The sequence below is a fragment of the Rhipicephalus microplus genome, chromosome 3, assembly GCF_043290135.1.
Source record: "Rhipicephalus microplus isolate Deutch F79 chromosome 3, USDA_Rmic, whole genome shotgun sequence".
NCBI lineage: Eukaryota > Metazoa > Arthropoda > Arachnida > Ixodida > Ixodidae > Rhipicephalus > Rhipicephalus microplus.
The window spans coordinates 144,304,583-144,376,671 of record NC_134702.1 but is presented as its reverse complement, the minus strand read 5'-3'; positions in this window follow the sequence as shown (position 1 = coordinate 144,376,671).

The following is a 72,089-nucleotide window of genomic DNA, read 5'->3' as shown; positions in this document are numbered from 1 at the left end:
AGAAAGTTTAACCGCATCAAATACTCATTCTGTTGATGTTCACTTATGCCGATATTCATTCATGCTGATGTTTATCACTTGCTTTTCATTACAGAATGTCTAGCCCTCATTGGACATTAAAGGCAAAGAGCCCCGAAATGCAGTGGACATCACTGCAGATTTTAAAGACTTGTCTGTAGAGGTCCTGGATGTCATTGCTGGTGTGACACAGCCCTTGTGCAGATATATTACGCATTTAATGAGCAATATGCACCACACAACAAAACACATTGTCTTTGATACAACACTTCTGCGGGCTAAAATGTGCATCAACATTGCCACAAGTGAAGCTGTTAATCTCACCTGTAAAAAAAGCCATGGTGAACGATTGAGCTGCCTGAAAGAGTAGCTTTTGAGCAAATGTTTCATTGAAAATCTGTATGTTTGTTTCTCCTGCCACGCTAAGCATCTTAATATTTACTTGCTATGAACTGAATCGCCACTGATATTTTTGTCCAACCTGTATTTCTGTGTGTTAAGCTGATGCATGCCCGTTATATATAGTAGTATGCAGTTTCTTAATTTATTACACTATTTGGCAGCATTACTCACTTCGTCATAGTTCATGAATTTGAGTAATGTTGCTGAGTGTTGTTAGTAGTTTGAACCACTACTTGGTGAATAGTAAACATTTACTGTGAAAGTTTATTTATATATTCTACCTTCCTGCATTTATAGTAACAAACCTAGTAACCGTCTCGGTAGTAAGCTTACTAGCTTAACTTAGTACCTTCCAGTAGGTAGAAACGAACTAGTTACTGTCATGGTAGTGAAACTACTAGCTTAATCTACTAACGTTCATTAAGTAGTAACAGGAGCAAGTAACCACCATAGTACAATTACTAACTTTACGGTACTACCTTCTAGTAGGTAGTAACTGCAGCTAGTAAATGGCATAGCAGTAACTGTATTACCTTAGTTACCTATTTTACCTATAGTTACTACTCAGGTAGTGATTGTTGTGACAATTTACTACCTTAATGTAGCACCACCTTTTTTTAAGAATATATAGTTGCTTCACCATAAGGAAGAACATCATAGGTAACATCGCTGAGCTGTTATACGATCTCATAAGGGCAAAAGTAACGGCGTAAAAGTTTTTTGAGCAACCATGTTGGCAGACCGGGGTCAACACCCACACTTCGTCACCTGGTTGTTACATGACGTCTCGACAGTGGAGGTTATATCGGCGGGCGAATCTGGCGAGCTCCTTCGTCTTGTTTAATGAATTCAGCAGCATTGCTGCGAACATTGGAACAGTCAGTGGGTAACAGCATCGCATTCAACATTGTTACAGCTTCCCGGTCATAGATCAAGTGCAAAGGGGTGAATCTAGTAGTTTCTTGGATTGGGGTATTGTACGCGAAGATAACGTATGGGAAAACGTCGGCCCAGTTTTTGTGCTCTATGTCACTGTAGATGGAAGTCATATTTGCTATCATTTTATTTAGCCGCTCTGAGAGCCCACTTTTCTGGGGATGGTAAGCCGTGGCTTTACGGTGAGCAATAGTCTGAGCTGCGTGATATCTTCGGTAAGCTTTGCTGCAAATGCCGTGCCCCTGTCAGTTATCACCACTATCGGAGCATCGTAGGGGACTTCGATGCTATGTAAAAAGAAGGTGACGATATCTGTTGCTGTGCCTCGTGCGAGAACTTTGGTTTCAATGTATCTTGTGAGGTGGTATGTGGCAACAGCAATCCACTGATTACCTGCTCTGGATGTGGGGAATGATCCGAGCAAATCTGCCTACTTGCTGAAGAAGAGTCGATGGAGGATCAATGGGAATCATAAATCCAATAGGAAGCATGGGTGGTGCCTTGCGTTGTTGGCAGTGGCGTCATGCTTTGACATACTGCTTCACGTCTTTGCGAAGGTTTGTCCAGAGGTACCTCTGTGTCCGTCGTATATGCAAAAGCATCTGTGTGAAGCCCAATATAACCAATGATGACTTCTCTTGAGAGGCACGTGAAATATCTTCACGTAGTATAGACGGCCCAACAAGGAGGCGGTCGACTAGAAAGCTAATTATAGAGGACGTCATTGTGAATGCAAAACGAATAAAATGTACCTAAAAACGTACGAGGTGGCTCTGATAAACGGTGCTCAAGATAGTCGATGAGGGGCCGTTGCTCTGAATCGTCGTGTTGTTGCTTGCTCATGTCGGACGCTGTGACAACGGAAAGGAATGTGCCTTCCTTATCAATGTGAACTTTCGAAGGCTGAAGTAGAGCATGTGGCAAGCAGTCGGGGTCCTGATTTCAACGTAACTGACAAGACGTACTCTTGTAAACGAAACCACCACTCAGCAAGACGGCAAGGTGGATTCTTGAATTGGCCAGCCAGCACACGGGATGGTGGTACGTCACGACACGATGACACGAAACTGTCAGTTGTACAGATATGATCGGGACTTAACAATGGCCCATACCTCTGCAAAGCATTGCTTCTCCATAGTAGAACAGCTTGTTACAAAGAACGACTAGCGTAAGCAATAACTCGCTTGGCCCCATGTTGCCCCTGTACGAGAACAGCACCAGTACCAAATTTGCTGGCATACGTATGCAGCTAAGAGGCGCCGTCTTCGTCAAAGTGCCCCAGAATGGGTGGTCTTTACAAAGGTATACATAATTCTGAAAAGGCACCTTCTCTGTCCTGCTCCCAAATGAATGGGATATTGTCCTTTTTAAGCTGGTGGAGACGTTCGGCTATCTTTGAAAATTGTGCAACAAAGCGTTTGTAATACGTGCAAAGTCCCAGAAAGCGCCGTAGTTCGTGTTCATTCGTGGGTGTTGGAAAAAAAAGCAACGACAAGTGTCTTTTATGAGTCTGGTCAAATTCCGTCCGAGCTGCAACATAACCTTAAAATTTCAGCTGACCATTTCTGAAATGGCATTTTTCAGGCTTGAGAGACAAATTAGCAGTGCGAATTGTGTTGAGGACGGCTTGAATGCGTTTGAGATGCTGGTCGAAAGTTTCAGAGAAGACTACTATGTCATCTAAGTACACAAGGCATGTCTGCCACTTCAGACCTGAAAAAACCGTGTTCATCATGCGCTGGAAAGTAGCAGGAGCGGAGCACAAGTCGAAAAGAAGGACTTCGAATTCATGGAGGCCGTCTGTCGTAATAAGCGCTTTTTTTTCTCGTGGTCTCCCTCGTCAATCTCTACCGGCCAGTAGCCGCTGCGAAGGTCCATTGACGAGAACTATCGGGCATGTCGAAGGTGGTCCAAAGAGTCATCGATGCGGAGAATGTCCTTTTTTGTAACACTTGAGTTTGCTGCAGTGCACGCAGAAATGCATCGTTCCATTTTCTTTGTCACGAGCACCATGGGTGACTGCCATGTGGTGGTGGAAGGCTGTATAATGTCCGCTGCAAGCATTTGTTTGACTTGGTATCGGATGGTGTCTTGCTCCCTACGAGAGATTCGGTAGGCCTGTTGGCGTACGAGCCTTTCAATGGGGATGGTGGTGTGTGATTATCCTGTGTTTCGTGATGGGCGTCACTTTGGACGTAGAGGCGAAACAGTCCACTGAAGAGTTTATAAGGGCTAGTCTGTTGAGCACTAGACAGTTTTGGATAGACATCAATCCTTACGTGGGTCCGTGCGTCAGCATGAAAATCTGTGCCATTAAGTAGAACTGTGAAGGTGGCAGCAGAATCATTGAGTGGCCCCAAATTGGCGATCGCAGTTCTTGGGATGAAATGCTTATATTTATAGCAGAAATTTGTCATTGAATCTGTGCAGTCCTTGACGAAAGCTTCATGATGTCGCAGGCTACGTAAACCTGTCGAGCCAACAGGACTGACATATTGCCCTTATCGACGCCGAAAATGGGAATGTCATCATCGGTTTCCACAGTGATGAATGCAGCGGTTCGCGGCGGTAAAGTAATGAAGTCATCTGAAATACGCAACACCGTAGAGTGTGAGTGATCAGCCGTCCTAGTTCCTCGTTCGCTGGGAAAGGTTACAAGCAGCTCGGGAAGGTTTATAACAGCTCCGTACTCCCGGGGGAAGTCCATGCAGAGTACGATCTGCCCGGAACTTTCGGGCAGTATAACAAATGTACCGACAAACGTGGCTTGACGAATCTGTACTCTTGATGTGCATTTGCCGATAGGCTTGAGAAAGTGACCGCCTCCTGTCCTAAGCATAGATCCTGGCCATCGCATCATCACCTTGCGAAGTTCAGTAGCCAGTTGACTGCTCATAACTGAATAATCGGCACCGGTATCGACGAAAGCGGTGACCGGGCGACTATCAATAAAACGAGCATGTCGGTTATTAAAATGTCGCTGCTCTCAAACGAAAACTTTTGGGATTGAAGAGCAGCTGTCCTTGTTATTGTCATTGTTATTTTCATAGTGATTGTTGTTGATATGGCCATCATCGTCAATATAACAGTCGTTATTTTCCTCGTTGTCGTCGCTGTCAGATCGGCGCTGTGGAGGATGTTTAGAAGTGCGATGATCAGCGGCCCTACCTCCAGAGGTCGCTGATCTTATTTCCCCGGCCTGGGCTCACGGGCCGCTGGCCTAGGAAAGCTGAAAACGTCGGGTAGCGGCTAGGTGACATTGATCGTCAAGGAGGTAGTGAACAAGAGTGTTGCCTCACCGGGGAAGGAGATCGGGCAGGCGGCAAAGATGGCTCAAAAGACGTGAACTGGTAGGACGGGAACGAGTGTTGGCTGGACAGATATTGCTGAATCTTTCGGCCGCTCTCCCTCGCGCAGATGGCAGTCATTAAGGAACTCTTGCAGGAGTTCTTCAGAGGGCGGGTGGTAGCAGTGTGTATGGGCTGCGTGGATTGTCGCAGCGCTTGCGCGTAAGTCAGGACTGGAGCTGCCACAGGTCTTGCTTGCACGAATGGCTTTGCCGCCTGGCGAACTCCATCGCGAACAATATTGGCGAGGAAAGTTACGGGTGGCCGTAACAATGTTTTCGGATGTCGAATGAGTTATTCGCGCACAATAGTACGAACAAGATTACGAGGAGCACTAGTGTCTCAAGGCTACGCTGGGGCGGTTCTTGACACCAGGATGGGGTGGCACTCGTACGCTGAGAAGCGACGCTGCAGATCTCGTTATATTGAAGTTGCTTTGTGGACGAACTCTGTCACTGTTGCAGGAGGGCTTCGCACGAGTCCAGTAAACTGAGACTTTACGCGGCGCATCAGCAGACACACCTTTTTAGTGTTTCGACATATTTGATGAATCGGCATGCTTAAAAAGCCACCGCATGTCCTCCACGAACATGGCTACGGTTTCAATCTGCTCTGAAGGGCCTGCTATGCTCGCTATTTCGGGACTGCTGTAGGTTTCACGTATCTGCCGTTGGAGTTCGTGCGAGGAAGTGATCGACAGCTCGTGTTTAATGAACCATACACGGGCAAAGCCCTCGAGGGCGACGAAGTACGCATATCCTAGCTTCTTTTCGCTCCAACAGTCGGCATCGGCCACGCGATCGAAGTCATGGAGCGAGAGCTCCACGACCTTAGACGGGTCACCATGGAAGGGCCGCGGCAAGCGCGGTTTGTTGAGGACCAGCAATGAACGCACCTCAACCGTACATCTCTACTGCCTGACTTGCGGTTGTGGTTAGCGTCGTCGGTGTAACACGCGGGCCGTACTCTGAAGGCAGTTCTTGAAGCCATCGGCATTTGCGTAGCTTGTCTGGTTTCCGTGAGGTTAAACCCGTGTCGAGAGCTTCCAACTCCAGGGTGTCAGAGTATATAGACGTGTATACGTATCGAGCAGCTCCAACTTTTGTCACGGACAAAACCACACAAGACCTTGTATTGGCACAGGTCTGTTTACTCAAACACCTCGTCATTTTTCAATCATCCCTCGTGCTAACGTCAGTTGTGACACTACCGTGGCAATATTAAGCACATCCGTTACAACTGATATGCTTAAACTACGCAAACCAATCTTAATGTGCACATAAGAAGCTATTCCTAGGAAAATTGTTTCCCGTGAACAGATGGTCGTCCGTCATGTTTTAACAAGCGAATGCACAACAGGGCTGCTTTGATATCACAGAGTTCCTAAACGGTGCTGGCATGGCGAAGAAGAACGCACGAAGATCTAAAAAAACGGCAGGACAGTCTGGACATGGCGCTTGTTAAGTGCAGCGTAGTAATTACGACAATTCCAATTGTGTCATAGTTGATTGAAGTGCTGTAATCGTTGGTGGGTCCTAGTACAGAACTTGCATAGTACGAAGGGTGCCTGTGTTCGGACAATACAAACGCTGTCTGCCGCGCTGGTCTGGCGCTTAAGGAGCTCCACGGCGGACCCGAAGGCCACGGGCCCGATCCTGGCCGCGGTGGTCGCATGTTGATGGAAATGCGATGCCAGAAGCCCCTGTACAATCACAGCCCCGAGAGTGCTGGCAACTCTTTTTGCAAAAGTAAACGTTGGTACCGGATTCCACTCCCTTATCATAAGTGCTAGATGGAGTAAGTGGAAACTCTCGCATAGAGTTCTAGTACTCCGTCTGCGGAAGAGCAAACGACCTACATAGGTAGAACTAATTGTGATGCTTCTTAGATGGTGGGCATTTACCTCTCTTTCTACAGCACTTAAAACGCTCTTGATGCGGTGGGATGCTGTTATTCTGACATATTTTTTCAATACTTTTTCGATAGGAGTGAATGAACTCCCCCTTCCGGCAGAATGAATTCACTGTCGCTGCTGCAAAATTCTACTTCTCCCTCACAATTTTCGATCTCCACTTGCGTTGACTGCTACAAATCTTTGAAGCAATCGTGTTTCTGTTGAGATTCCCGCCTACTTGTTTTAAATCTTTTCGGCGCAAGCCAAGGCACTGTTAGGCAGTTTTTCAGCCACATAGTTCTGCAATGCTATCTTCCATAAATGCGTAAACCCGCTCAGTGTTTATGCTCTCTGGTTACCCATGACTAGCAATAGGCGCCCGCCAAGCATTTCAGTTAAAAGGGAACTGTACCCCTCTACAAAATGAAAACAAACACTTTGTTTTGTGGACATGATACCATGCTGTTCTGGCATTTTGTATATTGCTGTTGTTCATGAATATTTGACTATACGGTAAACCGTTGCATTAACCGAGCACAGAACATACACTACGCAGGAAATGACCGTGTTTAGTGACAGTTCAGAGCATATATATACACTGTAATTTTTAACTCCCTCCCTTTCTTAGTCGCGTGTGGCATTTCCGTGTCCTGCAAATAGAGGATAAATAGATTGATCGTATAGATTCCGAACCACCGACCCGGTTTGCTGATGTCCCTTGTGTTGTTCGAGATCACATGAATTCAGCACAATGGCACATGAGGCTACAATAGTATGGTGTCACGCCATGGCGCCGCACCCTGTAACCTAAACGTCACACACTCGATATTTATGCCCTTGAAGGTGAATGAGCACAGCAGCCAGATCAGCACTTCGTGTTGCAGATACACGAAATAGTGACTGATATCGCACACGAATGGCGATGGCACCGACTGCAGTGCCAACACGGAACTTCCACGCTAATTCTGTCCGCTACGCTTGAACACTGGCTAGCAGACACTAAGTACGAAAACCTGGCCGTATCACAGTCGCTGTATACGCTAGAGTCTCGCTTCTTTAACTCCGCGATGCAATGAATCAAGAACCCTTTCGAAGGGTGGCTGAATTGTAAAGGCAACGATGAGAAGACACCACAGACTCTTGAATTCGAACTCGCGCACGCTGGATTCAGTCTCATGCGCAGAACGGCATGCTGTGTTCGATTCGCGGCACACGCTGAGCTTCTCAATAGACAAGCAAATCGCCATATTCTGGCACCCTCAGCGAACGTTGGGTGACTTACGTGACGATTTATTATATAATCTTCGGGAATTGTGCCCCGGAGCAGTCTAGAATTTCCCAAAACCCAAAAAGGGGCGGAACGCTCGGTTCTGTGCAGGGGCAAATGGAAATAAAAATGCCCCGCTTTGGTGCGCACTGCTAGCGCCGCCTAGCATAACGCGCGCGCTTTGAATTTGCACCCCCCCATGTGTACCGTCCGGCTTTTTGCATCGTGTGCATTACAATGAGCGCATCGGTAGATGTGATTGTCGATGAAAAAATATTCGTTTGTAATGACGAATCCTCACTTGGATAAAATTCTTTCGGGTAATTCATTAACAGCCGAGAAAGTATTCGCAATGCATGCAGTAGATAGGTAACGAGTGGATGACATCGTACGTGAGGAGTTAAACACTTATGTTTATGACAAAGAGACGCATCAAAAGCAAGTAGTACCCTGGCCACTTTCCTCATAGAACCATCGAGGTGAAAAGCTCTGGAAGTGAAAAAGAGCTAGAGCACGGTGTTGTAGCTGTCCTTTGCAACGCAACGCCGAGTGCCTTTAGTCCGCGCATGTGCACTTGCAGGTCATCAAGGAGTCGTCGCGAACATTTCAGGCTGATGTCACGGGCTTTAGGTCTATGAGTGCTTGCATATAATCTTGAATCAGCACCACAGGTTTGCGAACCGCTTTTTCAAGAGGTCGATGGCATCCGCGTAACATTCAGCCATTGCTTGTAGCCCTGCTATTGCTCTTTCAGCTTTTTCTGAGAAAAGTGCGTTGAGGAAGTTGAACCGGCCGATATCAGATAGTTCGGGGTTCTTGTGATTGACTGCCTCGAACTGCTGTTAGAACGGCTGCCAATTTTTCTTTTACCGTCCAAGTTTATTATTTCCGATTTGAAAAGTCTCGCCTTTTGTGATGAAATACGAACTTCTGCGGCTGGCCGATTGGGTGGGAGATTTTTCGATTGTGCTGCCTCATTGAAGCTTCGACATATTGCTTTGAATGAGCCGAGATAGCTGGCAATATTATGGTCGGTTGCATTCCAGCACCTGCGTGAACTCTGCATCTCCGTCATCGTCTGATAAGTGCGGTCAGATGGCGGCGTTCACCCCACTGATCTGCTTCAGATGAAAAAGTAAACGCTCGATGAGCGCTCCTAACGGCAATGATGTCGGAGGCTTGTTCCTTTCGCACTATTTCTTCGGTCTCTTGTGTGATGCGGGTCACTTGAGTACGAAACAGCTGTTGTTTTTCCTTCACCATCACCATGGCTCTCTTTGATGCTGTACGGCTTGGGTCCGGTTGAGTTGGTCGATGTCTATGAAAAATATTTCGTCCCCGCGTTTCAGCTCCAAAAAAGGTAGTGAGCCCCTCGTATACGATGTCGATCATGGAAGAAACAGTTTGATAAGAGTACACTGGAATAATTCACACAATTCACAGGCACTAAAAAAGGCACTTCCGAACACCACAAGGAGAACATCTCAGCGCCGTCCGATTGTCTTTACTCGATTGCTCTTTCTTTTCAACTGTATGCTCCACCACCAATTGAACCCTAGAGCACCTCGTTTTCGCCTACGGCCCCTCTCTTTCCCCGAACAGGCTCACTGAAGCGGCGTGACAAGACAGGCTTTGCGCTGAGTCCCCGTCAAACGAGAATGTAGTTTGCAATGTATGTAAAGCCACAGCTACCTTCATATCAGTGAATACAGAGAGCAACCAAAGCTTGAACATCTCACATCACGCAACGCTTAGACTTCGACTGATAATTAGGCAAACCGATTAAGCGCGCGCAAATATACAAGAAGAGTTTTTGGAGACAACGTGGTAAGTAGGGATCACGATGAATTTGACCACCTACAAGTTATTATTCATAATACGCAAGGCAGGTTGCATTGTCGTGCTTAGCAGAGGACGTAGAGGCCAGTGAGCCATCTAATACAGTAATCACGGTGTGAAACGCGACATCGCATTTCTTTCGTAAAACAACAATAATGTGTGATTTCTCGAAATAGCTGCATCATGCGCAACGAATCTACTCTCTAAAATAATGTAAGCGATGATCAACATGACTAAGTCGAAAGTGCAGTACTCGCAGATGGAAGCAGGGCACTCGGGTTGTGTGCCCGCCACTCTGTGCAGCGCCGCTCGTGGGTGCTCCTGCAACTAAGCTGTTGCATCCTGGTATAGAGTGAAGGGGAGAACATCTACGGAGCAGCATTTCTACATCCGGTCACCGACAATTCGGCATGCAGTTCACCATGTCCGCACTGTCAGCGTGACACCCTAAGGCGGGCCTTTTCTGCATGCTGACTGAACAGGCTACCCGATGTGCGCCTTGCACTTACCGTGTGGCGCGTGCAGATTACTCGCTCGTTCTGCGCCCTTTAGCGATGCGCCTCGCATGCTACTCAAGTAAAACCCAACATCCAGCTAAAATTTTGCGTCGTGGGTGCGTTGGTAGATGTGGTAAACATCCCCACAAAAATATAGAAATTTTACTTCGTGTTTTTTGCCAAATGTGATTTTGCCAAATGTGATTTTGCCAAATGCGACTTCTGCCATTCTTCACCTTCGCCCAGAGGTTGTCCGACGAACATTTGTGCAGTGGTCTGCGCAAAAGGTTGTTTTAACTTCAGCCCATACATTTTCAATGATACTCATATCCGCACCTTGCGGGAGGCATTACAATTCCATCACTCACCTCTCCTCCAGCAGGCGCTTGATTGATACTGCGGTGTAAACGGGGCTCCGGTCGGGCTGAAATGAAAACGGGCCATCCTGAAACGGGCCGTTCAGAGCGTATGGTAGCAGCAGGGTGTCCAGGAGATCTCTGTAGGCTGCGGCGTTGAAGCGACCATCCAGGCTTACCAACGGGCCCAAGCCGTCTTTGGAAATAGACCCCCATACATTGACGCTGCAGCGGCCGCTGCTTGCCATGCGATGCAGATGGGGTGTGTCGAACCTGGAGAAAAGAATTGGGAAAAACACAAAAATAAATTACTTTTACTCGATTCCGTCAGCTATTGATAACTGAGACGATAATGGGCCTGCTGTGGAGCGCTGCTGGGTCGTTCTCCTTTTCGTCCTGGAGCTCCGCAACCGGACTTTACTATCTGCCCCCGGAATGGCCGAGGACGCCACTCCTTGCCAAGCACCACCTACGGTTATGTGTGCTGGCACGCTTCGTAAACATGACCCTCCGATGTTCAGCGGCATCGACAAACTTGACGTCAAAGACTGGCTGGTAGAGTTTGAGCGTGTTAGCGTTCCCAACAAATGGGATGACCCTGCTAAGTTGACGCGCATCAGCATCTATCTTACCAATGTGGCGAAGCTATGGTACTACAACCATGAAGCCGAGTTCACCACCTGGTCGGCATTCAAGAAAATCATTGCTTCGTTCTTCGGTCGGCCTGGATTGCGCAAGCTTCGCGCCAAACGTCGCCTTTGTGCCAGAGCCCAAAAGAACTGTGAGACATTTATGAGTTATATTGAGGATGTCATCGATCTGTGTAAGCGCGTGGCGGAGTCTGACAAACTAAGCACATACTGAAAGGCATAGATGAAAATGCATTTAATATTTATTTATCTATTTATTCAAAATACCTTACAGACCCAACAGGGCATTGTGTAAGGGGAGCATAAATGGAAATACATGAATTGGTACAATTTCCATACAAACAATGACATGAACTAATTGTCAATTAATTTACAAGTCCTAACAGAAGTAACAATGAGAGAATAATAATAATAATTTTACTAGGAATATAGCGGCAATGAACATCAGATAAGTATACGCGTGAGATAATGACATAAAACAAGCTAAAAAACAAGCACAAATTGTGGAAACACTTTCCATTATTCAAAGAAAGACTTCATTGAATAAAACATAACAGATCTGTATGGCATGTTAGTATTCAAACCATCAAACAAAATAAGTATAAATTAAGAGAAAAAAAAAGCGAGATACTAGTAGTGAATAAGCGCGTAGAGGCCAATTTTGATATGAATAAAACGAGCAGTTAATCCTGGAAATGGGTGAGTAGAAGGTGCCGGGATTTTTCCCGATTGCGTTCAGCTATGATTTTATCCGGAAGGCGGTTCCACATGCGGATGACACGGGGGAGTGCAGATGAGTTAAAAATGTATGGTTTACCGTATATGCATGTGAATGAAAGATGATTATTTAGTCTGTTTGTTATGAATGCAGATGTTTGCGATGTCATTCATAATGGCCTTGTTTCATGTACGTATTTATGAAATAATGAAAGGAGGTTTAGATGACGTCGGCTGCTCAAAAGAGAAAGTGATGTTTTTTTTGTGTGTTATGCTTGCGCTATGATCGTAGTTTTGCGAGATGAATCTAGCAGCTCTATTCTGGATCGATTCCAGCATGTTAGTTGAATAGCTGTAATGAGGGGACCAAACTGCAGAAGCGAATTTTAGCTGAGGGCGAACAAATATTATGTAGGCTAAAGCACGTATATTTGTGGGCATCTCACGTAGATTGTACCGTATGTAGCCTAATTATCGTGAGGCATCACTGCAGATGTTCATGATGTGAGTAGTCTAAAAAAGGTTAGATGTGAAGGTTACACCTAAATATTTTTAAAAAGTCAACACTAGATACGGGAATGCCATTATTAAAGTAAGAAAACTCAGTGTTAAAATGTTTGCGAGAGAAGGACATTGCTTTGCACTTACTTGAATTATGGGACATTAGCCAACTATCACTCCAGTTGCTGATGAGGGCGAGGTCATTTTGAAATATTACGTGATCACAAGTACTAGTTATTGCTAGGTAAATTATACAGTCGTCAGTGAAAATGCGCACTTGTGAAGATAAATTACTTGGTAAGTCATTAATATAAATAAGAAAAAGCAGTGGACCAAGAATACTCCCTTGTGGCGCACGAGAACAAATCTGTGAAAGTGGGAATGAAAAATCATTAACAATGGTGAATTGCTGCCAGTTAGTAAGAAAGTTCTGTATCCATGACAGAGTTGATTAATCTATACACAAAAAAGAGAGTTTAGAGATTGAGTGGCAGTGAGCAACACGACCGAAAGCTTTGGAAAAATCCAGAAAAAGACAGTCAATTTGCAAGTTTAGATCTAAGTGATGATGTAGGTCAGTCATGAATTCGAAAAGCTGTGTTTCGCATGATAGGGCCTTTCAAATCTATGTTGGTTTGGGAAAAAAAAGTCTGCTCTAAGTGATTGTAAATATGGGGGACGATTATATGCTCAAGCATCTTACAGCAGATAGATGTCAGAGAAATGGGTCTAATTTTGAGGTGAGTTTTTATTGCCGCTTTTAAACACGGGGATGACCTTTGCAATTTTCCAGTCATGTGAAAGCTGTCCTGTTGATTGTGATTGCTGAAAGATGTGACATAATATTTTACTTGAGGGTGAGGCTGTACTTTTTAGTATCTTAGTGTTAATCTCGTCAACGCCCGCTGACGTGGACAGTTTATGATTATTTATTATAGATGTAATTCCGTCAACAGTGATTGCAATGGGCTGTAAAAAGGAATTGTCGAGATCGGCTACATCGGGGACGTTTGTATGATCTTCAGAGGTGTAAACTGATGTAAAGAAAGTATTGAAAGTGTTAGGACAGTCTTGATCTGAAATGGGAATGTGGTCGTCATTTTGCAACGTTATTTTGTTATCGTGACGTTCTGGGCACACTTGTTTCCAAAACTTTTTAGCGATAGTAGTGAGCAGTGACGGTAGATCATGAGAAAAATACTTTTCACGGGCGGGGCGTATCGCGGAGCAGTAGCTACTCAAGAAGTCTCTATACCCTTGCCACGAAGCAGCAGTTTGCGTGCGTTTAGCCACCGCGTACAATCTCTTTTTTTATTTCTTAATCTTTTAAGTGATTTATTGTACCATGGATTTTGTTTATTATTTGTTATTTTGATTGTAGGAATATGTTCACTAACTAATGAAGCTAACTTGTTTTTGAAGAGTGTCCAGTTGTCTTCTATGGATCGATTATGAAAGGATGGTAAAAGTACGCTCTCGAAGAACGTACAGAATTCATCATTTATAACAATGTAATTACCTCTACTAGAATCGTGAATTGTCTTTGTTTTAGCTCCAGCGAGACCAAATGGGACGTTAAAAGTCATTTGAATTAACCTGTGGTCGCTGAAGCCATCTATGTATGTTATATTTGATATAGTATTTGGTGCCGTTGTTAATACCAAGTCAAGTATATTCGAGTGTCCAGCGTTTGTCGTGGAAGCATTTACCAGAATAGGCTCTTCTTACTGCAATAAAGGTTTGTTTCAGCTCATACTTGGAGAGAACTTTTGGCCACTAATGGTCAAGCCACTTCTTAATTTCTTTGTCGTTGATATCCTCGTTCTCTCCCCACATGGTCTTCCCGACACTGTTGATGCGAGCTTTCAAACATCGCAGGCAAACGCTACTGGCACTGAAATTCTTGGTGCCAATCAGGAAGGCTAAAAGTATCTTCTGTTGTAACATCGGCCTCAACACAGGGATGTTTTGGGCCCTTGCGTCGATGAACCACTTGTGGAGCAACTTCTTAACATCTTCAAAGCCAGCTTTGCACACTGCACACCTGAGTTCTGACTTGCTTTCGGTGTTAGCCTTTATGCTTGCTTTGTTTTTCAGCAGAGTACTGAATGTGCCCAACACTTCTGCATCGCTCGACTTCTTCTTGCTTATAAACGATCTGGATTGGTTTCAGTTTAGCAGCAAATGCCATGATCGTCCATTTCTTTGCACTTGTAGTCATCGCTACTCAGACCATGATCCGTGACAGGCCCAACTCCGAGCACACGAGCACGACTACGATTGACGTTACCGGGGAGGAGTCGGGGCAACAAGTGCAGTGCCTTGTCATCATTTATGCTGCAAAGTTGAAAAGTTTAGTCATGTGTACCCTGCTACGCTCAACTGGTGCTCTCGGTGTCATCGATGTGTGCAGCAGTTATAATTGCCCACTGTGCTACCACTATTTTCGAGTGCATTGCGGGAAAACTTGTTGCCTGTTAACGAAACGCAGGCAGCTGGGGTGCCTGAGTTCGATATATTGCCTATATATCAAACTACGTTCAAAAGAAAAAATTTGAAATTCATGCAATTTTCTGTGTGGCATGAGAACCATTTCATGTAGGCAATGATTTTATATGTGTCTTCGATATATCGAGGTTTGACTGTACATTGCACTAACTTGTGATATTTTCATGCTATTTAAGGTCAGATCAGTAAAATTGAGGTATAGAACTTTTCACCATCTTGTTCATTGCAGGAAGCAGCAGCTTGCATTACAGGCGATTGTGTGTCTGTTCACTGGAGCATGAGATACCGGCATTTTATACAAAACGCAATGGACTGCTTTATGCAGCAGCCCGTAAACAGAATATATACAGCAAGTTCTACATCTCCTGCAGCATACTTGCCCTTGCTGACTGAGCCAAACATGTAAGTGGTGGTCCATGCAAATCAAAGTCACTTCAACAAGAGTGGCTTTGCCCTGTAAATGCAATGAGAACAAAATAAACATTTAAGTATGTAAGAGTCTTCGGAAAAGCACAGAAGGCTACAACTGAAGTGTATGAACATGCAGAGCCACCAGGAATGCATGCTAGGATGATATGCTTAGAGAGAATGCAAGTAACATGCAACAGCGACAAGATGTTGGCAAGCTTTACAAGTTTAAATAAATATAGTCATAGAAAACTGATTATAATTTTTGGAGCCTGCCTAAGGCCCTGAATTGCTCAGTGAATGTTTTGCCTGCTTATCAGTGCATTTATACCACAATTTATTTACCATTTCCTGTGAGAGAAAAAAGAAAGAGTGCACACCTTCACAGTGGCTTCTGCTAAAAGATCACACATCAGTCAGAATTTCCAAAGCTGTAGTACGCGGCGCTCTTTGGCCATGAAATGGCCCTTGTGCCAAAAACTTCATATATCATCATCATCAAAGCTGTAGTACGCACTCCTCATAAATAATGAGCCTACTGCTTGGAGGACTCATGTAATGGCCTGTAATAAAACAGTTTTTGAAATAATACTTGAACATTCACTTTCTCGTCGCCTGTCTTTGAACGAAAACACTTGCACTGAATGCTGTCAGTGACCACTTCTTCTCACAGACATTAATTAGAACTAAAAAGAGACAGGCAAGGAAATTATTGCTATTGTTATTTCTAGCACTTTTGATAGATATATGAAGGAAGTCAGCTTTACTGCAGGGGTGTGGTGAAAAACACTGCCCTGGAGAGTGTGCGTCATGCTTTGACACAGAAAATCGGTGTGCGGGGCCTTTTATTTGTGATCAGTGTGCGGGGCTGATTTAGCATTTCAGGTGCGCGGGAATTACCATGATGGTGATAGCGGCGAAACGATGAAGCTCGCTCCGATTGTAGTTAGTAAGGGGTTTACTCAATGGGCCCAGGTAATCGGATGCACTCAAGACAACCTGATAACACGAAAACGTTCTTTATATTGAACTAGGACAAGAACACATATGATGGAATTTCACAATGATAAATGAAAAGCCTACAATAAAGTTCCTTCGGCACAAGGAGAAAGTCTACGACGTTACGGTCAGCATGCTTCACTCCCACGACACGAAGCCTAGAAAACCACACTCACGCACACCGTCGTTGTGGTGACCGCAGCACCGGGCAACGTGGCGTTGAGTCCATCGCAGTAGCGTCCACGGTGAGACGCGCCTTCTCGTGTAGCTCGCTGGCTCGAGCTTACGTCGATGTCCCGCACCCTGGCATCTTGCTGGCATCCAGGTCACGCTCGACGGGGGCGAGCGCCCAGGACACGGAGTAGAAAGCCCCGACAACCATCGAAGGTGGCTGCGTACGTTCGCTGCACTAGTCTTCTTTCTTCTCTTTCTTTAAGTTTCAATGCCGCGCTCAGGGTTTTGCCCCTACGGCACGCTCGTCGCAGTCATCACAGTTTTCCCCCCTGTTTCAGAAAGTTGCACACACTTTGGCTTCTATACGGTCACTAGTCCACAGAGCGTGCAACTTGACGATACTGAAGTATGTAGAGATGGTGTCAGATAGGCACTTTGGTATCTGGCATTCATACGGTTCAAAGTTCCTTGCCGGGTCTAAGTTCAGACGCACATGTTGGAGACGAAGTTGGGCCAATGCTGTAGGCTGGAATGCCTAAGTATATCACTGGCACTTAGGGAGCACTTCAATATACACTCGAAGATTTTTTCGGCATAGAAGATATTTGCAGCATTCGTTCCGATGTCACATTGAATATATTCTCTTTGTTTCACCAAGAAACATGTCTTGCACAGATTTGGCGGGAGCCTATCTAAAGAGTGAAGAGCGATTCAACTTATTCTTTTGACATATGACATCTCACGATTCCTAAGAGGCGCAAGTTGGCATCACAAATGTATACATACAATGAGAGCACAGGTCAGTTTTGTATCAATGCATCAGGTTTATAGGCCGATTCTTTTTTCTTCCAAGGGCTCGTCAGAACCAGCCTTCATTTCGGCTCGCTTCTGGGTAACGCGGAGCCTTATAGATGCTGCTAAGGTCCGACCACCAGTACTCAGCCATGAAATCTGTACCTCAGTATCCGGCTGGGTGGTACCCACAGCATGGCAAGTTTCTTTTGGATGGATGCCCATCTGTTCCAAAGTGGTACTAATAGCCATATATGGGGCTCATGACGTTCCTAACTGCTCTAGTGCTTTGGGGGTTCAGGTCTTTCTTACCCGACCTTTGCCATTGCGGCTCTATTTCAGGAATGTCTTCAGGAACTTCCTTTAACTTGAGCTTCTGAACGATCATTTCAGCCGGCAAGGCAGTTGTTTGACTCGGGCCTAGCATACACTCCTCTGGCGTGCTTTCGTGAAGTACATAAGCTTCCTGCACGTCAACAGTACCATGGTTACTGGCTGCACTTTCCTTCACATTACTCCTGCTACTGCGACCACTTGGCGGTTCTAGAGTCACAGACTGAGATCTTTTTGTAACAGTGTTAGTTTGAATAACAGGTCCTAAAAGAGGAAGGCAAAGACTAACTTGCTCTCTGTCACTGCGAACTCTGTTGTCGCCACATGCCCGCTTCACACCTGCACTGGCAGACTGTGTATCTGGAGCAACGTCAAGTTCTTTATCATTCACGTTTTCGCGTGTCAGTGAACCAGCGATATATGTCTCGTATTGGTGAGGCTTTACCCTATCCACCTCATTAGCCTCATAACGGGCTTCTTTGCATCTTGAAATCTTTCGTATGTCTGAGATAGCCGTGCGTATTTTCGACAGTAGCTTCTCTCCTTCCCTTCTTAAGCGCTCATAGTCATAATCATCTTTGCATATGCACTGCAGTTTGAAATGAATCCTCTCGCATTCCTCTTCGAGTTCTTCTCGCAACATTCGCTCTAAATCGGAGCAAGACCAAACGACCTGCTCTCCAATACATAGTAGTCTTTGCAAGTTAACAGGCATCTTGAGCGTGACGGATTTTCGGCGGGAAGATGGTAGTGCCGATCCTGGCAAGGCTCGCCAATTGTGGTGAGTAAGGGGGTTTTACTCAATGGGCCCGGGTCATCCGACGCACTCAAGACAACCTGATAACACGACGACGTTCTTTATATCGGACGAGGACAAAGACACACGCGAAGAAATCTCACAAAAACACCAGGACAATACGAGGTTAATGAAAGTGTACTGGGCAAGTGCTTGTCCACGCGAGACTTAAGTCTACATCTTAACACTCCACGCACTTAACTCCCGCACCACCAAGTTTTCAAGACAACACTCACGCGCACCGTCGTTGCAATGATTGAAGCACCGGGCAACGTTGCGTTGAGTCCGTCGCGGTATTGTCCATAGTGGGAACACACCTCGTGAGCTCGCTGGCTCGAGCTTATATACGTCGATGTTCCCCGCAGGGCGCCTGCGCAAGTAGGCGTTTGGAGTATAGTGACACCACGGACCCGAGCTAATGGGGGAGTTTTGACTCCCTCCCACGCCTAGGCGTGCGTGGCTTTGCCATGTCCGGGGAAAAGGGGATCCTGGGGGTTGAGCCGACGCTAGGTGACTGGACCTTTAAGGCCCCCGGGCAGAGGCAACACACCCCTTTGGCCCCGGCTTCACGTAGACTGAACCCCTGGGCTGACCCACCCAGGGGAAATCGGCAGTCACCTTTTTCTATCTCTCTCCCCTACAACTTCGTCTTTATCTCTCTCTTTTTTAGTCTGTCCTGTCTACTTCTCTTTTCTGTTTACTTCCAATTTTCCTTGTGGCAAGGGTTAACCTTGTGTAACTACTCAACCTTGAGTAGGTATATTTGGTTATAGTGTACGGCTGGCGTCTGCAGCCTTATGCTATTAGGTGCTTCAGCGTCCCCTGGTTGGACTCCATGGTGGGTGGTCGCCATTGCTGCCGAAAAAAGTACACTACTATGAGAAAACCTGCATTTCCCCGTCTCCTAGATCGTCTTCCGCCTAAGAGGGGACGCACCGATGACATATCAATTTTCAGCCAACCCAGACAGTGCTTTCCAAAATTCCATGTTGTGCACAGCGAAAATTCAACAAAACAAGCCAGAGCCATATCTCCATTTCTTGTTGCGAAATCTCTGACTGATGTCTTTGGCCCAGGATACAAGGTTACAAAGATGGCTAGCGGAGACCTTCTCCTTGAGCTGCCCGAAAAACATCACTATGAAAAACTTGGCAGTCTCGTAGCATTTGGTGATATCCCAGTATCCGTTTCACCTCATAGATCAATGAACACCACACGTGGAGTTGTTTCAGAACAAGACCTTCTTGAAATGTCTGAACAGGAACTGCTTGAAGGGTGGAAAGAGCAAAATGTCACGGATGTGAAACGAATCGTCATCAGACGCGACAACAAGGAAATACCTACCAAACATTTAATACTCACTTTCGCATCTAGCACACTGCCTTCATCTATAGACACAGGCTACATCAAACTTTCTGTCCGTCCCTACATTCCCAATCCAAGACGGTGTTCTAAATGTCAACGATTTGGTCATGGCTCGCAGAACTGCCGGGGTCAGGAAACTTGTGCAAGATGTGGTAGCCACGGCCACCCATCTGATAACTGTGTTACTACGCCTCACTGCGTGCATTGTGACGGGGAACACGCCGCGTATTCGCGTTCGTGTCTTAACTGGAAGAAAGAAAAAAAAATAATCACTCTTAAAGTCAAAGAAAACATCACATTCAAAGAAGCAAGACGAAGAGTGTCGCCATTTTGCGGCACAACATATGTCGATGCGGCGCGTCAGGGGGCAATGCCGCACCAGCCCTCGCCACCCCTTCGGCCAGCGCAGAGCACGCCATCGGCTGTGGCGCCTGCCCCCAAGGCGGCAGTAGTTCAGTCTACTCTGCCTCCAAACAAATTGAGGCCGGAGACTCCAGGGTCCTCTGGTCTCAAGGCCTCACCTCACCAGGCAAGGCCTAAAATCGAAACCACCAGCTCGCATGTGCGGGCATCCAGTGCCTCTGAGGAGGCTATGGATACAACGGTACCCTTGGTACCGAAAGAGCGGCGCGCCTCCTTGGAGCGCGCCAAGAAAAACAAAAAAACCAATAACGGGGCCGGACGACCATCCTGCCACCTGAATTAACGAGCTCACTCCAACACAGAAACCTCTTTGTACACACAGCAGCATCTCTCTTGTTTAAATATGCAGACAGAAATATTACAGTGGAGCATCCGAGGCCTTCTTCAAATCCTTGATGACTTACAAGAACTCCTCCATGAATGCTGTGTGTACAAGAGACACACTTAAAACGAATAAACAGAAACGTTTTACGTAACTACGTAATCTTTAGAAAGGATAGAGATGATGCCATGCCATCATCCGGTGGTGTAGCGGTTATAGTTATTCAAGGTATAGCATGTACACAATTACCCCTTCAAATTTCCCTCGAGGCAGTGGCTGTCCGAGCAGTTATTCTAAGCAAACTTGTCACAGTCTGCTCTTTGTACATACCTCCGCACCACCGTCTTGAAAAACTTCAATTCCAGTCTTTACTAGACGAAATACCTGAACCTTATCTGGTTCTTGGGGACCTGTACACACCTAATGGTCTGTGGGGTGACTCTGGCTGTGATGCACGAGGTCGTCTCATTGAACAATTCCTCATTTTATCAGGTGCTTGTCTGTTGAATAGGTAAGAGGCAACATACTATAACCTTGCAACAAAACTTACTCTTCCATAGACTTCAGTAGCGCATCTCCTTCACTTGTACCATTACTTCAGTGAAAAGTCATAAATAATCCATACGGAAGTGACCATTTCCCTTTAGTTTGAGTACACCAATAATAAATGAATGTCCTCCACATGTTCCTAAATGGCTGGAAAACAAAGCTGACTGGGAACAATTTCAAAAGCTTACTCACTTAAATTGGACTGACATATGCGGATTAAGCATAGATGAAGCTGTGCAGGACTTCACGGCTTTTCTTACTGACGCAGCAACCAAGTGCATTCCACAAACACCTGGACTGCCCGGCAAATGACACGTTCCGTGGTTGAACACTGAGTGTCAGAATGCGCGAAAAGAACAGAACAGGCCATGGAGGTTGCTGCGGAACTCGCCGACAGCGGAAAACCTTGAGAGCTTTAAGAAAATAAAATCTCGAGGCAGGAGAACGCGTCGGCAGGCCAGAAAAGAAAGCTGGCACAAGTTTTTATCAGGGATAAATTCATATGCACAAGAGGCTAAAGTCTGGAACATGGTTCGTAGGGTAGCAGGAAGACAAGTAGACTCACTCCCACTCGTAAACACACAGGGTGACAGCCTGGAAGCGGACTTCTTCGGTGCACACTACGAGCAGGTGTCTAGCTCGTCACACTACACTGAAGGTTTCCAAAGATACAAAGCAAAGATAGAAAAGCAGAAACTAGAATTCAAGTGCACAAAATACGAGGCGTACAACCAACATTTCAACTTAGCTGAGCTACAAACATCACTAAACACTTGCAGTATTTCCGCTCCAGGCTACGACCGTGTCACATATGAAATGTTGAAAAACCTGCCGCTAAAAACGCGAAAAACTTTACTCTCTCTATACAATGCTATCTGGCTTTCAGGCACCATCCCTGCTTCCTGTAAAGAGGCTATTGTTATCCCTATTTTCAAACAGGGCAAGGACCCTTCCTCAGTTTCAATTTATAGGCCCATTGCACTAACCAGCTGCCTTTGTAAACTTTTTGAAGAAATGATAAACCGCCGACTTTTACAATTCCTTGAAACACACAATCTGCTCTACCAATTGATTGCAGTGTGGGTTTCGAGAGGGTAGATCCACCACCGACCACCTGGTGCGTATCGAGGCACAGATGCGAGACGCTTTCGTCCACAAACAATACTTCCTCTCAGTGTTTCTCGATATCGAGAAGGCCTACAACACAACATGGCGTTTTGGCATATTAAGAGACTTGTCTCACCTGGGTGTGCGCGGTAGAATGCTGTCCATAATCGAGAGTTACTTGTCCAATCGGAAATTTCGTGTCCGTGTGGGCAGTGTTCTCTCGCAAACATTTGTGCAAGAAACGGGAGCACCGCAAGGTGGTGTACTTAGTTGTACACTTTTTATTATTAAAATGAATTCCTTGCACCTGTCCATCCCCTACAACATGTTCTATTCCACTCATGTCAATGACGTCCAGCTTGGCTTCAAGTCATGCAACCTAGCAATGTGTGAGCGGCAGGTTCAGTTAGGTTTAAACAAGGTCTCCAAATGGGCAGAGGAAAACGGATTCCGGCTGAACCCAGGAAAAAGCACGTGTGTCTTGTTCTCCCGAAAGAGAGGCATGCACTCAGAACCCGACATTGAACTGAACGGTCAACGTCTGTCTGTGAATGCGGAGCATAAATTCCTAGGCTTAATCTTGGACAACAAGTTGACCTTCGTACCACACATAAAGTATTTAAAAACAAAATGTTTAAAAGCCATGATTGTTATAAAAGTGTTGTCACGTACTACGTGGGGTAGTGACAGGAAATGCCTCATGAACCTGTATAGAAGCCTCATTTGCTCCCGCTTAGGTTATGGGGCCATTGTTTATCAGTCTGCGACTCAAAGTGCTTTGAAGATGCTCGATCCTGTGCACCATTTGGGAATCCGCCTTTCTACGGGTGCTTTTCGCACCAGCCCCATAGAAAGCCTTTACGTTGAGTCAAATTAATGGTCGCTTCATCTGCAAAGAACTTACTCCTTTGTATATTTCCTTAAGGTGAAAGCAGACAAGAGGCACCCCTCATATTCTACTAATAATGATTTGTCGAGCTTATTTCTGTTTCAAAACAGGCCTGCGATAAGGCGGCCCTTCTCAGTTCGCCTGAAAAGTCTAGCTGAGAAAACTGGAGTCTCACTTGAACACAGTTTTATGGCTCCTGTAGCATATCCGCCACCGTGGCAATGGCAGACTATAGACTGCGATGTGTCCTTTCTAGAAGTTACAAAACATGCGCCTATTGCCCATATCCGAACATACTTCCTGGAACTTCAACACAAATACACACGTCCTGGGTTCTTTACAGATGCCTCCAAGTCCAACTCCTTTGTGTCCTACGCTGCTGTCGGCCCATCCTTTTCGGATGCTGGCCCTCTACATCCAGGCACAAGTATCTTCACAGCGGAAGCTTACGCGATACTTGTGGCAGCTAAACACATCAAACAATTACAAATACAAAATGCAGTAATTTATACAGACTCCCTCAGTGTTAATGGCTCTGCACAGTCTTAAAAAACAAAAAACCCGGTCCTTGTCTCACTTTACTCCATTTTGTGCACTTTCTACACACTCAAACAACATGTTGTAGTGTGCTGGGTGCCAGGGCACCGTGAGATCCAAGGCAACGTGAGGGCGGATCAGCTCGCTGCATCCGTCCACAAAAGCACTGCCCCTACACCCGTATTCATCCCGGCCCTTGATCTTAAGCCGTCTCTCAAACGAAACCTCAGGGACTACTGGCAGAACAAGTGGGATACACACACACAAAAAAACTACACATTATTAAGCCACACCTTGGTCATTGGCTGCCAGTATCAAAATCGCGTCATACAGAGGTAATACTAACGAGACTCAGGATAGGACACACATACATGACACACACATATCTTTTGTCCCGTGGCGATCCACCATTGTGTGACAGATGTGGTGAAGCATTAACAGTCCTTCACATGGTTATTCAGTGCAAACTCTTAGAAACTCCAAGAAAACAGGATTTTCCATTACCCTACCGACAACATATACCTTTACACCCTGCAATGTTCGTTTGTAGGAAACCGTTTTATAGTTATAAATCATTGTTAGCATTTTTAAAAGAAGTTCATAATTTTCATTATATACCCGGGAATTCCGTAACACGACCTCTCCAGAGAGGTTTCCGCTGCGGTGGCTACACAACAAAGCACTTGCCTCACGGCCCTTGGACGCAAGGGTATGAACGAGTGAGGCACTTGTGCTAATGCCACACATGTCGACCATCGTTTTTATTCTCACCAACTTTTGTCATCTATTCGCACCACACACACCTTTCACGGCATGGTCATGATTTTATTACTTGCATGTTTTTACCCGCCTTACCGCGAGGAATTTTATGGCCCTTATACAGGCGCTAATCACAATCATTGTACACATTCGTTGTCCCATGAATTGACGCTCTTTGGCCAACAAATGGCCCTTGCGCCAAAAAACACCATATATCATCATCATCATCATACGTCGGTGTCCTGCACCCTGACATCTGGCTGGCGTCCAGGTCATGCTCGACCGACTCGTCTTGCTCGCTGTCGTCTGATGACAGCCCAGAATGCAATTCGAGCGTCGCTTCCGCTTCGTCGTCACTCAGCTCCTCATTGTCGAAGAAGTTGTTGTCTAATGTGACGAAGTCAGAGAAGCTGTCTGCCCCGAATGACTCCCTGACTTGAGGCCACACCGACGGGTCTGTTGTTTCACCTGGGTTAGATGACTGTTCATCTGCACTGTCGTCAGTGCTGTCATCATGTTGTAGAAAATCTGCCTTCCTGAAGCAATTTTTAATTACTGTAGCACTGACTTGCTGTCAAACGCTGGCCAACACTTCCACACCGACTCCAACGTCTATATTCTACGCTCGATTATTCTGCACGTCAAAGAGCAGGCGTTCGACAAGGCGAGTACGATAGGGAGCCTTCAGAAAATGCAAGGCTCCTTCTTTAATCAGCTGCAGTAACGAGGTAGCATTTGGTGGAAAGTAGGCCAGCTCCATCGCTTCCATCTGGGGTGGCTTCATGTGGCTGGAGCAGTTGTCCAGAAAGAGTAGCACCTTCCTCTTCTGCTTTATCATCTCCCTGTAGAATAGGAATAGCCAGGCGTTGAAGATGTTCATCATCATCTATGCCTTTGTATTAGCAATCCACTCAACTGGCATGTTCTTTACGTGCCGCAAGTGCGAAGCTGCTTGGCTTTCCCAATCACCTACAGTTTTCTCTTCTTGGTGGCAGTCATGTTAGTACAACAAGATCCCCGCAGGGGCACCTGCACAAGTAGGTGTTTGGTGTGTAGCGACACCACGGACCCGAGCTAACGGGGGAGTTTTGACTCCCTCCCACGCCTAGCCGTGCGTCGCTTTGCCGTGTCTGGAAAAAAAGGGGATCCTGGGGGTTGAGCCGACCCTGGGTGATTGGAGCTTCAAGGCCCCCCGGCAGAGGCAACACACCCCTTTGGCCCCGGCTTCACGTAGACGGCACCTCTGGGCTGACCCACCCAGGAGAAATCGGCAGTTGCCTTTTCCTATCTCTCTCGTCCTACCATCTTAGTCTTTTCTTGTCTTTAAATCTATTCTGTCTTCTTCTCTCTTTCATTTACTTCCGATTTTTCCTGGCGGCAAGGGTTAACCTTGTGTATGTGCTCTGTCTTGGGCACAATATATTTGGTTATAGCGGCTGTGTACAGCTGTCGTTGACATGCTTCATATAAATTTAGGACTTGTCAGGTCCCCGTGTTGGGCTCCATGGTGGGCGGCTGGCATGGCTTCCGATCTCATATTTAGTTTATGGCTTTTTCTTCTCTCCCTTCATTGCACGATCGTCCTCTCTCGAAGAGAGGGTGCACCGAAGACTTTTGCAATTATTTCAGCAAACCGAAAGAAACCTTTCCCCGCTACCATGTACTCCACTGTGAAACTGCTGAAAAGAACGCCAGAACTATTTCGCCTTTCATTGTTTCCAAATGCCTCACCACTACACTTGGACCAGGTTACCAGGCTACAAGAATGGCCAGTGGGGATCTCCTACTTGAGGTAAAAAGTCAGAGCCAGTATGAAAACCTCTCAAAACTAGAATCGTTTGGAACCATTCCTATCTCAATTACACCACACCGCTCACTCAACACTTCCCGAGGCGTTGTATCTGATCAAGACTTGCTTGGCCTGACTGAAGGTGAGCTCCTCGAGGGCTGGAAGGACCAGCAGGTGACACAAGTACAAAGAATCAAAATTAGGCGTGATAAGAAGGAAATCCCAACAAAACACATAATTGTGACATTTTGCACCAGTACTCTGTCTGAACATTTCGAAACAGGATACTTGAAGTTGAATGTGAGGCCCTACATTCCCAACCCACGACGTTGCTTAAAATTCCAGCGTTTTTGTCACGGCTCTCAGAGTTGCCGCGGCCAACTCACCTGCAGAAAGTGTGCCACCACAGGACACGCCACAGACGAGTGTAAGGTGGAGAATGGGGCCCACTGCGCAAACTGCGATGTTGCTTATCCCGCATACTCCCGAACCTGTCCAACATGGAAAAAGGAAAAAGAAATTGTTACAATCAAAGTCACACAAAACACTACTATCCGATAAGCCCGTCAACAAGTATCTGGTTCAATTACAAATACAAAAAGCAGTAATTTATACAGACTCCCTCAGTGTGGTAACGGCTCTGCACAGTCTTAAAAAACAAAAAAACCCGGTCCTCGTCTCACTTTACTCCATTTTATGCACACTCTACACACTCAACCAACATGTTGTAGTGTGCTGGGTGCCAGGGCACCGAGAGATTCAAGGCAACGTGAGGGCGGATCAGCTCGCTGCATCCGTCCACAAAAGCACTGCCCCTACAACCATATCAATCCCCCCCCGCAGGGGCGCCTGCACAAGTAGGCGTTTGATGTGTAGCGACACCACGGACCCGAGCTAACGGGGGAGTTTCTACTCCCTCCCACGCCTAGCCGTGCGTGGCTTTGCCGTGTCGGGGGAAAAGGGGATCCTGGGGGGTTGAGCCGACGCTGGGTGATTGGACCTCTAAGGCCCCCCGGCAGAGGCAACACACCCCTTTGGCCCCGGCTTCACGTAGACGCCACCCCTGGGCTGACCCACCCAGGGGAAATCGGCAGTCGCTTTTTCCTATCTCTCTCTCCCTACATCTTCGTCTTTATCTCTCACTTTTTATCTGTCCTGTCTTCTCCTCTCTTCTGTTTACTTCCAAACTTCCTGGCGGCTAGGGTTAACCCTGTGCAAATAGCCTACCTTGGTCTAAGCGCATTGGGTTATAGTAGCGTTGTACGGCTGGCGTCTGCATGTTTCTCGTTTCATGAACCTTGTAGCGTCCCCTCGTTGGGCTCCGTGGTGGGTGGCCGCCATCGTTACTGAATCACATTCCTCTATTATGCAGAGAAGTTTTCCACTCCTCAATGATCGTGCCGCTTCAAAGCGTGTACGCACCGAAGAATTTTCCTTTTTCAGCCGACCCAAAGAAGTATTCCCTCGTTATCATGTTGTACACAGTGACAAGCCCAACAAAACAGCCAGAACAGTGTCCCCGTTCATAGTATCGCGGTCCCTGACAGCCACATTAGGTGATGGCTACAAAGTTACAAAAATGGCTAGTGGTGACCTTCTTTTAGAACTCCGTGACAAAACACAATTTGACAAACTAAAGAACCTTGCAACATTCGGCGACATCCCCATCAGCGTAACACCTCATCGATCCAAGAACTCTGCACGTGGAGTTGTTTCTGACACAGACCTCTTTGACCTAATGGAGGCTGAACTCCTCGAAGGCTGGAAAGAACAGAATGTGACCAATGTGAAGCGAATCATCATCCGAAGGAACAATCAGGACACCCCCACGAAACACTTGGTACTGACCTTTGCCACCAGTGAACTACCACAAACAATAGAAACTGGCTATACAAAGACACCGATCAGACCCTACATACCAAAGCCCCGCCGATGTTACCAGTGTCAAAGGTTCCGCCATGGCTCACAGAGCTGTCGTGGTCGACCTGCTTGTGCCAAATGCGGTGCCCAAGGCCACATCTCTGACAATTGTAATGAAACGCTACATTGTGTAAACTGTGACGGAGACCACGCGTCATATTCACGTTCTTGTCCTCAGTGGAAAAAAGAAAAAGACATTATTGCACTGAAGATTCGCGAAAATTTCTCCTTCAAGGAAGCACGCCGAAGGTGTTCGGCTTTTCACGGCACAACTTACGCTGATGCGGCGCGTCATGGGGCAGCGTCGCATCACCCTCCGCCACTACCTAGGCACACGCAAAGTGAGCCATCGGGTGTGGTGGCCGCCCCCGTGGTGGAAGCAGCCAAGCCTGCTCCACCTACCAAGCCAGAGACTCAGGTGACTCCAGGGTCGTCGGGTCGATCGACCACGTCTCACCAGGCGAGGTCGCAAATACGCAACAGCAGCTCGCGTACGCGGGCGTCCAGATCTTCACGTGAGGCAATGGACACAAACACGGTACTTGAGGTGCCGGAAACGCGGCGTGGCTCCATAGAGCGCGCTAAAAGAACCAAGAAACCAATAACAGGGCCCGACAACGGCCCTGCTCCTTAAGTTACAACTTCTCGCTTGAACAGCCACTTCATTTTTGTACACACAGCACCACTTTCCATCAAATATGGAAACACAGATTCTACAATGGAATGTCAGAGGCCTTCTCACAAACCTCGACGATCTCCAAGAACTTCTATACATTCACTCACCAAAAGTGCTGTGTGTACAGGAAACACACTTAAAATCTAAACACACCAACTTTCTACGCAATTACATTATTTTACGAAAGGACCATGATGATGCCGTGGCATCATCTGGAGGTGTAGCTGTTATAGTTGAATAGTTAAGCAAGGTTTAGTATGTAAACACTTGAAACTCCAAACGTCTCTTGAGGCAGTGGCTGTTCGAGTGGTGCTTCTAGGCAGACTTGTCACCGTCTGTTCTATATATATACCTCCACATATTCAACTACGCAAACATGAATTCCAGTCTTTGATGAATCAACTTCCCGAACCCTATCTTGTTCTAGGGGACTTTTATGCACATAACAGGTTATGGGGCGACTCTTCGTTGTGACGCCCGAGGTCGACTAATTGAACAGTTTCTTCTCTCTTCAAGCGCGTGTTTCATGAATCGAAAAGAACCAACCTATTATAACCTCGCTAACAATACCTATTTCTCAGTAGACCTAAGCATAGTATCTCCCTCGCTTGTGCCTCTACTTCACTGGAAAGTCATCACTAATCCCTACGGAAGTGACCATTTTCCCGTAGTTTTGAGCACACCTACATCAACTGAATGCCCGCCCCAGGTTCCAAAATGGCTATTAAGCAAAACTAACTGGGAACAGTTTTATACCATCACACATATAAATTGGTGCGACATATGCACTTTAGACATTGATGCGGCTGTCGACTACTTTACAGCGTCTCTGGTCGATGCAGCAACAAAAAACATACCACAAACGAATGGACATCATCGAAAACGACGTGTGCCATGGTGGAACTCAGAGTGCCAAAATGCACGCAGGCAGCAAAACAAAGCATGCAGGGTGCTTCGGAACTCACCGACAGCCGAAAATCTTGCCACTTTTAAGAAAATGAAATCTCAGGCCAGGAGAACGCGTCGGCAGGCCAGAAGAGAAAGCTGGCACAAGTTTTTATCGGGGATTAATTCTTATACCCAAGAGGCTAAAGTATGGAACATGGTTGGTAGAGTAGCAGGAAGACAAGTGCATTCACTCCCACTCGTAAATGCACAGGGTGACAGCCTGGAAGATCAGGCGAACTTCCTCGGTGCACAGTTCGAGCAGGTCTCTAGCTCGTCCCACTATACTGAAGCTTTTCAAAGATATAAGCAAAAATCGAAAAGCAGAAACTGGAATACAAGTGTACAAAATACGAGGCATACAACGAACCTTTCAACTTAGCTGAGCTACAAACATCACTAAATTACTGCGGTAATTCTGCCCCAGGCCACGGCCATGTCATGTATCAAATGTTGAAAAACCTGCCGCTTGAAACGCGAAAAACTTTACTCTCCCTATACAATGCTATCTGGTTTTCTGGAACCATACCTACCTCCTGGAAAGAAGCCATTGTTATCCCTATTTTGAAACAGGGCAAGGACCCTTCCTCTGTTTCAAGTTATAGGCCAATTGCACTAACCAGCTGCCTTTGTAAACTTTTTGAAAAAATGATAAACCGCCGACTTTTATATTTCCTTGAAACACACAATCTGCTTGACCCATACCAATGTGGGTTTCGAGAGGGTAGATCTACCACCGACCATCTGGTGTGTATCGAGGCACAGATCCGAGACGCTTTCGTCCAGAAACAATACTTTCTTTCTGTGTTTCTCGATATCGAGAAGGCTTACGACACAGCATGGCGTTTTGGCATATTAAGAGACTTGTCTCACCTGGGTGTGCGCGGTAGAATGCTTTCCATATTTGAGAGTTACTTGTCCAATCGGACATTCCGTGTGCGTGTGGGATGTGTTCTCTCCCAATTATTTGTTCAAGAAACGGGAGTACCGCAAGGCGGTGCACTTAGTTGTACACTTTTTATTATCAAAATGAATTCCTTGCACCTTTCCATCCCCCGCAATATGTTCTATTGTACATATGTCGATGACGTCCAGCTTGGCTTTAAGTCATGCAACCTGGCAATCTGTGAACGGCAGGTTCAGCTAGCTTTGAACAAGGTCTCTAAATGGGCAGAAGAAAATGGATTTCGACTTAACCCACAAAAAAGCACATGTGTCTTGTTCTCCAGAAAGAAAGGTATGCACTCAGATCCTGATATTCAATGGAATGGTCAACGTCTGTCTGTGAATGCAGAGCATAAATTCTTAGGATTAATCTTGGACAACAAGTTGACCTTCGTACCACACATAAAGTATTTAAAAACAAAATGTTTAAAAGCCATGATTGTTATAAAAGTGTTGTCACGTACTACGTGGGGTAGTGACAGGAAATGCCTCTTGAACCTGTATAGAAGCCTCATTCGCACCCGCTTAGATTATGGGGCCATTGTTTATCAGTCTGCGACTCAAAGCGCTTTGAAAATGCTGGATCCCGTGCACCATTTAGGCATCCGCCTTTCTACGGGTGCTTTTCGCACCAGCCCCGTAGAAAGCCTTTACGTTGAGTCAAATGAGTGGTCGCTTCATCTGCAAAGAACCTACATGTCCTTTGTATATTTCCCTAAGGTGAAAGCAGACAAGAGGCACCCCTCATACTCTACTCTTAATGATTTGTCGAGCTTAATTCTGTTTCAAAACAGGCCTTCGATGAGGCAACCCTTCTCAGTTCGCCTGAAAAGTCTGGCTGAGGAGACTGGAGTCTCACTTGAACACAGTTTAATGGCTCCTGTAGCATATCCGCCACCGTGGCAATGGCAGACTATAGACTGCGATGTATGCCTTCTAGAATTTACAAAACATGCGCCTATTGCCCATATTCGAACATACTTCCTGAAACTTCAACACAAATACACACGTCCTGAGTTCTTTACAGATGCCTTCAAGTCCAACTCCTCTGTGGCCTACGCTGCTGTCGGCCCATCTTTTTCGGATGCTGGCCCTTTACCTCCAGACACAAGTATCTTCACAGCGGAAGCTCACGCGGTACTTGTGGCAGCTAAACACATCAAACAATTACAAATGCAAAAAGCAGTAATTTATACAGACTCCCTTAGTGTGGTAACGGCTCTGCACAGTCTTAAAAAACAAAAAAACCCTGTCCTCGTTTCACTTTACTCCATTTTATGCACACTCTGCACACTCAACCAACATGTTGTAGTGTGCTGGGTGCCAGGGCACTGTGAGATTCAAGGCAACGTGAGGGCGGATCAGCTCGCTGCATCCGTCCACAAAAGCACTGCCCCTACACCCATATCAACCCCGGCCCTTGATCTTAAGCCTTCTCTAAAACGAAACCTCAGGGACTACTGTCAGAGCAAGTGGGATACACACACACTAAACAAACTACACGTTATTAAGCCATACCTTGGTCATTGGCTGCCCGTATCGAAATCGCGTCCTACAGAGGTAATACTAACGAGACTCAGGATAGGACACACATACACCATACACACATATCTTTTGTCTGGTGGCGATCCACCATTATGTGACAGATGTGGTGAATCCTTAACCGTCCTTAACATGGTAATTCAGTGTAAACACTTAGAAACTCTAAGAAAACAACATTTTCCATTACTCTACCGACAACATATACCTTTACACCCTGCAATGTTTGTCGGTAGGGAACCGCTTTTTAGTCATAAATCATTGTTAGCGTTTTAAAAGAAATTCATAGCTTTCATGTCATATACCCGGGCATACCATAGCATGACCTCTCCACAGAGGTTTTTGCTGCGGTGGCTACACAAGAAAGCACATGCCTCACGGCCCTTGAACGCAAGGGTATGAACGAGTGAGGCACTTGTGCTAATGCTATACATTTCCACCATCGTCTTTTATTATCACCAACTTTTGTCATATATTCACACCACACACATCTTTCACGGCATGATCATGATTTTATTACTTGTATGTTTCTACCCGCCTTACAGCGAGGAATTTTATGGCCCTTATACAGCCGCTTATCACAATCATTGTCCATATTTTTAGTAAGATGAACTGGCGCTCTTTGGCCGTGAAATGGCCCTTGCGCCATAAAACATCAAACATCATCATACCTTTACACCCTGCAATGTTCGTCGGTAGGGAACCGCTTTTTAGTCATAAATCATTGTTAGCGTTTTTAAAAGAAATTCATAATTTTCATATCATATACCCGGGCATTCCGTAGCATGACCTCTCTAGACAGGTTTTTGCTGCGGAGGTTACACAAGAAAGCACTTGCCTCACGGCCCTTGGACGCAAGGGTATGAACGGGTGAGGCACTTGGGCTAATGCCATACATATGCACCATCGTCTTTATTATCACCAACTTTTGTCATCTATTCACACCACACACATCTTTCACGGCATGGTCATCATTTTATTACTTGTATGTTCTTACCCGCCTTACCGCGAGGAATTTTATGGCCCTTATACAGCCGCTTATCACAATCATTGTCCATATTTTTAGTAAGACGAAGTGGCGCTCTTTGGCCAACAATTGGCCCTTGCGCCAAAAAACACCATATATCATCATCAGTATCATATCAATCCCCGCCCTTGGTCTTAAGCCGTCTCTCAAACGAAACCTCAGGGTATACTGGCAGAGCAAGTGGGATACACACACACAAAACAAACTACACATTAGTAAGCCACACCTTGGTCATTGGCTGCCAGTATCAAAATTGCGTCATACTGAGGTAATACTAACGAGACTCAGGATAGGACACACATACACGACCCACACATATCTTTTGTCCGGTGGCGATCCACCATTGTGTGACAGATGTGGTGAAGCATTAACAGTCCTTCACATGTTAATTCAGTGGAAACACTTGGAATCTCTAAGAAAACAGCATTTTCCGTTACCCTACCGACAGCATATACCTTTACACCCTGCAATGTTCATTGGTAGGGAACCGCTTTTAGTTATAAATCATTGTTAGCGTTTTTAAAAGAAATTCATAATTTTCATATATACCCGGGCATTCCGTAGCATGACCTCTCCAGAGAGGTTTCCCCGCAGGGGCGCCTGCGCAAGCAGGCATCTGGTGTGTAGCGACACCACAGACCCGAGCTAACGGGGGGGGGGGGGGGTTTCGACTCCCTCCCACGCCTAGCCGTGCGTGGCTTTGCCGTGTCCGGGGAAAAGGGGATCCTGGGGGTTGAGCCAACGCGTGGTGATTGGACCTTCAAGGCCCCCCGGCAGAGGCAACACACCCCTTTGGCCCCGGCTTCACGTAGACGGCACCCCTGGGCTGACCCACCCAGGGGAAATCGGCAGTCGCCTTTTCCTATCTCTCTCTCCCTACATCTTCATCTTTTTTACTTTTTTTGCTTTCCTGTCTACTTCTCTCTTCTGCTTACTTACAAATTTCTCGGCGGCAAAGGTTAACCCTGTGCAAATAGCCTACCTTGGCCGAGGCGCATTGGGTTATAGCAGGGTTGTACGGCTGACGTCTGCAAGATTTCAGCATCCGCAAACTTGCAGCGTCCCCTCGTTGGGCTCCGTGGTGGGTGGCCGCCAACGCTGCTGAACAACATACAATTAGCATGCAGAAAGCATTTCCTTCACTCAGTGATCGTGCCTCCTCAAAGCGGGCACGCACCGAAGATATCAATTTTTTAATCCGGCCAAGACAATTGTTTCCTCATTTCCACGTTATACACTGCGAAAAAACTAACAAGCAAGCCAGAACTGTATCCCCCTTCGTAGTGGCTAGATGCTTAACCGAAACTCTTGGTGCCGGGTACAAGGTTACCAAAATGGCCAGCGGTGATCTACTCCTTGAGATACGTGACAAAGACCAACTTGATAAACTGAACACCCTCACAACGTTTGGAGACACACCCATCAGTATTACGCCACACAGGTCCATGAACTCATCTCGTGGGGTCGTATCGGACATAAATTTGCTTGACCCGACCGAAGCTGAACTTCTGGAAGGATGGAAAAGCCAGAACGTGACAAACGTACAGCGTATTAAGATCAGAAGAGATCAAAAGAAAATCCCAACCAAACACTTAGTACTGACCTTTGCTTCGAGCGATCTGCCGGAAACTATTCAGACTGGGTACACAAAGACATCCGTGAGACAATATATTCCCAATCCCCGCCGTTGCTTCCAATGTCAGAGATATGGCCATGGCTCGCAAAGCTGTCATGGCCGAAAAACTTTTGCTCTGTGTGGAGTCGTGGGCCATGCGTCCGACAACTGCGAAGCACCTGCACACTGTGTGAACTGTGGCGGTAATCATGCTGCGTACTCACGTTCCTGTTCTTTCTGGAAAAAAGAAAAAGAGATCATCACTTTAAAGATAAAAGAAAACAATACATTTAAAGAAGCAAGAAAAAGAGTCTCGCCATTTTATGGCCCCACATATGCTGTTGCGGCGCGCCAGGGGGCAGTGTCGCACCAGCCCTCGCCACTCCTTCGGCCTGCGCAGAGCGAGTCACTGGCTGTGGCGCCTGCCCCCAAGGCGGCAGTAGTTGAGTCTACTCCGCCTACTATTGAACAGAGACCAGAGACTCCAGGGTCCTCGGGTCTCAAGGCCTCACCTCGCCAGGCAAAGCCTAACCTTCGAAAAACCAGCTCGCATGAGCGGGCATCCTGTGCCTTCGAGGAGGCAATGGATACGGCGGCACCCCTGGTGCCAAAAGAGCGGCGCGGCTCTCTGGAGTGCGCCAAGAGAACTGAAAAGCTCATAACAGGGCCTGATAATAGCCCTGTTACTTGAGCTCGACCTTTCACCTTAAACAAGTAAGTCCCTTAACGTACACACAGCACTACTTTACTTCCAGTATGAAAACACAAATTATTCATTAGAACGTCAGAGGCCTGCTTAAAAACCTCGACGACGTCCAAGAGCTTTTATAAAAACACTCACCTCAAGTGCTGTGTGTACAGGAAACACAACTAAAATCCTCCAATACAAATTTTTTACGTGCTTACGTCATATACCGAAGGACCGAGATGATGCTGTGGCGTCATCCGGTGGCGTAGCCATTATTATTAACCAAGGAGTAGCGTGTACACATTTACCACTCCAGTCATCCCTTGAGGCGGTGGCTGTTCGAGCGGTACTTTTAAACAAACTCGTCACCATCTGCTCTTTGTATGTACCTCCCCGCCAACGTCTTGAAAGACGTGAATTCCAGTCTTTAATAGACGAACTGCCTGAACCTTATTTGCTTCTTGGAGACCTAAATGACCATAGTGGACTATGGGGCGACTCTCGCTGTGATGCACGAGGTCGTCTCAATGAACAATTTCTTTTCTCTTCCGGTGCCTGTTTGTTGAATACGAAAAAGCCAACATACTATAACGTTGCCAACAAAAATTACTCATCTATAGAGCTCTGCATCGTATCACCTTCACTCCTACCCCTACTGAAATGGAAAATCATAAATAATCTATATGGAAGTGACCATTTTCCTGTAGTGGTGAGTTCACAAACAACATATAAATGTCCTCAACATGTTCCCAAATGGCTGATAAACAAAGCAGACTGGGAACAGTTCCATAACTCTACACGTGTGAGTTGGACAGACATATGTAGGTTAGACATAGATGAAGCTGTGCATTACTTCACAGCTTTTCTAACTGACGCAGCAGCCAGGTGCATACCGCAAACATCTGGAATGCCCGGCAAACGACACGTCCCATGGTGGAACACAGAGTGTCGTAATGCGCGAAAGGAACCGAACAGGGCATGGAGGCTGCTTCGGAACTCACCAATAGCCAAAAATCTTGACACCTTCAAGAAAATAAAGTCTCAAGGCAGGAGAACGCGTCGGCAGGCCAGAAAAGAAAGCTGGCAGAAGTTTTTATCAGGGATCAATTCATACACACAGGAGGCTAAAGTCTGGAACATGGTTGGTAGGATAGCAGGAAAACAAGTACACACACTTCTACTCGTAAACACTCAAGGTGATACCTTGGAAGATCAGGCAAACTTCCTCGGTGCACACTCTGAACGGGTATCCAGCTCGTCCCACTATACTGACACTTTCCAAAAATACAGAACAAGAATAGAAAAGCAGAAACTTGAACACAAATGCACTAGATACGAAGCGTACAATGAAGCTTTCAGTTTAGCTGAGCTTCGAACATCTCTAAACTCCTGCAGTACTTCTGCCCCAGGTTCTGACCGTGTGGTGTATGAAATGCTAAAAAACCTATTAGCCGAAACACGAAAAACCTTACTTTGTTTGTACAATGCTATCTGGTTTTCTGGCACTGTCCCTACCTCCTGGAAAGAGGCTATTATTATTCCCATTTTAAAAGAGGGCAAGGACCCTTCTTTAGCGTCTAGTTATAGGCCTATTGCACTTACAAGCTGCTTGTGCAAAGTCTTCGAAAAAATGATAAACTGCAGACTTGTACATTTCCTTGAAACAAACAATTTGCTAGACCCGTTTCAGTGCGGGTTTCGAGAAAGTAGATCCACCACAGACCACCTTGTTCGTATCGAAGCACAGATCAGGGACGCCTTCGTCCATAAACAATGTTTTCTCTCTGTATTCCTCGATATCGAAAAGGCTTATGATACAACATGGCGTTTCGGAATTCTTAGAGACCTGTCCCACCTTGGCGTGCACGGAAGAATGTTTCACATAATCGAAAGTTACCTGTCAAACCGGACATTCCGTGTCCCAGTGGGCACGGTTCTTTCCCAAACATTTGTCCAGGAAACAGGCGTGCCACAAGGTGGTGTACTTAGCTGCACACTTTTTCTCATCAAGATGAATTCCTTGCACTTGTTCATCCCTCGCAATATGTTTTATTGTACATATGTCGACGACGTCCAGCTTGGCTTTAGATCTTGCAATCTGGTAATGTGTGAGCGACAGGTACAGTTAGGTTTAAACAAGGTCTCCAAATGGGCAGAGGAAAACTGATTCTGACTGAACCCACAAAAAAGCACGTGTGTCTTGTTCTCTCGAAAGAGGGGCATGCACTCTGAACCTGACATTCGACTGAACGGGCAACGTCTGTCCGTCAAAGCCGAACATAAATTCTTAGGCTTAACCTTGGACAACAAGCTGACCTTCGTACCGCACATCAAGAATTTAAAAATAAAATGTTTAAAAGCCATGAATGTTATAAAAGTGCTGTCATGTACTACTTGGGGTAGTGATAGGCAATGCCTCATAAATCTGTATCGAAGCCTCATTCGCACCCGCTTAGATTATGGGGCCGTTGTTTATCAGTCTGCAACTCAAAGTGCTTTGAAAATGCTGGACCCCGTGCACCATTTGGGCATCCGCCTTTCTACGGGTGCTTTTCGCACCAGCCCCGTAGAAAGCCTTTATGTTGAGTCAAATGAGTGGTCGCTTCATCTGCAGAGAACCTATATGTCTTTTGTTTATTTTTTTAAGGTAAAATCAGATAAAAAGCACCCCTGATACTCTACTATTAATGATTTGTCGAGCTCATTTCTGTTTCAAAACAGGCCTTCAATGAGGCAGCCCTTCTCAGTTCGCCTGAAAAGTCTAGCCGAGGAAACTGGAGTCTCACTAGAACACAGTTTAATGGCTCCTGTAGCATATCCGCCACCGTGGCAATGGCAAACTATAGACTGCGATGTGTCCTTTCTAGAAGTTACAAAACATGCGCCTATTGCCCATATCCGAACATACTTCCTGGAACTTCAACACAAATACACACGTCCTGAGTTCTTTACAGATGCTTCCAAGTCAAACTCCTTTGTGTCCTACGCTGCTGTCGGCCCATCCTTTTCGGATGCTGGCCCTCTACATCCAGGCAGAAGTATCTTCACAGCAGAAGCTTACGCAATACTTGTGGCAGCTAAACACATCAAACAACTACAAATACAAAAAGCAGTAATTTATACAGACTCCCTCAGTGTGGTAACGGCTCTGCACAGTCTTAAAAAACAAAAAACCCGGTCCTTGTCTCACTTTACTCCATTTTGTGCACACTCTACACACTAAAACAACATGTTGTAGTGTGCTGGGTGCCGGGGCACCGTGAGATCCAAGGCAATGTGAGGGCGGATCAGCTTGCTGCATCCATCCACAAAAGCACTGGCCCTTCACCCATATTAATCCCGGCCCTGATCTTAAGCCGTCTCTCAAACGAAACATCAGGGACTACTGGCAGAGCAAGTGGGATACACACACACAAAACAAACTACACATTATTAAGCCACACCTTGGTCATTGGCTGCCAGTATTAAAATCGCGTCATACAGAGATTATACTAACGAGACTCAGGATAGGACACATATACACGACACACACACATCTTTTGTCTGGAGGCGATCCACCATTGTGTGACAGATGTGGTGAACCATTAACCGTCCTTCACGTGTTAATCCGGTGTAAACACTTAGAAACTATAAGAAAACAGCATTTTCCATTACCCTACCGACAACATATGCCTTTACACCCTGCAATGTTCATTGGTAGGGAACCGCTCTTTAGTCATAAATCATTGTTAGCGTTTTTAAAAGAAATTCGTAATTTTCATATCATATACCCAGGCATCCCGTAGCACGACCTCTTCAGGGAGGTCTTTGCTGCGGTGGCTACACAGGAAAGCACTTTCCTCACGGCCCTTGCATGCAAGGGTATGAATGAGTGAGGTACTTGTGCTAATGCCACACATGTCCGCCATCGTTTTTATCATCACCAACTTTTGTCATCTATTCGCACCACACACACCTTTCACGGCATGGTCATGATTTTATTACTTGTATGTTTTTACCCGCCTTACTGCGAAGAATATTATGGCCCTTATACAGCCCCTAATCACAATCATTGTCCACATTCCTTATCCCATGAACTGGCGCTCTTTGGCCATCAAATGGCCCTTGCGCCAAAAAAACACCATATATCATCATCATCATCAACAAGTATCTGGTCCTTTCACAAACAAACCATCGTTCGCCAATGTAGTGCAACAGGGGGCAGCACTACAACGGCCTGCGACAACTGCCCATGCCAGGCACAGTGTGCCCAGGCGGTTGCCGATGCCCCCATCCACGGTGGGAACAGCCAAGGCTGCCCTGCCACTCGTCCCCACGGCGACACCCACGGCCGTTGCAAGCTCTTGCAGCGGCCAGGGTATCCCAGAACCGAAGGAGGTCCCTTTGACATCTAGCCCAAGAAGACCGAAGGTTTCGCCCCCTGAGGTGAAGGAGACCCCAGGGTCGGCCGATATGAAGGCCTCGTCTCACCAGGCGAGGCCCCAAGCCCAAAACATCAGCTCGCAAATGCGGGCACGCAGTGCCTCTGATGAGGCAATGGACACCACGGTACCCCTGGTGCCTAAAGATCGACGTAGCTCCCTGGAGCGCGCCAAAAGAAATAAAAAGCCAATAACGGGGCCCGGCGACGGCCCTGTTCTTTGAGTCTTAGCGTTTAGCTTAAGAAGCAGACACACCCATTTTTTCTTACACACAGCCCTAGGTTACCTCCAATATGGCAACACAAATAATACATTGGAACCTCAGAGGACTGCTTAGAAACCTCGATGATGTTCAAGAGCTCTTTCGCAAACATTCGCCGAAAGTGCTGTGTGTACAGGAAACTCATTTGAAATCCAAAAACACGAATTTTTTGCGTCCGTATGTTCTCTTCCTAAAGGACAGAGATGATGCTGCGGTATCATCCGTCGATGTAGCCATTATTGTTAATCAAAAAGTAGCAACACACATTTACGACTGCAAACAACACTAGAGGCAGTGGCTGTTCGAGCAGTTTTTTTGAACAAGCTCGTCACCATCTGCTCTCTGTACATACCCCCACACCATCGTCTTGGAAAACGAGAATTCGAGTCCTTAATAGACCAACTACCCGAACCTTATCTGGTCCTTGGTGACCTGAATGCTCATAGCAGTCTATGGGGTGATTCTCGCTGCGACGCACGAGGTCGCCTCATTGAACAGTTCCTTTTTTCCTCCGGTGCCTGTCTTTGAATAGAAAAAAGGCAACATATTATAACCTTGCCAACAAAACCTACTCTTACATATCTCAGCATCGCATCTCCTTCAATTGTACCATTACTCCTATGGGAAGTTCTAAATACTCCCTACGGAAGTGACCATTTTCTTGTCGTTTTGAGTACACAAAAATCATACGAATGTCCTCCACAAGTTCCCAAATGGCTTATACACAAAGCCGACTGGGAACAGTTTCATAACAAAGCTCATTTATGTTGGACTGACATATGTGGGCTAAGCATAGATGAAGCTGTGCAGTACTTCACAGCTCTTCTATTAACGCAGCAGCCAAATGCATCCCACAAACATCTGGAGAGCCCGGCAAGGGACACGTCCCATGGTGGAACACTGAGTGTCGTAATGCGCAAAAGAAGCAGAATAAGGCATGGAGGTGTCTTCGGAACTCAGCGACAGCCGAAAATCTTGACACCTTCAAGAAAATAAAGTCTCAAGGCAGGAGAAGGCGTCGGCAAGCCAGAAGAGAAAGCTGGCAGAAGTTTTTGTCCGGGATCAATTCATACACACAGGAGGCTAAAGTCTGGAACATGGTTGGTAGGATAGCAGGAAAACAAGTACACACACTTTCACTCGTAAACACTCGGGGTGATACCTTGGAAGATCAGGCAAACTTCCTCGGTGCACACTTCGAACGGGTGTCCAGCCCGTCCCACTATACTGATACTTTCCAAAAATACAGAACAAGAATAGAAAAGCAGAAACTCGAACACAACTGCAATAGAAACGAGGCATATAACCAAGCTTTCAGTCTAGCTGAGCTCCGAACATCTCTAAACTCCTGCAGTACTTCTGCCCCAGGTTCTGACCGTGTGGCGTATGAATTGTTAAAAAAAACCTACCAATCGATATGCGAAAAACCTTACTTTGTCTGTACAATGCTATTTGGTTTTCTGGAACTATCCCTACCTCATGGAAAGAGGCTATCATTATTCCCATTTTGACAGAGGGCAAGGACCCTTCTTTAGCTTCGAGTTATAGGCCTATTGCACTTACAAGCTGCTTCTGCAAAGTCTTCGAAAAAATGATAACCTGCCGACTTGTACATTTCCTTGAAACAAACAATTTGCTAGACTCATTTCAGTGCGGGTTTCGAGGGAGTAGATCCACCACAGACCACCTTCTTCGTATCGAGGCACAGATCAGAGACGCTTTTGTCCATAAACAATATTTTCTCTCTGTGTTTCTCGATATCGAAAAGGCTTATGATACAGCATGGCGGTTTGGAATTCTAAGAGATCTGTCCCACCTTGGCGTGGGCGGAAGAATGTTTCACATAATCGAAAATTACCTGTCAAACCGGAAATTTCGTGCCCCAGTGGGCACGGTTCTTCCCAATTATTTGTCCAGGAAACAGGCATGCCACAAGGTGGTGTACTTAGCTGCACACTTTTTCTCATCAAAATGAATTCCTCGCGTTTGTCCATTCCTCGCAATATATTTTATTGTACATATGTCGATGACGTCCAGCTTGGCTTTAGATCTTGCAATCTGGCAATGTGTGAGCGGCAGGTTCAGTTAGGTTTAAACAAGGTCTCCAAATGGGCAGAGGAAAACGGATTCCGACTGAACCCACAAAAAAGCACGTGTGTCTTGTTCTCCCGAAAGAGAGGCATGCACTCAGAACTCGACATTGAACTGAACGGTCAACGTCTGTCTGTTAATACGGAGCATAAATTCTTAGGATTAATCTTGGACAACAAGTTGACCTTTGTACCGCACATCAAGTACCTAAAAACAAAATGTTTAAAAGCCATGAATGTTTCAAAAGTGTTGTCACGTACTAGGTGGGGTAGTGACAGGCAATGTCTCATGAACCTATATAGAAAACTTATTCGCACCCGCTTAGATTATTAGGCGGTTGTTTATCAGTCTGCGACTCAAAGTGCTTTGAGGATGCTGGACCCCGTGCACCATTTGGGCATCCGCCTTTCTACGGGTGCTTTTCGCACCAGCCCCGTAGAAAGCCTTTATGTTGAGTCAAATGAGTGGTCGCTTCATCTGCAGAGAACTTATAGGCCCTTTATTTATTTCCTTAAGGTGAAAGACAAGAAGCACCCCTCATACTCTACTATTAATGATTTGTCGAGCTCAATTCTGTTTCAAAACAGGCCTTCGATTAGGCAGCCCTTCTCAGTTCGCGTGAAGAGTCTAGCTGAGGAAACTGGAGTCTCATTTGAACACAGTTTAATGGCTCCTGTAGCATACCCGCCACCGTGGCAATCGCAGACTATAGACTGCGATGTGTCTTTTCTAGAAGTTACAAAACATGCGTTTATTGCCCATATCCGAACATACTTCCTGGAACTTCAACACAAATACACATGTCCTGAGTTCTTTACAGATGCCTCCAAGTCTAACTCCTCTGTGTCCTACGCTGCTGTCGGCTCATCCTTTTCGGATGCTGGCCTTCTACATCCAGGCACAAGTATCTTCACAGCGGAAGCTTACGCGATACTTGTGGCGGCTAAACACATCAAGCAATTACAAATACAAAAAGCAGTAATTTATACGGACTCCCTCAGTGTGGTAACAACTCTGCACACTCTTAAAAAACACAAAAGCCAGTTCTCGTCTGACTTTACTCCATTTTGTGCACACTCTACACACTCAAACAACATGTTGTAGTGTGCTGTGTGCCAGGGCACCGTGAGATTCAAGGCAATGTGAGGGCGGATCAGCTCGCTGCATCCGTGCACAAAAGCACCGCCACTACACCCATATCAATCCCGACCCTAAATCTTATTAAGCCTTCTCTCAAACGAAAGCTCAGGGACTACTGGCAGAGCAAGTGGGATAAACACATACAAAACAAACAACACGTTATCAAGCCACGCCTTGGCCATTGGCCACCAGTATCAAAATCGCATCATACACAGGTAACATTTACGAGACTCAGGATAGGACACACATACACGACACACTCATATTTTTTGTCCGGTGGCGATCCACCATTGTGTGACAGATGTGGTAAAGCACTAACAGTTCTTCACATTTTAATTCAGCGCAAACAATTGAACACTATAAGAAAACAACACTTTCCGTTACCCTACCGACAACATTAGCGTTTTCAAAAGAATTTCATAGTTTTTATATCATATACCCGGGCATTCCGTAGCACGACCTCTCCAGAGAGGTTTTCGCTGCGGTGGCTACACAAGAAAGCACTTGCCTCACGGCCCTTGGACGCAAGGGTATGAACGAGTAAGGCACTTGTGCTAATGCCATACATATCCACCATCGTCTTTTATTATCACCAACTTTTTTCATCTATCACACCACACACACCTTTCACGGCATGGTCATGATTTTATTACTTGTATGTTCTTACTCGCCTTACCGTGAGGAATTTTATAGCCCTTATACAGCCGCTATTCACAATCATTGTCCACATTCCTTGTCCCATGAACTGGCGCTCTTTGGCCATCGAATGGCCCTTGCACCAAAAAACACTATATATCATCATTAGTACTACGAGATACCATCAACAAACGCTTCTTGGAACGCTTATCACCGTGACAGCGACGGCCGGAAACTGTGTAGGTCCTATTCGGCTTGGCCTTTAGAATAATTCACTTTCGTCTGCATTAAATACGTCCTTCTCAATGTATCTGGCAAGAAGTGCTTGTAGCTCGTTGGTTTGCCTTTCGGTGACGGCGTCGACACTCACGCTGTTGGGTTCACCGCAAACTTGCATGAATGTGACATCGTGCCTTGCCTCAAAGCGCTCCAGCCATCCATCGCTGAAAGGGACGCGGTTGTATTCATGGACTACACCTAGCTGTTCAGCCCGCTTTCTCAGTAAGAATCCGTTCATCGGAATGTCGCTAAATCGGGCATCACGTCCACACGAGTAGTGTGGACTCAACGTCCCGGTACGTCGTTTCGTGGAGCTTGAAGCACTTGGGATTGATTTCCCCCAACACTTTCTTGGCAACAATACTCTTATTATTCACAATTGAAGTCACGGTCTGCTTGGACGGTCCCATTGTTTTTGTGATGTCGGCATGTTTCTCACCGCGCGCAACCGCGTTCACTATATTGAGCTTGTCATTCAGCAAAATTTGCTTCCGCTTTCTGGAGGCCATTATTTCGAAATGAGTGAATAGACAGAACAGTCAAACACAGGAACACAAGGACAAAATGGCATCCACCTGCTACGTCCATGTATAATGCTGCCAATGTGTTCTCAGACTGGCTTGGCTGGATGCTTGGATAGGCCAAAAGCCACCAATGTTGCCAGCTGCAAATTAATATTACCGTGGCTTCAGCGCGCAGAAAGTGACATGGTAAAATCTGTTATCAGCCCGTGTCAACGCGGCAAAATTCCGCTATATGCGTGCAATTTGGAGGAAAAAATGCCGCTAATTTCGTCCACTGTAGCCGATAGTCCGTTAAAACGGAACTTTGCTTTAATAATTTAATACACAGACCAAATTTTGACTGAATAATGGTTCATTGTATCAGAAAGTTTGTTGTACCCGGGTCTGGTATAATGAGCATAGACTGCATAAAACACCACTTCACTGGCACATCACGACTGTAGCGAAATGAAACATTTTTATGTTGATATCTTGTAAGAGCATGCTTAGAAATTTTCTCCCACTTTTTTTCGCTACAATTTCGCTTGAGCTAAAGGAAAAACATTCTGAAGAGGAAAAAATTATGCCATTTTTTCACAAAGAGAGTAAATATAATATATACAGAGCACAAAAATAGCACTAGGAAAGATAGTACAAGACACGCATAACAAAGAGGAAAAAGCCTACACAAAGTTATGAAGCACAACTTGAGCAGCGATGTTATAGCAGTCTTTTTACGTCCCGTGTGTAAAGGCACAGTTGTCAAAGGGTGCAAGCTCACAGGTGAATGACAACAGTGCGGGACACGCTATAGCATTCTTTATATGTCATTGTATCGAGTGCTCAATATATGTGCTGTCGCGTACCGCAAGTAGCACTGCAACGGTGATGTCAGTAGACGACACCGGACAGCGCAGGTCAATGGACAGACGCCCTATTGGCATTCGCCAACCAAAGATCACACATGGCTCATTCTTTGTATTGGAGACACTGATTTCATCTTGTTTGCATGTCCTAGCCCTGATTGCAGGCTATGAGGACAATCTTGACAAGGAATGTGCGTTTGGGTGAGAGCTTGCTACTTGGCAGGCCACTACTTTTGCGCCCTGGACATGGCGCCATCTCTTTCCTGCCATGCGTCCTTCTCCAGCTCCAATCTCCCAATTTCTTTATATGTCATTGTATCGAGTGCTCAATATATGTGCTGTCGCGTACCGCAAGTCATCTTCAAGGGAAGTCAAGAAATTTATTATTCTTACACATTAAAAAGTTATTACAGAAAAATATAGAGACAAGGGTCCCGAAGTCGAAAACTGCAGCGAGACCCTTGAAAGCTTACTGGTGCAACTGTGGTTCGCTGGTGGATGGCTGCAGTAGAAACACAATACTAGGGAAAACTTATCCCAGCCGATGACGAACTGGCTTCTTGCTGGCGCGTGCGAGAAACTCGTGGAACATTCGCTGTCACAATTTTCCATTAACAGGCAGTATAAAGAGGAAAAAGTGTGAGCTTGGGAAGCAATCAAAAATATATTTAAAAACAAGTATATACGAAGCTAAATACATAGATTGAAGCACTGTGGTAAGGTACAATAACTAGGCAGAAAAAAATAAAATACTTGTAACACATTCTTATGACCAGAAAGAACAACTTGTATAAGTAGCGATATAATGATATGTGATATACTGAAAATTCTGGACATATTTTTGAAATGTTCTATTTGTTTCTACAGCGCATTTCAGTATTACAATTTTCATTGTAGCCAAAACATTCTAGGTGTGCAGCTCTAGAAAATACTCAAGAAGTAGGCAACTAGAGCTAGGCACAGTAAAAAATGCTGCAAAATTGCGATTATTGTTTCAAAATGACGTTTTCACCATAATGACTAAACGAAAAGGCCTCCTGGTGATGCACGTCAATAAGTACAGCATTATCACTTTCAATTCAGGAATGCTGAAACCACGTGTGGCAGGAGGATTTTTTTTGATGGACAGGGAGGAATAAGTGCCCCTCTTGCATCTGTCTTGGTGACGCCCATGGCTGAGACTCGTATATAATTTGATCACTTTTTTTAAATATCATTTCTTAAAGCATGGTTCTTTTGTGGGTGTGAACAGTTACTCTTCCATGACCATACTCAAAACGACTAGGAGTAACAGCCTTGTGGTGGCAACAAAGAGTAAGTACCACGCATGTCTGCTCAGTCTCAGTCGCTGTGACTTTTGCATAAATTGCAGCAACTCCAACAACAATTTCTGTGGCGAAGCGAAAGTTCTAGCGGATAATGATGCGTAGCTGCAATTAGTTTATTCTGCAAGCTGTCTTCAGGAACACACATTGTGAAGTGTACTGGTATTATGTGATCAACCTAGTGATGTGATAAACGAGCTGTCTACAATCATAACCAGAACGTAGCTTGCATGGAAAACAGAAAAGCTTTTGATGCCGCATGTATACCTGTACACTTTACACAAGATATCAAATAGCCATACTTGCAATATGTACGAATACCCAAGTCAATACTACAAAACACACAGCAGGTATTCTGCTTCTCAAGAAACCAAAGAGGATCATAATAAAAATATGTGTCACACAATGACGTTTCGGTCTCTCATTGGCATTTGCTGTAAGCTTGTAAGTTTACTAGTGACTAGGCTAAGGTAAACAAGAAGACCACTGCAATGAACAATACTTTCACAACCTACGATCTGGAGATTGCACAAGAATCTCCACCAACCAACTCAGTAATTTGCGAAAAATAATAGAACACAAATTTCGAATGGCCAGGAACACTTGTGGTATACATGCCAAAAAAACAAACATATCAGACTACTGAACAATGGCCAACGAACAGGAAATATACAGTCGATGTGTACGAGCATCGGTAACGTATTTGTAAAAAGCTTGTATGACAACAACAACAAAAGAAACAACAGAGGGATAGCACATGCTGCAGCTGACATTCAAAAAAAAGGAAGTGGGCCTGGGCAGGTCATGTGATACCAAGGACACATAACTGAAGGTCAGCTAAGGCAGCTGTAACGATAAGACATGATGGGAAACATATACAAAATATTATCACACATAACATAAAACTGGCTCCCACAAGACATAAAAACGTATCATTAGAAGACGCCTTGCATATACAGTTGGTCATGAATAAGTATTATGACGGCAATAAAGGAACAATAAAGAGTAAAGAGATTATACTTGTATTAGTAAATTGCTCTTTTCCGGTACCAGAAATGCCAAACTTCCAGCAATAAGGCGCTCGGTAAGCGGGAAACTTGCAAAAAAGAAATGCGGGCGGTCTCGCTACCTTCAAGTTTCTACGTCCATTGCTGCGACGTCACATATTTTGACAGTGCCTATTGAGGCCTATGTAGTTCCCTAAGTGGTAAAAACAGTGAACTCTCCTATCAGAGAGCCATAAAGTTAACGTACCAAGTTATAATGAAGGCTGCAAAGCCAATGATGCTCCATTATGAATAAGCGCAATATAAAGTGGAACGTCATGCGAGGATGTTTTGGCATGATTTTTCACAAAATGAAAGTCTGAACTTGTTTTCCTTTATTACTACGCCTATCATAGGCAAATTTACGATGTTAGATTTGTCAAATTTGTCCATCCAAACCGATCCATTAATCCTGTTTAGTTTTTCTTTAACATTTAATTTATTGCACCAGGGCTTGCAAGTAATTTTGCAACATCTTCGCGAGTCGAGGCAACAGGTTTGCGAAGTAAAATGTCTGCAGTTTTGGTATGACCTCTGCGAAGATGCCATCATCTCTTTCAACTTTAAAAGTGGTGCTGTAGTTTTGAGCATAAACAAAAAAATGGTTTCTGTCACACCCAATACATACAGCATTCTGGCCTTGTAGAACTTCGGGTTGGCTCGGTGTTGCGCGTATAGTCGGGCAGGTGAGTCTTTCAGCAGTCCGATTCTTTCGGTGAACAGCTTAGCGCAGCACTCCAGTAGTGCCGTGGACGGCGACATCAATGTGCTCTCTTCTTTCACCTGTAACACAGGAATGCCTTCTTCCAGCAATTTATGCAAAAGATCCTGCTTGCAAAGGCTGGGGACGTCATCATTCAGAACAGTTAGGCTACATTATTCCGTAGAAGATCGGAAAGAAACATTCATATTGAGCACTCCAAGCGCTGGCAGTTTGCCGAGATAACATGACAATTTTAACTGGGCTTCCTGTAGCTGCGGCCACTGTTGAAGGTACGTTTTATAAACTGCCCTGGGAATTACACAGACCGGCGATCCTATGTCGATGTCTATGGTTAAACTTATGCCACCCCAATTGAAATATTTCCTGATAGGCGGAACCAAGTCTCGAGTGTTAGTCAATGACCAAATCTGTGATGCACTGCTGTTGCTATATTTAGTATCATCCTACACATGCGCAGTTACTGCTAGTGCTCTATCAGTGTTCGTTTTGGGAGAGCACATTTTGGCTTAGTGACCCTGCTGCCTACACTTGAAACACCACAGTTTCTTTAGGCTGCACACAGATGCTTTGTGCCCATAACGGTCGCAATATTCGCACAGTGCTTGTGTCGGTGAGGGTTTCTTTTTCTTTGAGCCTAGTTCACTTCGCTGCGATAGTTGTAGCACATTTGCCTGCTCTTTATTAACTGAAATGCCTTGATAATCTAACTCTGCGATTTCTAGGGCAAGAGCAAGGGCTTCAGCGTCAGCCAAAGACAAGTCTTTCTTGGCCAGAAGTTGTTTTTGCAAGCTCTTGCACCTTACGCCACACATTATCCGGTCCCTTATCATGTTGTCCAGCATTGATGCAAACTGACAGTTATTCGCCATTTGTCGTATGGCCGCAATGAATACGTGCATAGGATCTCCCTCTTGCTGACAGCGATGATAGAACTTGAACCACTCCGTAATTTCATTCGGCTGTTGGTTATAACAGCTGTTTAAGGTAGACACAACATCGTTGTAGGTCAAAGAAATTGGTGCTATGGGCGCCACTTTCGCACATGAGACTTCAACTGTCGAAGTTCTGAGCGTGGCAACAAGCAGGGCTCTTTTCTTCCCAGCTTCAGTGATACTGTTAGCTTCAAAGTACGCTTTGATTTTTACAAGATACGGTTGCCACTTATCTCTTGTATCATCGAAGTCTGGTAGCATGCGAGCCATGACTGACGTGGGTTCCGAGTTGCTGTCCGATCCGGCCAGATCCTTCTCTGGTTTCAGTCCCACCCTCGTCGCCACTGTAGCTGAGTGGGGCGAAGTGCCCGTGCAACTGGAAGTGAATCAGACAGCATCTCCAGGCATAGTCCGTAGTTTTATTCCATCTCAATAATATAGGAATGTGGGAGGAGGAAGAGAAGAAAGATTACATGACGCATGGTCGGCTGTCGCATGCCACTCAAATGACGTAACGGTGATAGCAGATTCGATCTGGTGTAGAGGTTCGTAATGTAATGGCACGCTTGTCGCACGCAAAATAACCAAGCAAGTTTTGATACTTTGAATAGTATATTAAATTTTTGAAATGCCGTTACAGTGAACATCCGATTACATGCAATAAGCTGCAATACTAGCGCAAATTTTCTTCATGTGTGCATCTGTAATGTCTGAGCCCACAGAAATGGAACAGAGAATATACAACTTACATTCAAGCTGACGGGGAATGGCGGGGTCGCATGAAGTCGAAAAGGAGGAAGAGTATCTCGAATATTCTGGTGGAACCATACTTTTTGTAATTCGCCTAGCCAATCTGGACAACAGCATGCCATAGGGCAGAGAGTTCCTAGGTGTACGGGACATTCCTACGCCTCGTTTCCTTAGTGTCTAACACCAAGGACAAAGCCAGTGAAGTCAGATGGACAGTTCAAAAATCTGGGATATCTATGATGGCACCTGAGAACGTACTCTCTGCTGGAGCAGACTGGGGTGCTGTCGCCAATGATACAGGTGCCACATTCGACAGCTCGCTGCTAGCCCGTCATTGTTGTGGCAGAGGCTGGTGCGGTGCTGCCCTCTTGCACACTACATCATCGTAGGTACTAACTACAGGATCATTGTTCGCACAGGGAAGTGCGGCATCGCAAGTGTTAGAGGTGTTGTTTTAAGCCCTTACATTTTGCACAGGTTGGTCGACCATGACAGCTGCGAAATTCATGGCCAAATCTTTTGACATTGAAAGCATTGCTGGTGGAACATTTGTATGATGTGCCGACGTCCTTCTCGTAAATCACACAGCCAATCTTTGCAACAGCATGCCGTATTGCAAAGAGCTCCTCAGTGTTCAGGACATTCCCACGCCTCGCCGCAATGCCCAGCACCAAGGACAAAGCCAGCGATGTCAGACTGACGTTTCAAAAATCGGGGATATCGATGGTGGCACCCCACCTATTTGAGCAGATAGAAGGCAGTGTTTATTTATTTATTTATTTATTTATTTATTTATTTATTTATTTATTTATTTATTTATTTATTGTACCCTCAGGGCCCGAGGGCATTACAGAGGGGAGTGGAGATCTACATAACGGAAGCAATGTAAAACAGCAAGGAAAAAACTCACAGCAGATAAGTAAGTGAAATAAAGTAGGCATAAATGACAACAATTTGATAAGTAAAATCGTATACTAATAAAAGTAACCTTATATATACACACATACATGTGTACATATATGTAGTACACATATATGTACTACACAGATACAAACTTATATATGTATATATACACACAAACATTTAGAGAAGATTAATAGTTTTACGAAACATATTTTTATCCGTTATACAAGCGATATCGTGGGGAAGATCATTCCAACTGACACAAGTTCTGGGTATGAATGAGTCATGAAAACGTTTGGTGTGGCATGGTGGAACTCCAACTTTATTGCGGTGATCAATTCGAGCTGATATGTATTATGGCCTTGTTAATAATTTGTTTCAGATAGCTGTTGTAATAAATTTTGTGAAAAAGACATAATGAAGCTACTGACCTGCGATGAGAAAGAGCAGGGAGGGACAAACTTAAATTCATGGCGGTTACGCTGCTTGTTCGGTGATAGTTGGAGAGTATAAAACGGCAGGCATGGTTCTGCACAGCTTCCAAATCGGAAATGAGTGATTCGATGCCAGGGCTCCAGACAGATGCAGAATACTCTAATTTTGAGCGAACCAGTGTTTTATAAAGTAATAGTTTTATTGAACTGGATGAATGAGAGAAGTTCCTGCGAATATACCCAAGCACGCGGTCGGCGTTATTTATGATATAATGAATATGAGTTTTCCAAGACAGGTTAGAAGAAATGTGAACACCTAGGTACTTATAAGAGAGTACAGTTTCAAGAAAGACATTGTTTGTTGATATGGTAAGTGGAAGCTGGGCTAGAATTTTGAGAAATATGCATCTGCTTACACTTATTAACGTTTAGTTTCATGTTCCAAGTATTGCACCAGTCCATGACCTTGTTAATGTCGGAATAAGGCAAGAGACATCGTTATTGTCGTTAATTTCACGATAAATAACACAATCATCTGCAAAAATAATAATTGAAGAAGAAATATTAGTCGGTAAGTCAATTGTAGAGATTAGAAACAGAAGGGGCCCGAGAACAGACCCCTGAGGTACACCAGAACGGACAGGTAAAGGTTGTGAGTCAAAGTTGTTCGCTGATACGAATTGTGAGCGGTTTGAAAGAAAACAGATCAACCATGCAAGTACATTAGGGTCAATGTTAAGATTACGTAGTTTAAGAAATAGAAGTTCATGCGAGACTTTGTCAAAGGCTTTCGAAAAATCCAAATATATACAGTCTGCCTGAGATTCGTGAGCGAGGATGCAATGAAGTTCATGCGTGAAACATATGAGTTGGGTTTCGCATGAAAATGACTTACGGAATCCATGCTGGGCTATAGTGAAAAAAAAAATTCGATTCTAAGAAAGAGACGAAATGAGAGTATATGATGTGCTCCATGATTTTACAAGGTATACTAGTGAGAGAAATGGGACGAAAGTTGTCAGGGCAATGTGTATTTCCAGACTTGTGCAGAGGAATCACCTTCCCAACTTTCCAATCATTGGGAATAAAACTTGTTTCAAGGGATTGTTCAAACAGCTTATTAAGAATAATGGAACAATACAACTTTGTATTAATCAAGAATTTGGAATTAATGTTGCCAATTCCACAAGAAGAAGAAATTTTAAGATTTTCTATAATCTTCTGGATGCCGGATACGTCAAGTATAACTGGGTCCATAGGAGGAACTTCAAAAACAGGGTAGCTAAAATTATCGCAAGAAACATCATTAGAAAAAGCCGCCACAAAAACATTGTTGAGAACAGAAGCACATTCGTGTGACGGGACTGCAACACCATCAGTAGATGTAAGTAACAATGTGGTGGTGTATTTCTTGTTTATTACATTCCAAAATTGTTTAGGATTGTTAATAATTGATGGATTGATATGTGGGGTTTAACGTCCCAAAACCACCATATGATTATGAGAGACGATGTAGTGGAGGACTCCGGAAATTTTGACTACCTGGGGTTTTTTAACGTGCACCCAAATCTGAGCACACGGGCCTACAACATTTACGCCTCTATCGGAAATGCAGCCGCCGCAGCCGGGATCCAAACCCGCGACCTGCGGGTCAGCAGCCGAGTACCTTAGCCACTAGACCACCACGGCGGGGCAGGATTGTTAATAAGCATAGCAGGAAAAGTGTGGTTGTTGAACGTGTCCTTGGCGCTCTTTAATGCAGCTTTGTACTCAGCAGCCACGAAAAAATTGGATTCCCATCGCACCTCGGAATTCATAACCTTTGCAGAGCGAAACAAACGTTTCTTTTTATTGAACAGTCTATTCAAATACTTAATAAACCAAGGTGATTCCCTCTCACACCTCAAAGATTTTAGCGGCACAAAAGCGTCAATAAGATGCTCAACAATGCCCTTAAACAATTTCCAATTAGTGTCCACAGAGCACAGTGAAAACTCCTGCAAGTAATCATCAAGAAAAAGAGCTAGCTCACGATTCATCGCGTTGTAGTCAGCACGTTTATAGTCTCTAATATATTTTTTTCTGATTGATGTGTATACAGACAGCAGTTTCAAGATCAAAATGGAGTAACGAATGATCACTGAGACCAGGTAAATACACGAGTGAAGAGATAAGATGCCCTACGTTAGTTAGAACGAGATCTAAAATGCTGGATGTGGCTGAGGTAGTTCGAGTAGGTTCAGAGACAAGTTGTGACAGGTTGAAGTCCAGACAAGTCATCAAAAACTTGTTACACTCAGTCGAGAAAGGGCTAGAATAAGGCAATGCATTATTCCACACAATCGAGGGGTAGTTGAAACCCCCAGCCAAGAGGATAGGAGTGTTGGGAAAACGTACAGTGATCATGTTAAGCGCATCATGCAATTCATTAACGAAAGTGGCACACGAAGACGGGGGACGCTAACATATGCCCAAGATCAACTTCTTAAAACGTACGCAAAGCTCAACCCAGACTAGTTCCAGGTTACTTGGGGAATTAATGGGCAACGCAACAAAATTATCTGCAACAGCTATAAAACACCACTGCCACACCTTTGGCCTCTGTCGAAGCGGAATACGTTGAACTTCTTTTTGCAATCAAACAATTCCATACTCCTTACTTTAGAAGAAAGCCATGTCTCAGTCAACAAAACAACATCAGCATCACAGGAATCGATTATAGAGTCAAGTTCATCGCACTTTGGTAATAAACTTTTAATATTTGTAAAAAGAAAAGGACCGAATTTGTGGTAGTAGGCGCTGAACCACTGCCCCTCGCGCAACACTACAGCGCAGGGTGCGGTAGAACAGTGACATCACGGGTTAACTGCTGACTCTGCTGACAAGTCAGAGATATTAGAATCGTCGATATCGTGACGCGATGTCTGTCGCCGAAAATTATTTTCCATAAAAACATGATCACGAGCTGTGCTGTAGCTATAGCACTGACCGTTAATGTACAGTTTGTTGTACCTCAGTTTGTGATGCGAGCCCCCATCCTTTGCAAATTGAAGCAGCTTTTTCCTGGCTTGGCGCGTTTCTAAAGAAAAGTCTTCCCTTACTGTGATACCTTTATCCCTGAGTTTCACTGACTGGTATAGAATCAGCTGCTTCGTTTTAAAGGAAGTATTCTTAAGTATGAGCTTCTTAGACAGCTTAAGGAGTATTGTCAACCGCTGAAAGTTCCACAGCGACGGGCTTTGTGTCATAGATCTCTGCTGAATAGATGAAAGTTGGTGATCACAGTGGTGACACTCCCACACATGAGGGACTTCACCAGACCAAGCTCACCAACGGTCAGAGGCATGTTTTGCAGTTTTTTCTTCTAGTAGCACGAGCAGTGATAAAAACGGTGAAATTGTTTATATTCGATAATGAAGCCTATGCTGTACAGTTGAAGAAACCACGTATCACAAAGTTCTTAGTAGTGAGCATGTCTCTTGCATGTGCTCAAGGTATGATTCTTATGATGTTAAATACTACATCCACAAATGCCTCCATAGAGATGCGTTGGATGGTGGCACTACGCTAACAGCAACCCTTCAACAACATGTTGCATGAGGGTATGTCAAATGGCAATTCATCGATCACATGTTAGACAAGCTGCATACTATATTTGCTATGTTTGAACATGGATACACTGTCAGTGTTGGTGGTGTGTTGTATCCCACCAATGCTTTTGCATGCTTTCACAAGTGCTGCGATTGAGATGTCAGTGGTGTTATAAAGGTGTCATACACAGGTGGTGCTGCCCACTTCAGCCAGCCGTGCTGATGAATTGGGGTTGCTGCTGTCGTGCTGAGAATCCACTATTTGAGGTCAAATACTTGTTAGAAACTGTCCTGGTGAAAAAAGCTAGCACACTACGTGTACCACATTGTTCCAACTACAGGTGAGCTTCCATGACCGGTCATTTGTTTTTCCAAAATCACGGTAACAATAGTGGTCTTCCATGGCAGAAATACCCCTTTATTGTTGCTCAGCTGGGCATCGGTGTGCTGTGCCGCGCAATTATTGACAATAAGACATGTCTTCTGTCCTTGACGGGCCAGGTTCGAATCTCACTCTTTCAGCCATTTCGGGAAGATATCCATCGTCATCCATGACTTCTTATACCAAGCGTAAATCACCGTAATGTTGGGGCAGTTCTGCATGCACCTCGGTGTTTTAAACTTGCCAATTAGAAGTGGCCGCAGCTTTGTGCCACGTCTCCAGCCGATAAAAAGGTCACATGGGCCTTGCCTTTCTTGGCTCTGTGGCCCTTGTCCCCGCGAGTGTCCAGCGTTTGTCGTGGAAGCATTTACCAGAATAGGCTCTTCTTACTGCAATATACGTTTGGTTCAGCTCATACTTGGAGAGAACTTTGGGCCGCTCGTGGTCAAGCCAATTTCTACTTACTTTGTCATTGACATCCTCATTCTCTCCCGACATGGTCTTCCTCACACTGTTGATGCGAGCCTTCAAACATTGCAGGCGACCGCTACTGGCACTGAAATTCTCGGTGCCAATCAGGCAGGCAAAAGTTATTTTCTGTTGCAACTTCAGCCTCAACATAGGGATGTCTTGCACCCTTGCGTCGATGAACCACTTGTGAAGCAACTTCTTAACATCTTTAAAGGCAGCTTTGCACACTGCACACCTGAGTTCTGACTTTTTTTCGGTGTTGGCCTTTATGCCTGCTTTGTTTTTCAGCAGAGTACTGAATGTGCCCAACACTTCTGAATCACTCGACTTCTTCTTGCCGTTCTCAATGATCTGGATTGGTTTCAGTGTCCCCGCAGGGGCGCCTGCGCAAGTAGGCGTTTGGTGTGTAGCGCCATCACGGACTCGAGCTAACGGGGGAGTTTTGACTCCCTCCCACGCCTAGCCGTGCGAGGCTTTGCCGTGTCCGGGGAAAAGGGGATCCTGGGGGTTGAGCCGATGCCTGGTGATTGGACCTTTAAGGCCCCCCGGCGGAAGCAACACACCTCTTTGGCCCCGGCTTCACGTAGACGGCACCCCTGGGCTGACCCACCCAGGGGAAATCGGCAGTCGCCTTTTCCTATCTCTCTCTCCCTACATCTTCGTCTTTTGTTCTCACTTTACATCTTTCCTGTCTTCTCCTCACTTCATTTTACTTCCAATTTTTCCTGGCGGCAAGGGTTAACCTGGTGTAAATATCCAAACTTGGATAGATATATTAGGTTATGGCAGTGGCGTACTACTGGCGTTGTGCAGACATGTTTACATGTTCTGCCACGTCCTCTTGTTGGGCTTCGTGGTGGGTGGTAGGCGCCATTACTGAAGGAACTGCACTTTTCTATGGGATCACGAAACCCCTTATTCATTGATCGCCCCTTCAAAAAGTGGCGCACCGAAGCAAATGTAATGCCGATTTCAGAAAAACAAGACCATTTCCCTAAGTACCACGTTATTCATTGCGAAAACTCGGACAAAAAAGCTCGCAACATCTCCCCATTCCTCGTGTCCAGGTGCCTAACCGAGACTATCGGAACTGGCTATAAGGCTACAAAGATGGCAAGCGGAGACTTGCTAGTGGAAGTTAGAGACAAGACACAGTTTCAGAAACTAGAAAAATTAGTAGCATTTGGGGACAAGCCCGTAACCGTCTGCGCACCGAACGATGAACACTGTCAAAGGCGTTGTGTCAGACGATGACTTAAAAGACCTAACAAATGATGAGCTTCTGGCTTGCCGGAAGGACGAAAACATCGTTCACGTACAGCGTATCGTAGTGAGAAGAGAAAACAAAGAAATTCCAACCAAGCACATAATTGTGACCTTCGGGTGCTCCACACTACCGCAAGAATTAGTTACCGGCTATCTAAAACTGTCTGTGAGACCCTACATTCTGAATCCGCTGCGCTGCTTCAAGTGCCAAAGATTCGGACATGCTTCTCAGAGTTGCCGTGGGCAGCTTACCTGTGCATGGTGTGGTATCACAGGCCACTCTGCAGATGATGACTGCAAGGCCGAACCCCACTGTGCGAACTGCGATGGAGAACACGCGGCGTATTCTAGATCTTGCACAGCATGGAAAAAAGAAAAAGAAATTATTACCATCAAAGTCACCCACAACATCAGTTTCCGCGAAGCAAGGCATCGGGTCTCCCCTTTCTATGCAACAAAATCATTTGCTGAAGCGGTGCAACAGGGTGCAGCACCACGACAGCATCAGGTGGCCGCCCAAGCTACGCACAGCGTGCTGGAGCGACCGCCGCTTGCCCCTACTGCAGGAGCAGCCAAGGCTGCCCCGGCCTCAGTAAACAAGGCCCCACCACGGGCGTCGACATGCATTGGCACGAGCCAGGGCAACGGGCAGGCGGCGGGAAGCCCGTCGACGTCCGGTGTAGAGGGTTTAAAGGCATCGTATCTTGAGCGGAAGCCCACAACGCCCAGGGATCGCTCGGCAGAGCGACGGTCCAACGCTTCTCACGAAGCTATGGACACAACCGTCAGTCAAACGGCGCCTGCAGCGCCGAAGGAGCGGCGAGTTTCGCTCGACCGCTCCAAAAAAGACAAAAGACAAACTACAGGGCCTCCAAAAAGCCCTGTAAAATAAGTTTCGTTTTCCATAACCTGAAAGGTTATGGTACCATTCTGTTTTAATTTTAGTATCACACACATGTCACCAAGGTTTTATCGCCAACAAATCAACTCTTAGTCCACTTTCCCGCTCAAGTTCACTGCCCAAAATGGCTTTTCTTCTCCATTGGAATTGTAGTGGACTCATTAACAACATAGGTGACATAAAAGATTTGCTAAGTAGCCTCTCTCCAAAGGCTATGTGCTTACAGGAGACCAATCTGGGAGAAAAACACACCAACTTCCTCAGAGGTTTCACCGTTGTACGGCGCGATCGCGTCCACGCTAGCCGGTTGTCCGGCGGCGTGGCTATTGTCGTCAAAAGTGGAATTGCAGTGCGAGAGATCACCATCAACAGTCACATCGAGGCCGTGGCCGTCACCATTTTAGCTCACAAAACTATCACCATATGTTCCATTTATATCCCCCCACACACGCATTTTTCAATTAAAGATATAGAGCATATTTTTGACCAACTGCCTGAACCGTTTATTATTGCAAGGGATTTTAATGCGCACGGAATGCTTTGGGGAAGCAGTACAACTGACACCAGAGGACAAACCCTCGAAGATTTTATTCTGAACAATGACGTATGTCTTTTAAATACTGGTAGCGTCACCTACTGCTCCCCAAGCACAGGTGCCACTAGCTGCTTAGATCTAGCGCTGTGCTCACCTTCGCTCTTTTGCGACCTAAAGTGGAGCATGATAGATAATGTGTACGGCAGTGACCATATGCCTGCTCTCATAAAATTAACACAAACCCTCCCCACCACTCAATCCCGACCACCGCGTTGGAAACTACATCTGGTAGACTAGCCACTGTTCACTGAAAAAGCTGCCCTAGAAAAGGAGATGCTTGATGGCCTAAGCATAGAGGAAATGAACGAGACAGTCACCGTCTCCATACTCTCGGCAGCCGAACAAACTATACCACAATCCTCCGGCATTATAAAAAAAAACTCAAACCCTGGTGGACAAAAGAGTGCACACAAGCTAAAAAAATGCAAAACAAGGAGTGGGGCGTTTTTCGTAAATATCCTACAGGAGAGAACCTCCTAGCATTTAAAAAGGCGAGAGCAAAGGCAAGATTTATTCGCAGGCAGGCTGAAAAACTCTCGTGGAAAAAGTACATTTCATCCATTAACAGTTCCATTACATCTAAAAGAATGTGGGATCAGGTGCACAAGTTGAACGGCAACTACAGTTCATATACCATTCCCAATCTGTCAACCCCTGGCATCCAGACAACTTTAGGCGAACAGGCAGACCTACTAGCGCAGCACTTTTGCGCTATTTCGAGCTCAGCAAACTATTCGGCAGCTTTCCTAAAACATAAACAATTTACAGAAAAACAAAAGCTTCCTATTACAGGTTATCACAACAGATCATACAACTTCCCCTTAACCCTGCAGGAAATTAACAGAGTGCTTTCTCAAGGTAAAAAAACAGCACCTGGCCCAGACAAAATACATTACCAAATGCTCGCCCATTTGTCCCAGGAAGCGGTGAAGGCATTGCTGCACTTCTTTAACGCTATTTGGATCACTGGCAGAATGCCAACAGAGTGGAAAAAAGCCATTATAATTCCATTTCTCAAAGCCGGAAAAAGCCCTACATTAAAAACAAGCTACAGGCCCATAGCACTTACAAGTTGTATGGCGAAATCCTACGAAAGCGTTATTAATAATAGGCTAACATACATCCTAGAAACCGATAACTTGATAGATGTCCATCAATGTGGTTACAAGAAAGGATGTTCCACCACCGATCACCTTGTTCGCCTTGAACATACAGTACGAGAAGCTTTCCTGTACAAGCAGCACTGCTTAGCAGCATTTTTCGATCTTGAAAAGGCATATGACACAACGTGGAAGTACGGTATCTTACGAGACCTGGCAGATCTTGGAATTCGCGGAAGGAAGCTCAACTGCTTGTCCGACTTCCTATCGAACCGAACTTTTCAGGTTCGTTTGGGCACCACACTTTCAGGAACTTTTACTCAAGAGAACGGTGTGCCTCAGGGCTGTGTCTTAAGTACAACTCTCTTTGTCGTCAAAATGAACTCTGTGAACCAGGTCATACCATCTACTCTTATGCACTCACAATATGTGGATGATCTCCATATAGCGTGCCGGTCATCTAACATGGCGACGTGCGAGCGACAGATTCAAATAGCACTAAACAAGCTAACACAATGGGCTAACAAAAACGGCTTCCGGTTTTCTGAGGAAAAGACGGTTGCTGTAGCGTTCTCCCAGAAACGAGGCTTACAACCAGACCCCGTACTCAAAATAAACAAAACAGTATTGCCAATAAAACAAGAACAGAAGTTTCTGGTGGTCGTATTTGATAAGAAGCTCAATTTTCTTTCACACATTAATAACCTCAAGGTGAAATCCAACAGCGCCCTCAATGTCCTCAAAGTCTTGTCCCGAAAGCACTGGGGTTCCGACCGTAAGTGCCTCCTGCTCATCTACCGCTCTTTAGTACGCAGCAAATTAGACTATGGTAGTATAATCTACGGTTCAGCAAGAGACTCGTACCTTAAGCGCCTAGACCCTGTCCATAACAAAGGGTTACGCCTCGCAACAGGTGCCTATCGAACCTCACCTATTTTGAGCTTATATGCCGAAAGTAACGAACAATCCTTAGAATATAGGAGAACGAAACTAATGCTCACGTATGTCCTTAGAGTTCGTTCTTCACCAGATCATATATGCCACAGTATTGTCACACGCTGTGACCTACGACAACACTACGCCAACAAACCAAACGTAATTAAGCCACTAATACTAAGATTTGAAGAAAAATTTCACACCCTAAATGTTCCTAACGAAGCACTCTACCTTGCCAGAAGGCCACCCAGTTTGGCCCCATGAAGTGATTTCTCCAAATTCTTAGATTTTTCACTCACACATATAAAAAACAAAACACCCCACGTGAACATATACTACAAGAATTCCTTACATTACAACAAACGTACAACACTTACGAAGAATTTTATACTGATGGCTCGAAGACATCTGCTTATGTCGGAAGCAGCGTGGTAGGAGCAACACACGAGCAAATAACTAGACTACCGCAGTTCGTATCCATCTATACCGCTGAGTGCTATGCGTTATGGATGGCAGTACAATACATTATAAGCTCAAAACATAAAAAAGCTGTAATATTTACAGACTCGTTAAGCGCGCTGAAAAGTCTCAATTATAAATCTCAGTATGAGCCATTCATAGGCGATATTTTAAACATATGCTATCCCACACACCTGATGACCACACCATACGCCTCTGTTGGGTCCCGAGTCATGTCGGGATTCCAGGCAATGAAAGGGCAGACCAACTAGCTGCAACAGCAAAAGAGATGTGCGAGTCAAAAACCAACATACCTGCCACAGATGGGATTCAAGCTGTTCGACGGGCCACCACTTTTCACTGGCAGCAGGAATGGAAATCACAACAAAACAACAAACTTCACCTAATTAAACCTGTTCTTAGTGAATGGAAGACCTGTCTTCATCAAGCGCGTTTTATCGAAGTAGTTATATGTCGACTACGAATAGGTCATACGCACATCACACATAACTATCTATTGGCAGGTGAAGAAGCCCCAACATGCGACAAGTGTCAGGAGCAACTAACTGCAATCCACATTTTAATAGCTTGCCCACACATGGAAACATTAAAAGAAAAACATTTCCATATGTTTTACAGGTTAAATATTCCCTTTCATTCAATGCTACTCTTGGGCGATGACGCTCTAATACCCATAGCTGATGTGATCAGCTTTTTAAATGAAGCACAACTTCTGAACATGATCTAACTACACTAAACTATGCTACCGCTAGACATAGGAAAACTTTACTGATGTTACTCGTAGCACGGCCTCTTCGGAGAGGCATCTGCTGCAGCTGGAATTTACAACGAGGCACTTGCCTTCCTGCCCTTAGGTTATAAGGACACGGGTATGGTATTAGTGCTATGTAAAAGCCCTTACGGTTTAACATAACCTCATGCACCAACCATACACATTGACCACCCCGAGCATCACACACATAATCTTAGAAGAGATATATACTTCAGGCGTTTACGAAGCCAATCATTTTAGGCCTTTATACAGCCACGCATCACCGCTCATCATATCTCATATGTCATCGCCATCAAGACATTCCAGAGTGATTGTCATAGCCCTGTCCGCTGTAAGTATTCTCATCATGAGTCTGGCGCAGCATAGCCTTAGTTGCTCTTGCGCCACAAAACCCAACATAAGCCTTTTATCAGGGATAAATTCATATACACAAGAGCCTAAAATCTGGAACATGGTTCGTGCCCGCAGGGGCGCCTGCGCAAGTAGGCGTTTGGTGTGTAGCGACACCACGGACCCGAGCTAACGGGGGAGCTTTGACTCCCTCCCACGCCTAGCCGTGCGTGGCTTTGCCGTGTCCGGGGAAAAGGGGATCCTGGGGGTTGAGCCGACGCTGGGTGATTGGACCTTTAAGGCCCCCCGGCAGAGGCAACACACCCCTTTGGCCCCGGCTTCACGTAGACGGCACCCCTGGGCTGACCCACCCAGGGGAAATCGGCCGTCGCCTTTTCCAATCTCTATCTTCCTACATCTTAGTCTTTTCTCGTCTTTAAATCTGTCCTGTCTTCTTCTCTCTTCCATTTACTTCCGATTTTTTATGGCGGCAAGGGTTAACCTTGTGTAATTACTCAACCTTGAGTAATTATATTTGGTTATAGTGGCAATGTACGGCTGGCGTCTGCAGCCTTATGCTATTAAGTGCTTCAGCGTCCCCTGGTTGGACTCCATGGTGGGTGGTCGCCATTGCTGCCGAACAAAAAGTACACTACTATGGGAACACCTGCATTTCCCCGTCTCCTAGATCGTCTCCCGCCTAAGAGGGGACGCACCGATGACATATCATTTTTCAGCAAACCCAGACAATGCTTTCCCAAATTCCATGCTGTGCACAGCGAAAACCCAACAAAACAAGCCAGAGCAATACCTCCATTTCTTGTTGCTAAATCTCTGACAGAGGTCTTTGGCCCAGGATACAAGGTTACAAAGATGGCTAGCGGAGACCTTCTCCTTGAGCTGCCTGAAAAACACCACTATGAAAAACTTGGCAGCCTCGTAGCATTCGGTAATATCCCAGTATCTATTTCACCCCATAGATCAATGAACACCTCACGCGGAGTTGTTTCAGAAGCAGACCTTCTTGAAATGTCTGAACAGGAACTGCTTGAAGGGTGGAAAGAGCAAAATGTCACAGATGTGAAACGAATCGTCATCAGACGAGACAACAAAGAAATACCTACCAAACATTTAATACTCACCTTCGCATCTAGCACACTGCCTTCATCTATAGACACAGGATACATCAAACTCTCTGTCCGTCCCTACATTCCCAATCCAAGACGGTTTTATAAATGTCAACGATTTGGTCATGGCTCGCAGAACTGCCGGGGTCAGAAAAATTGTGCAAGATGTCGTCGCCACGGCCACCCATCTGATAACTGTGTTACTACGCCTCACTGCGTGAATTGTGACGGAGAACACGCCGCGTATTCGCGTTCGTGTCCTAACTGGAAGAAAGAAAAAGAAATAATCACTCTTAAAGTCAAAGAAAACATCACATTCAAAGAAGCAAGACGAAGAGTGTCGCCATTTTACGGCGCAACATATGCTGATGCGGCGCGTCAGGGGGCAACGCCGCACCAGCCCTCGCCGCCCCTTCGGCCTGCGCAGAGTGAGCCGTCGGCTGTGGCACCTACCCCCAAGGCGGCTGTAGCCCAGTCTACACCGCCTACTCCCAAACAGAGACCGGAGACTCCAGAGTCTTCGGGTCTCAAGGCCTCCCCTCACCAGGCGAGGCCCAAAATCCAAACTAACAGCCCGCACGTGCGGGCATCCAGTGCCTCCGAGGAGGCAATGGATGCGTTGGCACCCTTGGTGCCGAAAGAGCGGCGTGGCTCCTTGGAGCGCGCCAAGAAAACAAAAAATCAAATAACAGGGCCTGGTGACGGCCCTGTTAAGTGAACTCAAACTCCCTGTCTAAACAGCCACTCGCTTTTCGTACACACAGCATTATTTTACATTCCCCATGAACACTCAAGTTATACAATGGAACGTCAGGGGCCTTCTCAGAAACCTTGACGACATCCAACAACTCCTACACGAACACTCACCAAAAGTGCTGTGTGTACAAGAAACACACCTTAATTCAAAACACACAAAATTTCTTCGCAAATACGTTATTTTTTGAAAGGACCGTGATGATGCCATGACATCATCCGGAGGTGTTGCCATCATAGTGAATCAAGGAATTGCATGCACACAGTTACAACTCCAAACATCCCTTGAGGCAGGGGCTGTTCGAGCGGTTCTTTTTGATAAACTAATCACAATCTGCACTATTTACATCCCTCCTAGCTATCAGCTGCAAAAACGTGATTTACACTCTTTAATTGATGAACTTCCGGAGCATTATATTCTCCTTGGAGACTTCAATGCGCATAGCAGGCTATGGGGAGACTCTCGTTGCGACGCCCGAGGTCGACTGATTGAACAATTCCTTCTCTCGTCGAACGCATGTCTCCTAAATAGAAAAGAAACAACCTATTATAATCTCGCACATAAAACCTACTCCTCCATAGACCTAAGCATAGTGTCTCCATCTCTTGTGCCTCTACTCTAGTGGAAAGTCGTTAGTAATCTGTACGGAAGTGACCACTTTCCCGTAATTTTGAGCACAACTACAGCAAATGAGTGTACACCCCGTGTTCCCAAATGGCTCATAAACAGAGCCGACTGGGAACGGTTTCATACCATCGCTCGTATAGATTGGAGTGACATATGTACTTTAAGCATTGATGTTGCTGTCGACTACTTCACAGCTTTTTTGATTGATGCTGCAACAAAATGCATCCCACAAACAAATGGGCACCCAGGAAAACGGCGTGTGCCATCGTGGAACTCTGAATGCCGAAACGCGCGCAAACAGCAAAACAGAGCTTGGAGGCTGCCCACAAACATCTGGAGAGCCCGGCAAGGGACACGTCCCATGGTGAAAAACTGAGTGTTGTAATGCGCAAAAGAAGCAGAATAAGGCATGGAGGTGTCTTCGGAACTCAGCGACAGCCAAAAATCTTGACACCTTCAAGAAAATAAAGTCTCAAGGCAGGAGAACGCGTCGGCAGGCCAGAAGAGAAAGCTGGCAGAAGTTTTTGTCAGGGATCAATTCATACACACAGGAGGCTAAAGTCTGGAACATGGTCGGTAGGATAGCAGGAAAACAAGTACACACACTTCCACTCGTGGACACTCGGGGTGATACCTTGGAAGATCAGGCAAACTTCCTCGGTGCACACTTCGAACAGGTGTCCAGCTCATCCCACTATACTGACACATTCCAAAAATACAGAACAAGAATAGAAAAGCAGAAACTTGAACACAAATGCACTAGATCCGAGGCATATAACCAAGCTTTCAGTCTAGCTGAGCTGCAAATGTCTCTAAACTTCTGCAGTACTTCTGCCCCAGGTTCGGACCGTGTGGTGTATGAAATGTTAAAAAGCCTACCAATTGAAACACTAAAAACCTTACTTTGTTTGTACAATGATATCTGGTTTTCTGGCGCTATCCCTACCTCCTGGAAAGAGGCTATTATTATTCCCATTTTGAAAGAGGGCAAAGACCCTTCTTTACCCTCGAGTTATAGGCCTATAGCACTTACAAGCTGCTTGTGCAAAGTCTTCGAAAAAATGATAAACTGCCGACTTGTACATTTCCTTGAAACAAATAATTTGCTCAACCCATTTCAGTGCGGGTTTCGAGAAGGTAGATCCACCACAGACCACCTTGTTCGTATCGAGGCACAGATCAGAGACGCCTTCGTCCATAAACAATATTTTCTCTCTGTGTTCCTCGATATCGAAAAGGCGTATGATACAACATGGTGGTTCGGCATTCTAAGAGACCTGTCTCACCTTGGTGTGCGCGGAAGAATGTTTCATATAAACGAAAGCTACCTGTCAAAGCGGACATTCCGTGTCCGTCTGGGCAGTGTGCTTTCCCAAACATTTGTCCAGGAAACAGGCGTGCCACAAGGTGGCGTGCTTAGTTGCACACTTTTTATTATCAAAATGAACTCTTTGCACTTGTCCATTCCCCGCAATATGTTCTATTGTACATATGTCGACGACGTTCAGCTTGGCTTCAAGTCATGCAACTTGGCCATGTGTGAGCGGCAGGTTCAGCTGGGTTTAAATAAGATCTCCAAATGGGCAGATGAAAACAAATTTCGACTTAACCCACAAAAAAGCACGTGTGTTTTGTTCTCTCGAAAGAGAGGCATGCACTCGGAACCTGACACTCGACTGAACGCGCAACGTCTGTCCGTCAAAGCCGAGCATAAATTCTTAGGCCTAATCTTGGACAACAAGTTGACCTTCGTGCCGTACATCAAGTATATAAAAACAAAATGTTTAAAAGCCATGAATGTTTTAAAAGTGTTGTCACGTACTACTTGGGGTAGTGATAGGCAATGCCTCATGAACCTCTATAGAAGCCTCATTCGCACCCGCTTAGATTATGGGGCCGTTGTCTATCAGTCTGCTACTCAAAGTGCCTTGAAGATGCTGGACCCCGTGCACCATTTGGGCATCCGCCTTTCTACGGGTGCTTTTCGCACCAGCCCCGTAGAAAGCCTTTACGCTGAGTCAAATGAGTGGTCGCTTCATCTGCAAAGAACCTACATGTCCTTAGTTTATTTCCTTAAGGTGAAAGCAGACAAGAGGCACCCCTCATACTCTACTATTATTGACTTGTCGAGCTCCATTATTTTTCAAAACAGGCCTTCAATGAGGCAGCCCTTCTCAGTTCGCCTGAAGGGTCTAGCTGAGGACCCTGGAGTGTCACTCGAACACAGTTTAATGGCTCCTTTAGCATACCCGCCAACGTGGCAGTGGCAGACTATAGATTGCGATGTGTCTTTTTTAGAAGTTACTAAACATGCGCCTATTGCCCATATTCGAACATACTTCTTGGAACTTCAACACAAATACACACGTCCTGAGTTTTTTACAGATGCCTCTAAGTCTAACTCCTCTGTGTCCTACGCTGCTGTTGGCCCTTCCATTCCGGATGCTGGCCCTCTACATCCAGGCACAAGTATCTTCACGGCGGAAGCTTACGCGATTCTTGTGGCAGCTAAACACATCAAACAATCACAAATACAAAAAGCAGTAATTTATACAGACTCCCTCAGTGTGGTAACGGCTCTGCACAGTCTTAAAAAAATTGCCCGCAGCTTACTCGGGGGAACACTGAGGAGGATGCGGAGCATATAATTGGTTAACGGGGTGTTAAAGTGCGACCTACTTGGGTCGATGGCTAAATTGGTTAACGTGGTTGTGAAATGGGGTGTTAAATTGCGACTTACTTGGGTCGATGGCTAAATTGGTTAACGTGGTTGTAGGAGGGGGTGGTAAATGAGTGAACACGTACACACTTATGCGAAAGGGCGGCGCTGGTCGAAGGGACGTCGATCATTGTGTTTGTGGATTCGTTGGCATTCATTTCACGGCGACTTCGGACGTCGACGCGCCGTACAAACCAACGGACGAGCGGCAACTAAGCGAGCGAGCGCCGACCTTGAGTATATATACAGCGCGACGGCGCATGCGCTGTCAGCAGTCGAATGTTCTCGAAGGAGAAGCGCGCGCGCGGCACAGATGGCGACGGCGCGACGGCGCATGCGCTGTCAGCTGTCGAATGTTCTCGAAGGAGAAGCGCGCGCTGCACAGATGGTGGGCGACGGCGCGACGGCGCATGCGCGCGCGTCAGCTGTCGAATGTTTGAGAAGCGGTGCGGACGGCGCACTACAAGGCGCGAGTATAAGATGCTTCCGCATCTAAAACAAAAAACCCTGTCCTCGTTTCACTTTACTCCATTTTATGCACCCTCTACACACTCAACAGACATGTTGTTGTGTGCTGGGTGCCAGGGCACCGTGAGATTCAAGGCAACGTGATGGCGGATCAGCTTGCTGCATCTGCCCACGAAAGCACCGCCATTACACCGACATCAATCCCGGCCCTTGATCTTAAGCCGTCTCTCAAACGAAAACTCAGGGACTACTGGCAGAGCAAGTGGGATACACACACACAAAACAAACTACACGTTATGAAGCCACACCTTGGTCATTGGCCACCAGTATCAAAATCACGTCTAACAGAGGTAACACTAACAAGACTCAGGATAGGACACATATACACGACACACACGTATCTTTTGTCCGGTGGTGATCCACCATTGTGGGATAAATGTGGTGAGGCATTAACAGTTCTTCACGTTTTAATTCAATGTAAACATTTAGACACTCTAAGAAGACAACACTTCCCACTATCCTACCGACAACATATACTTTTACACCCTGCAATGTTCGTTGGTAGGGAACCGCTTTTTAGTCACAAATCATTATTACCGTTTTTAAAGGAAATTCATAATTTTCATATCATATACCCGGGCATACCGTAGCACGACCTCTCTAGAGAGGTTTTTGCTGCGGTGGCTACACAGGAAAGCACTTGCCTCACGGCCCTTGCACGCAAGGGTACTAACGCATGAGGTACTTGTGCTAATGCCATACATGTCCACCATCGTTTTTCATTATCACCAACTTTTGTCACCTATTCACACCACACACACCTTTCACGGCATGGTCATGATTTTATTACTTGTATGTTTTTACCCGCTTTACTGCGAGGAATTTTATGACTTTTATACAGCCGCTAATCACAACCATTGTCCACATTCCTGTCTCATGAACTGGCGCTCTTTGGCCATCAAATGGCCGTTGCGCCAAAAACACCATATATCATCATGGAACATGGTTCGTAGGGTAGCAGGAAGACAAGTACACTCACTTCCACTCGTAAACACACAGGGTGACAGCCTGGAAGATCAGGCGAACATCCTCGATGCACACTACGAGCAAGTGTCTAGCTAGTCACACTATACTGAAGCTTTCCAGAGATATAAAGCAAAGATAGAAAAGCAGAAACTAGAATACAAGTGTGCAAATCACGAGGCATACAACTAACCTTTCAACTTAGCTGAGCTACAAACATCACTAATTTCTTGCAGTAATTCTGCCCCAGGCTACGACCGTGTCACGTATGAAATGTTGAAAAACCTGCCGCTCAAAACGCGAAAAACTTTACTCTCTCTATACAATGCTATCTGGCTTTCTGGCACCATCTCTGCTTCCTGGAAAGAGGCTATTGTTATCCCTATTTTGAAACAGGGCAAGGACCCTTCCTCAGTTTCAAGTTATAGGCCCATTGCACTAACTAGCTGCCTTTGTAATCTTTTTGAAAAAAATGATAAACCGCCGACTTTTACATTTCCTTGAAACACACAATCTGCTTGACCAATACCAATGTGGCTTTCGAGAGGTTAGATCCACCACCGACCATCTGGTGCGTATCGAGGCACAGATCCGAGACGCTTTCGTCCACAAACAATACTTCCTCTCTGTGTTTCTCGATATCGAGAAGGCTTACGGCACAACATGGCGTGTTGGCATATTAGGACACTTGCCTCACCTGTGAGTGCGCGGTAGAATGCTTTCCATAATCGAGGGTTACTTGTCCAATCGGAAATTCCGTGTCCGTGTGGGCAGTATTCTCTCCCAAACATATGTGCAAGAAACAGGAATACCGCAAGGTGGTGTACTTAGTTGTACACTTTTTATTATCAAAATGACGTCTTTGCACCTGTCCATCCCCCGCAACATGTTTTATTCCACCCCCGCAGGGGCGCCTGCGCAAGTAGGCGTTTGGTGTGTAGCGACACCACGGACCCGAGCTAACGGGGGAGTTTCGGCTCCCTCCCACGCCTAGCCGTGCGTGGCTTTGCTGTGTCCGGGGAAAAGGGGATCCTGGGGGCTGAGCCAATGCTGGGTGATTGGACCTTTAAGGCCCCCCGGCAGAGGCAACACACCCCTTTGGCCCCGGCTTCACGTAGACGGCACCCCTGGGCTGACCCACCCAGGGGAAATCGGCAGTCGCCTTTTCCTATCTCTCTTCCCCCACATCTTCGTCTTTATCTCTTACTATTTATCTGTCCTGTCTTCTACTCTCTTCCGTTTACTTCCAAACTTCTTGGCGGCTAGGGTTAACCCTGTGCAAATAGCCTACCTTGGTCTAGGCGCATTGGGTTATAGTAGCGTTGTACGGCTGGCGCCTGCAGGTTTTAGCATCCACAAACTTGTAGCGTCCCCTCGTTGGGCTCCATGGTGAGTGGCCGCCAATGCTGCTGAACAAAAATAAGACAGGCATGCATAGAGCATTCCCCCTACTGTCTGATCGTACCGGCTTAAAGCGGGTACGCACCGATGATATAATTTTTTTTTCAACCAGCCAAAAGGAACATATCCTCACTTTCATGTTATTCACTGTGAAAAAACTGAATAGCAAGCCAGGACCGTCTCTCTTTTCCTAGTTTCTAGATTTCTTACCGAAACTCTTGGCACAGGATACAAGGTAACCAAAATGGCTAGTGGAGACCTTCTCCTCGAAATCCGTGACAAAGAACAATTTGAAAAGCTAGACCGTCTTTCAGATTTTGGTGGCATACCACACAGTAAAAATTTTTACACCCAGAAGGGTGTAAATGAGCTTGTCCCGTAGACGACACCCTAAGGGTGTAAATTCAGCACCTTCCATAAAGGGTGCTTTTTCATGCACTCTTAGAATAGGGTGTACATGTAAAAAACTGTAGGGTGTTACAAAAACACACTTAAGGAAGGGTGCCTTCGATGTCCATCACTTTTTTATTACCCTCTGAGGAGGGTGCGAGAAGGGTGCACAAGGGTGTTGAGTGCCCATGGCAGGGGTGCCAGTATTCTTTTAGACTGCACTAATAGATATCAGCATGCACTGATTACACACTACTTGAAGAAAGTGGTCCTGATTATCAATGGTGCGCCACCTGTCGAGCTCCATTCATTGCGTTTGAGCAAAAATATAAACACGTACGATCGTGTATGAACTTGCGATGAATCTGTATATACTTCAAAGTATATGCATAATGCGCGTTACAGAAAACGAAACCTTGCTGCCCTTGCATATTGCATTTATTTAATAGGCAAATTAGACTTATAAACTTTTCTTCTGCCACACAACTTTTTCACCAGATGTGTAACATGTTCACGTATACGTACACTACACATGCATCACCTCAAATCTTTATTATATTTTTTCAGTTTCACTTCATTGACAATTCTTTGCAACATACAATTACACTGAATTCAGTTTAGTATACTGCTTAAAGTACATAGACACTACAAATGAAATACAGGCTAATATATTCCTATAATTCTTTCAAGTATCTACAATCCAAGTGGTTTCCAGTTTATTACTTCTTCATGTACACAATCAGTTAATAGGAATGAAACACAGGCAAATATATACTTCTAAATCTTTCAAATATATACAATCACTATGATTTCACTATATACACCTTCATGTACACAATCGTTCCCAAGAAGTGATGCACACAAAAATATATATGAATAGTGTTTTCAAATGTATACAATCACAGTGATTTAAGCT